We start from the raw sequence: 71,853 nt of genomic DNA, 5'->3' as shown, positions 1-71,853 counted from the left end.
ATTTGTATTTCCGATTGCCCTAAAACTTTTTTTTTTTAATCGTTTGCGGTAGGTTTTTATTGTTCGCAATAAAGTTGCGCACCTGTGAATCCTTCACTTAATGCGTTCCCGGCTTCCCGGCGCCAGTTGCGCTGTGCCGTGCCGCGTTCGGTCGGAGGTGCGCGCGTCTGTGCAGTGCGAGTGTTTATCACTGGGCAAACCTGTATCGTTTCCATTTGTGCAGTGTCTAGTTATGAAGAATTGCTTGCCGATATATGACCTGCAGTGATCGACGTTCTGATTCAATAACTTGCCATAAGCCATTATTCTCAACTAAATCGCGCAGAGACGTGTGCAAAGTTGTCGAGGGGGGGGGGAACAAGAGCGATTTTAAATGAATTGCTCTCCATGCAGTGCAATAGGACTTTGGTTTAATTTTTCAAAAGTTGTGGAGCCGCCCCCGGTGTCCGGCCTGGCCAACTCTCTCAAGAACCGACAGCTAACGGATCACTGAAGTTTCACTACGACGATTTCCGCCAAAGTTATGAAGAAAAGGCAAGTGCAAGAAGTACAAAACTTCTCTTGGTAATCAAAACTTAGGTTTGGCAAATTCCAAACCCTAAGTCACTACAACTGTGGATATAAATAAGCTGGTTATTGACGGCCAAGCTCTGGCCAATCTGAGGTTCAGACCTATCATCCAGTTCATGAGGCAGCTGCGGTTGGGCGGCTCACGGGCTCCACTGCATAGGCTCAGACAGGTACTCTACAAAATGTCTTCTGTGTTCTTAGGTTCAGATCTATCGATATGTGCATGCTTCTGATTCGATTGATAACTGTTAACGGGCGCTGGAAGTGAAAGGTTCGCTTGATATACGAAAGGTGCATTGCAAGAAAGCATATTATTTCAGAAATACACTTTCATTTTATCTTGAGCGTTTTTGGAATGGGCCGGATGAATTCGTCATCAAACTGGTAAGAGATTTCGTTTGAAGACCACCGATATTTAATAATATGATGGTCTTCAAACGAATTCGCTGGCAAATTCGATGACTGGATTGGGCGGCGTAGGATCTGCTGGTCATCTGACTATGGGTTGAGCAATACGTTAGTTTTGACCTAGTTTGAGCTTCATTCGTTAAGTAGGAACAAGACGATGCTTCTTTTGAGCATCGTCACTAAACAAGCCGCCCTCGTTTTGACATTGTTTTTCGTTATTATTGTTACTAGGTAGGTTGTTATCATACACAGCATTAACGAGGACCTGCTTCCAAAACAAGGCAGAAACGCTCCAGCTATTTTTGGGACGTGGTAAAAACCAACCGACACCTGGTAACTGTCATCTGACGAACACAAAACAAGCCAGGGGCTCGCACCGTGTGTCAAAAGTAGGATGCAAAACTAGTCTGTACCCCCGACATTTAGCGTTGAGAATCATTTGACGAGGGGCTAGTCAATATTTTTTACAGTGTAGTGCACCATGTAGCCGTCGCTAGTGCTCCAGCTTTGCCTTTTTTGGAGGGCGAGTAGAACGCATTAGCTTCACAGGCACCAACGTCCGTTTCAGTGCGCCAAAGAAGGTTGCCTATACGCCCGAGACGCTGCTAAAGCGCCAGACATATCCTTCGAGCCCCAGAGACGCCATCGGTGCGCCAGAGACGCCATCAGTGCGCCGCATACACCCCAAATGCGCCACCGACGCCGCAGACGTGGGCGCGGCCGGTCACGGACAGCGTTGAGGGTACGCGTCGTGCAGTGGCGCATAGCTACACAACTGCCGCGCCGCACGGTCGGCCCATTAGCAGCGGCGGTCGTGAGAAACCCCGCATTCCTGACGGCGTGCACAGTGTATTGTGCACAGAGCGCAGTGCACAGCGTCGAGTGCACACAACGTGCCACTGCGGCAGCGAGCGGGCAGCAAGAAAAACGGCAACGTGGAATTCAAATGTTTGAACTCGGGAGAATGGATGGACTGACATAATCGATAAAAAGGTGCACTATTGGGGGAATTGTTAATGTTTGAAAAAGAACCATCCAATGAAGAGTAGCTAAAATCTCAAGTAGTAAGCGGGGTGTCCAGAACGCTTACTTCAAAGCAAATCCCACACAGCTTAAATCAGCCACCGTCGTTCCTAATCTATCCCTATCCGTACCCACTACCATAAAACTGCTAACGAAAGGCCGAATGATGTGCGGTGAAAAACTTGTACACGAGCTGGACCGTCAAGGCTGATTCCACAGATTATGTCAATGGTGAAGACTGGCCAAGATAAGAACTGAAGGAAGCCAAACTCGGCCAGAGAAAGACTAGAACTGACGAGATGAAAATGCTCTCGCATAACAAGGCGCCCCATTTTGTTATTGTAGACCTCCTGGTTTTCAGGTTTTCATGTTTAAATCGATATGATATTCATTTCTGTTATGGATATGGATGATAAAATTAATTTAGAAGCCGAATCACCAATACTTTATAGCACAAACGACGGTAGATATTCACTTGCAAGGCAAATTATATATTTATGTCAACTCGATCGCATTATTGTATCGTGTTTGCTTAACATAAACATGGCTCAAAACCCAATAATAGCATAATATATACCCAGTTGTTATTCATAAAGGAGCCGTGCATCCTGTCTCCCTCGCTACTTCACAGTGCAGCTGCCACTGTGCAGTGTTGCAGCGTAAGCACTACATCCTTCACTACTAGTGTTGAGCCTGCAGAAGAGAAGAAGGTCCGACTCGTGTGGGATCTCCTGGACCGTGTGACATCACTAAAGTGGCCAATTAACCCCGTAACGAGCGGAGCGTGAGCCAAGTCTCGTCTGGAAAAGTGCACCGACTAGGATGGACGAAGGAGTAAACGGATCCCAAGACCGATCATTTGACATTGGTGTCTAGAACTGAAGAAGGATTTGACGCTGTCCATAATCTATCTAGAGTATCACAAGATTATTGCTGGCCTGATTTGGGATTATAAATAGCGCGTCCTTGATTTCCAATCAATACTGAAAGTCTAATCAATCAATGTTGATTTATCTCCCTGATTGCATGAGTACCGACTCAGTAACGTACGTACATAACTGTACAGTGCATCAAGGAAAAGGCTGATTAGGCCAAACCACGATTCGCTCCAGAATTCAGTTAACTTTCACCAGGTATTTTATATGCACGCTCATCTTCCTGTGCTACATTTGCGAACCAGTGCAACTATTTACATCAAAATGTTAAAACTTAAATGCATATCATATCGGCATACTGGAAAGTTTCTAATTAATACCATTGCCAATTCAAGTTCACCGAGTATTAAGTATTGTTGAAGTTGAGTTTTTTATTGTCTTATTTTTATACACCTTTGGTTGCCGTTAATCGACTCATTTCTGAAGGTCTCTCTCTCTCTCTCTCTCTCTCTCTCTCTCTCTCTCTCTCTCTCTCTCTCTCTCTCTCTCTCTCTCTCTCTCTCTCTCTCTCTCTCTCCCATCCCACACCTCCTCCCCATATCAGGGCGTCGGCAGTCATAGCCACACCTATCACCCCTTCAGATCAACCACTCTACCTAGACCCGAGCTCGAACGTCGACTGGACACAACTCTTGCGGTGCAGCGCGGTGGACCAGCAAAAACCCTCGGCCTACATGATGAAGGTCACTGTGAGCTGCAGACCAGCGCAAGCCAGCGGACGGCCGGTGACTTAGCTAGACAGGCAGCCGGTGCCTTTGCACAGGTGAGTGGCCAGTGTTGAGCAGACAGGGCACAGGCAGTATGTGTCTTGGTCGGACAGACGGTAGTTGCCTTGGTCAGACAGACTTTGAAGACAGCGGCAGACAGGCGTCCGTCTAGCTAGCTGTCTGGTCAAGATAAGACACTGCGGTAGAGGGCTCGTCGGGTAATGAACGCCTGTTTGTGTGCGAGGCTCAGTGATAAACAGACAACATGCATGCGGATTGTTTTCTTGACTGGGCCATTTTTTGTGAAGATGATTAAAGGGACCCTCCCACCTTCAAAAAAGTTAATGAATTGGCATAAAAGTGATGTAGCGTGAATCACAAAGAGCGAAAATGAACATCTACCAAATTTTACCGGAAAATATTCACCCATTTTCGAGATATAAGACTTTTATTTTTGTTTACTTTTTGGGAACTCCGCTGTTTCTATGACGTCACATAAAGGTTTTCTTTACGTCGGCATTTGGAAGCAATAGTTTGGTATCAAAGTGCGACAAATATTGCGCGAATGATGCGTTTATCTTATCAAGGTCAATATATGATGGCCAATAAAGGATTCCAGGACGATTCTTCTTATGGCATTTCTTCGTATCGCAATTCTTCGTCTGCAAATCTTCTTCAGGGCATTTATTCGTATCGCATTACTTTGTCTCGCATCAGGGTATATGAAAATCGGCTCGCATTGCTTCTTCAACGCAAATATATGCAAGAGTAAGCATTGAGGGACAAATAAATGCACCGACGAAGATTTGTAGACGAATAAATGCGGACGAAAAATTGTGCTACGAAGAAATGTCATGCGAGGATTCGTTCGGGTACCATGACATTTATGTGATTTCAAAGTCAAGGTTCACAGCTGATCTGCTAAATCAAGCCAAGAATCCAAACTATCAAAAAACTATAAATATTTGTTTGTCTGTCACAGAGGTCTCAAGCAATATAAGGTTGACATATGTTGAATCAAAAATCTACTGCCACAACTCACATATCCTGCCTTAGTTTATCATTGTTGTTTTAACTTGCTTTCAAGAGAAACAGAAGCCAGTACCTACCTATCTGATATCACTTCAGGTGATTGTTTCAAGATCTGAGTTCAAATGGAAATAAAAGCAAGATCAAGATGAAACAGGGATTATTGCTGTTAAAGTAGTTAATTGGCCATGATACAACAAGCACATAAATCATTAGCCAAATCAAATACTGGTTGGTTTGTCAAGATGTTTGTTGTCTGTCGTCTGTCGAGCTGCTATGAACACTGAACGCTCTCACTCTTACTTTAAAGAGAGTAGTTTAAGTTGAATGGTAGTGAGCTGTAACTAGACAAAGCAGCTATTCGGTGCTCACATCAAGCCAGGCTAGGAAATGGCATCAACTGTGGTGGGAGGAAGCAGATTCGGCAGCCCTATGTTGTTAACTTCTGTTGTGTCTTGTGTTTGATCAACTGATGTTTTCTGCTCTGTTTTGTGTAGTGATAGTAGCAGGTAACTGCATGCTTGTCAAATTATGTGAATAAACGAATTCATAACATTGCATTTTTCTCTCCATGCAAGGAACAAGTAAGATGTTGTAGAAAATGTAATAGAGGGCTGCATTGCTGATTTTGCACTTTCTCAGAGCTTTATTTAGAATTGCTTTCCTGAAAGCTACACACAGGCCACAGCACTGAAATTCACAATGTCATAGCTTTTGGCAGAAAAAAGAGAAAACTTACCTAGGTAAAATTGGCTGAAAGTTTGGCAGAGCAGGTATTGATGCGTATGCCCATCCGTGTGCTTGCTGAAGCCGAACTGACTGCAACACATTAACTCTGACCCACCATGGTGGCTGGCATGGCTGGCATATCCTGAACTTTCACCACTCTAAACAAGACAACTTTCAGCCCTCAGCATTGTATTAAAACACTGTACATGACACTCAAAATTTGTTTCAGTGCCATCCACGGACATCAGTCGCCATTCACCAGGCCAGTAAAAACAGAATAGCTAATAGCTTCAAACCCATGTAGTCAGAGTTACTAGGTCTGCACCTCAAAACAAAATCCAGGTGACATTCACCACGCCAGTAAAAAACAGGTACTTAGGTAACGTAACAGCTTCAAATCTGGTAACATGTTGGTCGGACTTTACACTACCATATTTACATGGAATAATATGATACCAAACAATAGTGCAAGCATTCTGGACAACAAAAGTGTATGATAAAATTAATTTAGAATACTTTGGCAGCATGATTTACGAGCACAGGCAGGTGTTACCTACCAGCCTTCTCAATGCTCGTAAAACCAACATTGTAGTTTTGATTTTACCTTACATGATAACACACTTGGCTGCAATGGCACATTTAATTTAATACTGTGAAAAGACCAGTTATAACCACCTCACAAGCACAATTGCACCTCATGCCGACATCCTTTTCCAAAGACAGTCAGCAGCGTCTTTCGACAAAACTGGAAGATCAATCCCCTTTCAACTGTTAACATCAAAAATATTTCTTCATGGTGTGATCTCCATATGGAAACCTTGCAGGAAAAGAATTAATGTCAATTGTCAGCTCTTCAAATTTCTTTGGACTTTAACTTGCAGTACCATATCCAGTTTGCTTTGATATTTTGTTTTTTATTCCATGTTGAAGTTGAACACCAAGCTCCAGATATAGCAGGCAGCTTGATCATCTTCGGCCTTGGTATAATATCAGTCCAAGTTCCAGTGGTGGGTACTGGGTATCTTCTAATATTCAAATTAAAATTAAAAGCAATAGGCTTTCTCAGCGCCGACGACGACGGATTTCACGTTGATAAAAAAGGGCTCAAGGTCAGCAAAACTCGGGTTCAAGGAATGGCGGGCGTTGAAATGACTGCTTACGTCATCAAAAAACCGCTAATGGTTAAGAGATAGGGACTACGCTGGTCCCACCCTGCAAGTAAAGGGAAGAAATTTCTTGAACACCATAAAGCTGCGGGGGTTGCGACCAGGATAAATGGTGGTTTCTGAGCCTGGCCGCAAACTTGGCTATCTCAACTCAAAACTAATGTTAAGGTGGGATGGTCCCTTTAAATACTGGTGCAATGTTAATAGAAATTGCGTAGGTTACGAAAATAGCAAATGCGTTTGCATCGTACATTTCGTGACGCATCACGCCAAACACTGCTATGTGTAGGCTTTGGAGGAAGAGTGGGACAGTTTTAGCCCGCTAGTGATGCCAAAGCCGCTCCCCACTTTCTTCCCACGCCGGACACAAATCCAAGCTTAGTTGTGCAAGACGTCTCACGAAAAGTTCGGTCTTACAGAGATGAAATGGGCCACATGTCAGTGGTGTGTGATTTGCTGGGATGGACACGACCACATCTGTGATGTATCATACGAGAAAACAAATAACGAATTAATTGGTTCGCTACTGGTTGAGGGTGAGATGCATCCACACGGAAAAACTGCCTCTGAGAACGACAGTTACGAAAATGTCAACGTTTTGGTGGTACCTAATTAAACCAGCTCAAAGCAAAGCGAAAGAGGCTGGGTCATGTCAGAATACCACATCGTTTTGGAAAAGCATCCCAACAAACGACTCAGCTCATTACAAACACTAAAAATCCTAAGGAACAGCCCACGCGAAAACCGCATCATTTGTCGAGCCAAAAAAGAGAAACGGGATCCTAATGTAGGGTCGACAGTAAACAGTCAAATCACTGCCCTCATTTACAACCATTACCGTCCGTTTTGTTATCGTTAACCCTAACGAGCACATTTTCACATATTGGTCAAACTCTAGCACCCGTATTACCACATTCGCAGACGAAGAGGCAATGTGTCGAACCGGTTTTAACTGGTAATCATTGGCAGCCCGCCAGGTTTGCCCCACTACCTTGCCTTTCTTTGTCCCGGCTCGGGCAGCAATTTGCTCCCATTCGGCGCCGCCACGCCCTAGCTCCGCGGCCTTGGCTTGGGGGAGGGCGTGATCAGCCGACAGTTTTTATAGTTCTTGGGGTTCGCTGGAATGGGGCTAGTGGAAGCAGAAGTTCACACCCATACGGATCTTTGTGGGATAGGAGAGTTATAATTTATCAGGCATCTGTAACACGATTAAATAAACAAGTACTTACACTGATAATAATATTAAGAAAATGTCATCCAAGTACGGGCATTGGATATGCAGCATGCATGTTTTGATATATTTTGATACACTAGGGTAAAATAAAATAAATAATAACATAACTACTCTTTGATATTGATATTGGTATCGGTATAGCCAAACAGTCGATGATAAGAAGCATCATATGAATTTTGAACGTCACACGAAGCATGCACGGTTGCTATTAGTAAGGCTGCTCGTGTGAATCGGCCTTTTTGTCTTCGGTTTTGCGAGAGCCACAGACGACAATAGCGCGAGATATCGAAGCAAAAACGCCTGAAAAGTGGCCAATGCGATGACATATGCCCGGGCAGAGAGCGTTGTCGAGCTATCATCGCTTCTGTTTTTACAAGCATGAAAGTCGGAGGGACGCACGCTGGGTAGCCTGGTATGGGACCGATATGGCTCGCTTTAGATACGACCAACCGCAAAAAGTTGTCCGGTCTGTATGGGATTGATATCGGTAGCAATGACCTGAAAACACGGCATTTGCATTTATGATTCGCAGTGTGTTATGTTTCTTTTTTGTCGATGATCGGCTGTTTTGCCAACGGTACAATGGAATATTTGTTGAGCCGTGACAGATATATTTAATATACGAAGACATATCAGACATGCAACAATATGACTTTTATCCTTATATCTTGAAAAAGAGAATGCCCTAAAGTACGTGCTAAATATAACTCTAGTCTTCCGGACATAAAAAATATGAAACAATAAGCCCTAATGTGCTTGTCTCTTTTGGTCCCTTGTCTCTCTTGTATGACACGGCAACTTAAAGCAGGCAGTCCTCAATGCAGTCATTAGCAGCAAACGCCATTAGAAGTTGCAAGTGCGGCGGTGATTTGCATTGTTCGATGATGGAAGATAGCCAACAAAACAAGGTTTTTCTGTTGCACTGAGGTGCCATTAGACTGCAAAAATGGGGCAGGTCGTTATTGCAAAAAGAGAAAATGGATTTAATGAGTGGTTTTCGTGCAGCGCAGTCAGTAATACATAGTTACAATGCGTACAAAGAAAGTCACGCCAAACCATTAGCAAATGCGGAAGTGACAACTAGGCAGAATCGCTTTCAATCAGCTGAAACACATAAGTGGGGCAATAGAATAATATGTGATAGGTCACACGAAAAACTAAATTTTATAAGCATTTAGCATGGCAGACTAAAGAAAAAATCATTAAGTGAGAAATCAACATGACTTGGCATTTTGTGTAATTGGCAGCAATTCATAAAAGACACCAGCTAAGAAATTAGCGATGTTTCAATCACCTATCTGTAAAAAATGTTCAACCCCACAAGACACTAGTACTACTGTACCAGACGCTAGACCAGCGGTAACATTCTTCGTCTTTAAATACCCATCATGACCGAGATATCTAACATCACCGAACAAATTTAAACTCCGCTATCCAGGAATGTCGGCAGGAAAAAGATCCACAGTGCCTCTATTGATACTCCCCACCAGTGTAAACATCCTCCATCATTCTCCCGTCAAGACGGACAGTGGCAGTCAACGACCACAAGTCTTCGACCAGAGAAACAGCCCTGTGTGGTATCACTGTTAGCCGGGCATGGGTGTGTTCGGGAGGGGGGTGAACTAAGAATGTGATCATTGTTGGGTGGCTGTAGGGATCAGAATGGCAGTGGGAGGCGGAACGATGCCGAATTCGCCGTGTCATCGGGTCAAGGTACGGAGAGATAGCGGTCACGAAGATCGTTAAACTAGCGATGATAAATGGATCTGGTTGTGTTTAGAAGAGATAGCAGTTTTGGCCTTTTCGCGGACGACTTCTCTCATGAAATGTGTATCAAATGAAATATGATGATTGAGCAGTCGTAGTGTATAGAAACGGGCCCGGACATATTGCTGCTGCCCGGGGCCCGGACACCTGGTGACTATGTCCGGAGGGCTGCTCGGCGGGCTGCTGGCGGGGCCGTCGTGACCTGTGGCCAGGTGGTTTTACTTTGCACTTAATTTTCGTGTTAATATTTCCTTTTTTGTGTGTTTTTTGTGCTTATGTTTTGTGGGAAAGGCGCTTTGATTTAAGCATTTTGCTTTTGCGCCGATCCGCGTTTATTTTCGCCGATATTTTTTGTTCGTGGTTACCAAAATACACTGAATGAATGAATGAATGAATGAATGAATCACATTGCTGTTGTATTTCAATATCAGAATTCAGAAAGCATATAGCAATTTGTGCCTACATTTACAGCTATTTATAGGTAGGTATATTTGTCCGAGAATTTGAAGACATTTCGCTCAATAAATCCCTTTACACACGGAGAAAACACGGAGAAAACGTTATACATTACATTATATACATTATATTATACATATACATTATACACGGAGAAACGTTCCTCATTATCACTTGTCCCTCTCACGGTAAATCAACTTCCCATGCCTCTGACACTCGTGCTTGAGCACAAGAGAGTGAGAAACAACCCGTTGGTGCCCCACACCATTAAACTTACCGTCCTCTAGGGACGCTGACAAAACACCTATTATGTTAAATCAGTGTGGGAACTCTTTCAGGTGCGGTGTCAAGTGGCCGCCCAAGTCTCCTGAGTCCTGTAAGCAATAAGCGTGTCGTGCCTTCCACTCACGGCCTATACGGTTTACGGAATCATGCTTGAGTCTAGAAAGTCGTCGTTTTGCAAAGGGGTGTGATTCGGTCAGTAAGTTGGTAGGAGATACTGCTATTCTGTGGTGAACTGCACTAAGGGATATCAGCGCTGCAGCCACACGCACAAACTGATAAAAAAGGTAATTGTTGATAACGGTTTGCAATGTAGTTGGCTGTGCACCACTCACCCAATTCACACGTAATGCACGCAGCACTTGTTTGGAAAGAATTGAATTTATGCTTTGGTCACGCTTGACGAATACTTTTGTGTACGACAAATGTTCAATAATTGAAACAGTGACAACTAGTGGGAAAACATATGTCCAACAGTCAATAGTTTAACCGTCGCCCTGGCAGGGCATTTTTCATAACACAGGGGGGGGGGGGTCGATGCGACCCCCCCCTCGCGATTGGCTCCTATGGCACCTAGAAACACCAAATTTGGTAGGTAGGTGGGCCCCCTGGAGTTCTCGCCCCTGTGCAAATTTGGTTGCTCTAGGTCAATATTTAGGGGGGTTTTGGGGGTATAAATGTAAAAATTTCGCTAAAAACAGGTCAAAAGTTTTTCGCTTATAACTTTTGATCTAATTAAGATAGAGCAAAAAGAAAAGCACCAGTGAACTCAGCACGTCAAGGCGCGTCGAATGATATACTTTTTAGCTTGCTTAAGTGTACTTAAAGTTTTTCTTAAATTTTAAGTAAACTTAAATTAATAAATTAAGTTCAAGTTAACCAAATTGCATCATATCGCATATCATTCGATTCGGCTGATCACCAGGAACACAATGATACCATTTTTTAAGCTCTAGCGTCATTATGTGCCAAGTTATTGGCAAAAACGTAATTTGACCTCAGTTGACCTCATTTGACCTGACCCATGTATAAGTACACCAAACAAAGAAGCACCAAGTGACCTGCTGTTAACCCTCGCCGGCCGAGGGGGGGGGGGGCGGGTGCCGCCCCCCCCCCCATAGGGTTTTTTCGCGATAGCTCCGAACACGCTGGCGATAGAGAGCTGAAACTTGGCATACCTGACCTTTGATCCAAGCCGCATCTTTTGACACCAACCGCATTTTTGGGTCAGGTCAGGTCACTGACCTATGACGTCATAAGTGAACCTCTGCACGGTCTTCAGATGTCGCAACTTCGCAACGCCCTCACTGCCAGAGGAGATGTCACAGGGAAATGAAACTTGCAGGATCTAGTATCCATTATGAGTCCCACAACTTGTATATCTCGGATTTTTCCTAAAGGTCATATGAGGTCAGGTCATTTTCGTGACCTCACCATTATAAGTCAATGGGGAAAAATGAAAACTTCTATTCTGGCGCCGGGAACGATCTCCAACTATCTCAAGCACACAGAATCGTGATTTTATGCACTCCTTGCAAGGTTAGATGCGTCACTTTTGCAATGTTGACCTTGCGTGACGTCATTTATGACGTCATCAAGGTCATATTAGTTTTTCGTCAATAACTCTTGATCAAATTGAGCTAGCGAGTCGGGAAAGCCACCAATGGACTCAGGAAGACCTGCCGAATCGAATGATATGCGACATGACCCCTTTCAACCAACTTCGTGACCTGGGGGTGCTGACCTGACCTTGACCTGAGGTCAACACCCCAAGTTGACCTGACCCGGACAAAAAGTATATCATTCGACGCGCCTGAGCGAGACGAACACGATGCTGCCAAAATCGGCGCTCTGCGGCCGTTTTTTGCGAAGTTATTCACCAAAAACTGAACCGTACCTTGGGGCACTTGACCTGACCTCAGAGGTCACCGGTTGACCTAGGACCTTAAAATCGGGTACCAATCTCTGCGTCTCGTAACGGCGCACACGCTCGTTTTTTCCGCGACGCGCTAGCTCCACCAGGGGCGAAACGGCGAGGGGGGGTCGTACCCGCCCCCCCCCCCCCTCGGCCGGCGCGTATGTAGAAAACCAATAGGTCCGGCGAGGGTTAAGTACTGTGGTTTCAAAGCACAAAAGTGATAGAACGAAGCGGATATCTCCAGTATTTTCCGAATTTAGTATTTTCGCATAGACTTAACATTACGACGTAATGACCTCTAACTGACCTCAGGTCAGTGACCTCAAAAAACCCGAACTATATGTTATACAACTCGGTGAACTTAGCACATCCTGAAAGTTTGAAGGAAATCAGTCCAAAACTGTGAGTTGGACAGGTGCGAAAAGAAAATTGAAATTTGACCATGACCTTGTACCGGTTTTTCTGACCTGGTGACCTGACCTAAGGTCACCCGGACCTGAAATTTTCAGGTCATATGTAAAAAGGTTGCCCCATAGGCTGTGCCAAATTTGGCGGCGCTGCGCGCCGCCGTTTTTACGCTATCTTCGAAAAACCTTAGGGGGGGTCGCATCGACCCCCCCCCCTGCCAGGGCGAGGGTTAAGACTTTAACAAATCGAACTTGATAGTAATCTTCATCCTATAGCGTAAAAAAGAATAGCACGTTTGTTCCCGATAAAATGTACTTCATCTATCCGTTTAAGAAGACTAGCGGACAATAGTTGCTTATTACGGTTGGTGGTGGGCTGCGATAGTAAAGTTCTAAATGCTTTGGTGCATTCACGCATCTGATTGGTATGCCTACATCATCGTACCATATATCTAGCAAGAATTAGAACGTGTAGCAGCTGATCTTGGTTAAAGCCTGGGAACATTCTTTAAATTGCTGAATAGCTTATCTTTTATTCACTAGTATTTTGACTTTTAAGAAAACCTCAGAGCTTAATTGGAGCATTAGGATATTATTGACAAAAAATCAATATAATTAGACGGTTAGTGAGAATTTCCTGCATGCTTCGCTAAAAGGGGTCAAAGCGTGCGTAGAAAAAAAAAGTTTCAGAGCATAACTTTTATCTGTTTGCAAAACGTAGCAGCTTTACAGTGTAACACTACCCATTAGTTAGTTACAGAGTAGGAGATAAAAGTGTTCCTAAATTATCACAACAAATCAAGTTGCAGCATTCTAAGATGAATATCATTTATCTCGTGCACATAGTTTGCACCATTTTGCCTTGAGCTATCTGACCAGCGATTCTCTGTCTCTTGCACAGGCAGTCTGACGTAACACAACAGAACCACGTTAAATCGAGCAACTTTGCAGTGCGGCGAGTGCAATATCCAAAAGCAATTCCAGGCCCACTACTATTGCTCTTAAATATCTTACAAAACACCATACCCTTCCATATCGGTAAAGGTAACGTAACTGCAAAACCTGCTACGCCTTTGGCAACTGTCTCCCGCCTTACGTTTTGAATACAAAACAGAACAATCGAAAGTGAGTCTATGCTGCAAAAGCTAGGTAGCAGAGGTTGCATAATGCTAGCCGTCCTCTGCACATTCCTAACTGAGCTGGTATTTGCATTGTGATGACAGTAAGGCGGTTACGTCAAGTGACATTACATTCAATGTCTTCGTTTTTTGTCTAGGTCCCACGTCTTTGCTGAAATAATCAAACGTAAGCCTCAACCAGCGGTCTCCATTTGGATACATTGCAATAGAAACGCACGATATTAGTGATAATAAAGTGAAAGACTCGATGCCCCAATCTCACCGTACAGCAGGAGACTGCAACGGCACACAGCGCAGTACCACCACAGCAAAGATTTTCATGGAGACTGCAGCGATGTTTAGAAAGGTATCACCAAGAAACTGCATTTCATCACAGAAGCATAACACCGCGGGATACAAGCCTCAAGGGATTCAAGGGTAGCTTTTCAGCCTATATACGCACTACATCCTTGGTTCATTGAGCACTGTTACGAAAACCATACAATATATATGGCAAAGAGTACATGCGAGATTCCGATCATTCGTCGAGCTGCAATTTGCACTTTTGAAACACATTGAAATATATAGCACAGGTGCTCCTTAGAGTTATGTAAATTGCACGTATAACCGATTCGCTCGCGCCTAAATGACGCAAGGCAAGTCATAACACGGCTCAAACCCAAACTCAAACGTCACATTCTATGAATTCATAACGCCATTAGAGACGAAATCGCCGGCCTAATGCCGTTGCTGGGAACATAGCTGGGTAGTTCCTGTCCGGAAAACCCTTCTCTTCCGGGTTCATACATCATTCGATGACAAATTCCTTGCCTCGCTTCGTACATTGCCAGATCACTGCCGCAGAACTCGTAAAACTTTCTAGGCATGATGCGTTTATGTAGAGTGATTATTTCGATGACGCAAAACTGTGTTTCTCGTCGCACACTCGTGTAGTTTTGTTATCATGACCTCTCGCTTCGGGTCAAAATCGTGGAAAAGTGATTTTCACAGTCTTGCATAGTCATTTCGGTTAGGAAGATGCTAACAAGGCTGTTTGGAAGAGTGGGCATAAGTAGATTATTACGATAATGTAACGCCATGAGCAATGATCTGAGGCCTGTTTCACTAACAAATAAAGTGTGTAATTACAAAGAAAAAACTTGAGTTTAAAAGAAATAATTACCAACATTTGAAATTTGGATTTCACGAAACCTTCGGGCATTAATTTTGAGTTTAAAATTTACCAACTTTTTTACAAGAAAAAAGTTTGTAAGAAACATCGAAATCGCAAACTTTCTGTTTCACGAAGACCAAAAACTTGAAAGAAAACGTTGTACTTACAAACCCGAAATTCCAGTGGCCCTTACGTTTGGAATTTTATTACTTTTTGTGCAATGATGCAAAGCAATCAATTATTTAAAACAAATATGATATGCTGAGTCATTATATGCTCTTTTTCACTTAGCACATTCCCTACGAACCAGCTACGAGCAATAAATAAATATCGTCATGTTTTGTTATTCGCGCGCCATAATTGCATTCAACAGTCTTCTGCTGTCAAATGTTTTACATGTTATTTTCTTTCAATAATAAGATATTGTGAACTATCATTTATAGCATTCAGAAACAGCATCATTATTTTTAATTTATTCCTGCAATTTCTGACATGAATACTAGACAAAGTTTGATAAAAAGAAGCAATATCTGTAACATGTTATAGTTCTTGATTAAAAACAATTTTACTGTTTACAAGTTTATTTACCAACTCTTTTTATCGGAGGTGCCGCTGGTGATGAAGTTTAGTGAAATCCGATTTTACATAGTTTGCAAAAATACTTATGAATTGTAAAGTTCAAACGCTTGTAATCGCAAGTTTTTAGTGAAACAGGCCTCAGGATGATAAAAAGTATAAAGATGCATGCGAAGCGTCAACAATATTTACAACTGCTTGTTTTGGCATGTCGTAACTCATCGACATTTTCATTTCTAGTCGCAAATTTAAAACTTCTACCTAGCATATTGATCAAAGTACCCAGTGAACCCGATTCCAGCATCATAATCCTAACTCCAATGTCATGGAAAGGAAAATGTGATTGGTGGAATAACCCGAGGGCCCTCGTGCGATCGAGAACAGCTCCATACATTCTCTGAACCATACTCCCTTTCAAGTGACACCAACTATCAAGCAGATCGGTAGACAATGCATAATGCACTGTAACTGAAGTCATGCACACACATCAATGTCAGTATTGTGCATTGAAACTACTCCCCCGCTTGTGCCCAATGTTGCCACGCATGAGTACATTGTGTCCGCAGATCCCATCTGCTTGGACGCATTTGTTGAACTATATGAAATACGAGTACCATGCGGGGGCTATTTAAATGAACGGATAAAAAGTGTGTGTGGGTGGAATATTTGACGGCAAAGTGCCGTATCAAATACCGCATTAATTTTATATCCGAAAAATAATTGCAGACTTGCAGCTGTTGCAGCCTTGCACTTTGCACTTTGACTTGCACTTTGCATGCAAAATGTCATCGCACACATGATGCATATGTAGATTATCATTGTTCGCGTGTAACAAACACGGCGGGCGAACACGGCTAAATCAAACAAAACTTGTCAGGAATGCGGTAGTTAACGCCGCTACGTTTCACGGTCTATTTGAAAAGACAAAGAATACCCAAGGCCCTCTAACCAGGTATGGACATCGGCCAATCGGGGCGAATCACGGCCGGCCGGCGGATGACGTCATCGGCCCATACTCCGCCGACTCCGCCCACCCACCGCAGCGAAACCGAATGGCGTTTGCACCAATTGTTCCGTGATCGATTGTATCAAACTGAAATGTAATAAACGTTCAGAGGCTTCTTACCCGAATGACTCAATATCCTTGCAACCTCAACAGCGAAAAATTGCTGCCAACTTTCCCTAATTTGCAGTCAAAGCCGAGTCGAAGGTGCCGAATGCTGTACTTAAGACGTGGCAGACGGGTAGACAGAAAGGCAACCAAAACACAACACCAGCTGTTTTCGTACAAGTTTATTGGCATGTAAAATGTCAATGAGGGTGATTTTAATGTTTAAAATTCCTCGTCCTCGTGGGTCCAGGCCGACTACGAGTCCTTCCCAGCGTACAGCGCCATGTTCAGCGACGACCGGCGGCGGCCGCCCGCGGGGAGCCTGTCGGGGAGCCCGGCCGCGGCGGGACGGCGTCTTGGCCGGCGAGGCAACAGGGCCCAGTGGGCCCCTTCTCATTGTCGCACACACGGCAACGAAGAGGCGGACAGAGTGGCCCGGGAAGCAGCCCGGCTCCCTCAAGAAAGGACGCCCATCGACACGAGGACGATCACCAGTACCGTGGCGAGAATGGCTAGGGACAAGACAATCCAGTCCTGGCCCCCCGGCTGGTTCAAATCTCTGATGGGCGACCGCCGGCCCCCGTCCACGGCCGGCCTGGAATGGGAGAGCGCGGTAGAAGTTCACCAGATTCGCGCGGGCCACTGGGCAGGCTCAAAAGCCTACTTACACCGGATCGGTCGCTCCCCTACCAGAGACTGTGAGGGATGCAACGATGACCGGTGCGATGGAGCGCGCTGCCCCATCTGCGGCGAGGAGGCGGACCGGCCGGCCCACATCCTCCTTCGCTGTCCCGCTCTGATGAGGACCCGCCTACAACTCACCGGCAGTATCCATCCGGACTTGGAGGAGGTCCGGGAGACCAGAGTGGTGGCGGCCCTGGCGGCCGCCGCCCGCAACTTCCAGAGCCGCCTGGCTACGCCCCGATGAGGGGCGGAGGGAGTCACATCACATCACATCACATCACATCAGGCAACACCGGCCAAGACGCCATACGGTGACGTGTGCGTTACGTCACTCCGCCGCTGACCAATTGGAAGCGTGGCTGGCCCGGCGCAGGTGGCGCCGGGCCAGCCACGCTTCCAATTGGTCAGCGGCGGAGTGACGTAACGCACACCTCACCGTATGGCGCGAAACCGCAATGGCGGAGCCTAGGTAGCGAAAATTGCTCTAACATGTGATAACACAGTACTAAGCACGAGAACAGGTGAGTACAGGTAAGGAGTCCCAGCGGGAAAAAGCCGTCCGCGCTGGAACAGCAGACATAAGAAGTCCCAGCGGGAAAATGCCGTCCGCGCTGGGACAGCAGCAGTGATAAGCCAGCTGGGTACAGTCCACAGCAGGAAGTAATGTGGGGTTTCAGTCATGGGTATGTTCTGCTTCTAAAGCTTAGGAACGATTAGCGAGACTACAATGAAACTTTGAATGTAGCTTATATGTGTCGTCACCCTTGCAGCTGCAACTTTAGCTATTGACATCTTCTTTTCGATCACAGCCGCCAGGGTGCAGACACTCTTCTTCACGTGGAGCTGCGGGCGTGGTGACGCGTCTGGTTGGCCGCGCGCCGTTGGCTCTGCAGCTGGCCCTCCGCACGGGTGCTGTTGAGCTCTCTGAGCCGGAGATGCAGGCAGGTGCTGGCCAGCTTCCTAGCTATTCGCTGGTCCATCTGGGGCTCCTTCGTCATCAGCAGCTCAGTGAGCCGGCTCAAGATGCCCGGCTGCCGGTCTGAAGTGGTACCCATGACCTTGTTGAAGATGATCACGAAACTTTCCACGAGGGCCATCCAGGCGGCGGACGGCACGCACAGCTGCCCTCTGCTGAGCTTCTGCACCCAGCTGCTGGGAACGGCGGCCAGGGCGGCTGGGGACGCCCTGCAGGTCGGCGTGCCCAGCGTCGAGTCGATGTGGCGGCACTTTGCAGCCACGTAGCCGGCCACGAACGCCATGGCGTCGCGGAAGACGGCGCAGCTCTCCGGGCTGGTGGCACCAGTAGGTGGCGCTGGTCCAGCGCCACCACCGGGTGCGTCCATGTGCTGCAGCAGATCCTCCAGCTCCGCCAGGCCGTCCGGATCCCGGGACGAGCCCGGGTCGTCGACCTGGAGAAGGATATTATGTTAAAGATGTATTATGTCGGACGTAGAGGGAATATTTCATTAACATATTATATATGTTAATGATCAATATTTCATTAACTAACTAGCTAGACTAGACACATCTCATTCTTAGACGCGTCTAGCTGGACGGTGGCTGCGTCTAGCTGGGGACGACTAACTTAACCCTCGCCCGTATTGGTGTTTTTCCAGCCGCGAACGTATAAAGGGGGGGGGACCCCCCTTGCCGTTTCGCCCCTGATCGAGCTAGAGCTTTGCGGAAAAAAACGAGCGTGTTGCCCGTGACGAGAGGAAGCCGATAACACCCAATTTTAAGGTCCTAGGTCATTGGTTGACCTTGCAGGTCAGGTCAATGACCCAAAAGTCGGGAAAATCGGGACCTGTTAGAACATCGCAAATTGTGGCTGCTATGGAGTTTTTCGGGGCACTGATCACGAATACCATGTTAGATTTGATTACAGATGATGTCTTCATGCATTTAGTCCAGGTCGGGTCAGGGCAGGTCAGGTCAACCAGTAGGGGTCCTGCCGGGTATTCCTAGTAGGTGTCAACCGCCTCTGACAGCTTCGTAACATGTTACGAAGGAACCAAAACTACTTCGTAACTTTGCGGTAAAAAATGAAATGAAAATATATCACGGAAACGCTAACCCTAATGGACGGTGTTGCCAACAAGAAAAACGATTGCTAATAAAATCGAATGTAGTGCTCACCAGCTCTGGGCCATTCAGCACGGTCTCGGAGAGGTAGGGCTCCTGAGGCGGCGGCTGCTCCACGCTCAGCATGGTGGTGTCCCGGTCGACTTCCACCGCCAGGCCGCCGCTGACTGCCACCAGCGTGGACGGCACGACCAGCAGGACCCGCAGCCGCTGCCGCATCTCCACGGCGTCCGGGTTGGTGTTCGCACCACAGAGGGCGCGCAGCTGGGAGAACGTGTTTTCAAGACAGTCCTGGCAGAGGTGCTGGGTCAGGATGTACTTGAGGTCTGGATGCGAGCTCTGAAGGTCGGCGTACAGTCCGCGTAGGGACGCTGAGCTGCGCAGAATGCCGCGCTGGAACGGCAGCAGTGCATGGCGGCCGAGCGGCTGCTTGCGTGACGCCTTGTGCGCCTGCTGCATCAGCGAGCACATCTCGCGCAGCGCCGCGTCCTGCGCCTCCTTGGCCGCCTCCGACACGCCGTACCCGCTGCGCTCCAGCTTATCGGCGTGGGGCACGCGGCTGTTCAGCGTGTCGAACCAGCGGTCGACGGTTGAGATGGCCTGCGCCTGAAGCTCGCGGCCCGGCAGGTACTGGCTGATGGCGGCTGCGACGCTGGTCGAGAAAGCACGGGCTGCCAGGCGGACCCGCTGACTGGCCTGTCCACTGGCCTGGCCGAAAAGACATTAAAATCAATGTTATGTTTTCTATCACATTGATGAACTACATAGGTCCACCACTACATGCAGAAAGTTTTCAATCCCATTGCTTTGGCCGAAAAAACGATGTCATACACGATTTTGCACTCCCTCTTTACAAAATATAACTGTATGCATAACGAAAACCCACGAAAGTCTATTTACGAAGCTGCTTAAATCTTCAGTGGCCTGTGCTTTTACACATACCTATTTCATGATCAACAAAGCAAGTTCTGTCCATTTCCGGATGCCCTAAGCATATTTGACAGAATGAATAGCTTAGCAGCTGGTAACAGAACTGTAATTGAGAACGACGATAGTAATTGAGAACGATTAAGGAAAGATGAGCTGCGTAACTGGAGGAATAAGATGATATGTGTAATTTGCTTTATTGTATAACAAAAATGTATTTTCTAGTGAGCCTGTATGGTAGCACACCTCGACGCAGGCCCTGTCGAGCCTGTGGGCGACACGGAAGTCTCCCGTTTGCAGCGCCAGGAGTTCCTCAAAGACGCGGCGGGACAGGAGGGAGAATCCGGCGCGGTCGTTGGGAATCAGGATGCCTCCTTCGAGCTCCATCACGTGTTTACGGAGGAGCTTGAGAAGGTGGGGGACGTCGGCGAACACCCACAGGCGCCTAAGGAAGGAAGGACGAAGGTGGGATGAGTGGACTAAGGATGGAGACGACCCACAGGTACAAATGTAAGGTCACAAGACAGTAGACACAGTTATACAGATGACTAATTTGAACTGAAGTCGTTTTATTGGAGAGTCAGGGTGCATATAGTTTCTTTCTTTGGAACCGACTAGGAAACAGAACGCATGGAAATAGCATTTAAAATAAATATTTGCAACAGCATATTAAACTAACCTGATTCGCAGTCGGTAACGCAAAAACTCATCAAATAAACGAACATATCAACTGCTTATCATAACAGCATGGAGTAGGGAATGCTGGAGTGGACACTTCGCGATTTTAGCGACCAGCCTACTGCGCATGCACAGCGTCACAGCACGTAAACGCGCCCCGGCAGCGGCCGTCACTGTCTTATTCGGGTGGCGGGCGGCTCATAGCTCCTCGGCAACTTATAACGTTTTCGCTTGTAGTTTTGATAGGAAAACCACTGGTATGTATGACAGAAGGTTTGATATGGGTAATAGGTAGTGCACGGCGTAGTGCGATTTACTGCAGAGGTCGATTCGAACGTAAAGTAGATTGAAATGTCCTCATCGGTCCCTACGTGCCCCACACAAAAAATGAGAATCTGTTGACTGTATCTTGTAAGATATTGATAAATATCAACTCAATAGTGGTTAACGTATACAAGTAAGTGTAAAATACATGGATTTTAGCTCGTATACTGCATACTTGGCGCGGTGCTAGGAAATTCTCCAATATATAAGCCGATTTCGCTTCATCATGACGACCTGACCATGACCTTCCCGTTAAAACTGCTGCTAAATTTGATCTCGGGTGACACAACTGACATGATCATGGGATTTAATGGCCAAACCCGACCAGAAAACAGGTGTCGCACGAATCACTTTTCAAGTTTTTACCTATCACTTTAAATTTCGATCTTAACCTTAAGGTGCAGAGCTATAGTTTAAGATCAGCGGTATTGGGATGTTTCAGACGAAACTTTGTGAGTGATGTGACCGAAGATTATCATAGATCAGCGATACTGTGGCCATCAGAGTGTCGAAACTAAAAGTGATCATGACCATTCTGACCTTTGACATTAGCTTAACCTGTCAAGTAACTTCCGTTTTCGAATTTTAAGAGTGCATTCAATGCGGGTCTCCCAGAGCTCTCGAATGCTAGCCGTGAGTCTCGTTACGATGATTACCTATTTTCAAAAATGCTCCAAGTTAACGCATACACGCAGTGGCCCGCGAGTCGCCTGCTGCTGTAAAGAAAAGCGCCGTTAAATGGGGTGGTTTTACCATTGCGGAGGCGGCGAGTGTCCACACCAGTACTCCGTACTCCATGATAATATTAAGTGTAGGTTTGCCAGCTAGGCTAGTGTAACCCAGCACGGGTGTGACGGAGACGCTCACCTGCTGCTGTCCGCCGGGTGGACGATCCAACTGCGAAGATCGCAGATCCCCGACGCCTTCCACATCGCCTCGTTGTCGGGGTGCATGTCACTGACAGCAGCGACCACGGTGAGGCCCAGCTGCTCCAGGCGGCGGATGACGTCAGCGAGGATCTCTGGAGTCATCTTCTGATCGTAGTCGAAGTACACGGGCTGCTTCCACGAGCCGCAGAGACTGCGCGCCATCACCAACTGCATCTTCCCGGCCTGCAGCACCTGGTCGTACGTCCGGTCGTAACACCAGCGTGCGTCCATCGACACCTCGTCGAATGACACGACCGTCAGTTTGTGCAGCGGCGACATGGTGCGGACGGCGGCGTCGAGGACGGTGGCTGACGCCGAGATGAAGCCGGGGCTCACTTCAAAGCCACTTGTCCAGCGGGACAGCGTTCGCAGGCTGGGCAGGGGGAACTGCATCACATCTTTGACGTACTTGTACGCCTTCTTGCTGATGTAGCGGAGACCAACTGCTGCAGCCTTTTCTCTTATGCTGCAATCAGTGCGCTTGCCAGTTCTGAGGCGCCGCAGCTGCCGCTCGCTGACGAGCCCCGACTGCACCAGCTGCTCGGCCGCAGCCGCCCTGTCGTTGCGACGGCGCAGTTTCCGCTGGAGAGCCGCCTTCTCCCTGCGCCACTGGAGCGTCCGACGCTGGTGGGCAGCGGACTGCAGCTTCAGCTGCCTCTCCAGAGCGCGGACGCGTGCTCGAAGCTGCGCGACCTCAGCAGATGGTCGCATCTCTGCATTCACGGACCTGGGGAGGAAAACAATTAAGGATTTATGAGCATGTTACCCATTTCAGAAGCTGAATTGAAGATTCTCACAGGACATCATCCTCGACAGCAGAAATGTTGTAGCAGGCACATAATCGAATATGAATAGGCAGGGCCTCAACACGTGACAAATTTAAAGCACCGTAAAACGGGGTGAAATGAGACGGAGGGCTGAAATGAGATACACGTAGGGTGCTAGAGTTGATTTTCGTTTGGGGTGCCACTTGCCAGTGGAAAAATCAGCTCACGCCTCACAACTAATTAAGAGCGGAGAGTGCATTCATTCCTTAATACCAGGCAGCTTAAATGCTGTAATATCCCCCCCCCCTGGGGGGAAAATTCATTTCCAAAATACATGGACATTTTTGTGTGAAAAACAACAAAGCATGCCTCTCTGGCACCAAAATGACCATTTAATGGTTCTGAACCTTTAACTACAGTAGTAGTTAAACTCTGAACTCTGTAGAAACAGAGCTCAAAATGATGATAGAATAAATCCAAAAAGAGCAAACACTTGCTTAGAGGACCACCCTTGGTGGGGTGAAATGAGAGAGCAATTTTTGATAGATAAATAAAGCAAAATATAACATATGTTTTATTATTTCACCCATCTGATCATACATATCTTTTATAGACTGGTCTATCGACCAAACATTAGGAACAAAAACACACCACTCAGTAAAGTGAAAAAGTCAAGTACAAAAGCCCCTGGCTCCTTGTACTTACTGTGTCTGCTCCTCAGCTACAGCCACATCCTGCTCAGGCATGAGGAGGTGCTGCGTCTCCTGGCGTGTCACCCTCTGCTGCAGCCGAGCCGCCCGAGATGAGGTTCCCAGAGAGATCCTGAAATAAGGTGTATAGTGAATCTTTCCTGAATACATTCAACTATCTCAAATATACTCATAATATCTTTGAGGATCATATGCTTAAAGAAGTTAGTTTCCCAATGTAACAGGAACTTGGTAGCCGTAAAGCAGGCGCCACACTTGTCTATTTAAACCAAGGAGAGGCGCTATACCCAGAGCTTTTTAATCAAACCAAATCAAACCCAACTTGACCTGACCTAACCCTAACTACAACCTACAACCAAAAACCTACCACCTAAAAACTACTGCCTACAACCTACAACCTTACCTACAGCACCTCTCCTTGGTTGCAGAAACAAGTGTGATGCCTGCTTTACTGTACAGTTAGTAGTTTATCTGAGGGCTGTTCACGGGCCCTGTGTGGGGTCGGACCGCACACAGCCTCCAAGCTCCGCCCACTGCGTCCCTACTGCGTCCCTACGTCACCGCACATAGCGATCGCTGTGGCCGGTCGGGACCGGCCACAGCGGACCGTCCACCGCACGCAGCCATGACGTCAGAACCGCCTACCCACCCCCTACCCCCACGCCTGCTGGACCCACCGCACACACCGCATGCAGCAGTGTGCGGTGCCCATGAACAGCCCTATGGTTTGATGCACACTGAAGCCATTTTTGGCAGTGAAAAAACAAAACGGGTTGAACATACAAGTTCGAGTTCAAGTTACACTTTTGCAAATTAGAGAACACTTCCCTATAACAAAAGCTTACCTACCTTGCATCCGCTGTGATCATAGGCAGGTGCAATGATGGGACAGCAGACGACTGAAGAACAGGCATGAGCTTCTCTCCTGGCATCATAGCTTTCTTCAGGACATATGTTGGGCTTAAATCGCTCTCAGTAAAATGCAGACCACATATCCTAGACTTTTCAGGGTCAAAACTGTCCGCTCGTCCACAACGGTGCACCCAGATCGATCTCATTTCTGGGTTTTTTGGAAACCTGAATGAGGAGAAAGTCCCCTCCTGACCTGGTACTTTTCCATGGGCAAATTTACATGTAGCCACTGCACAGTTACCAGGCATGATAGGAATAGACAAAAAGCCAACAGATGAAATTTCAAAGCTTCCTTATAGAGACAAATGCAAAATAATTAATCCAATCCAAACTATTACAAATTCTTATCCATCGCGTCAAAGCCGTTACTATCGTTACTATGGAAACATTTCAAAAAAAAATCTTTGTTTTTTGTAGCAAAGGCGCAAATTCTGTCTTGTTTTCCGGTTTTCGCTGGCGGTAACATTATCACTATCAACGAAAAAGCTGCGCGTTGATTGATCAGAACCATCATGGGCCGATGACGTCATTCCTGCTAATCTCATGCCTTCAACATCGGCCTATGGCACAACATTATGGTGTCACCCCCCTGAAGAATACCTAGGAGTACTTACTTCCATTAGCTTGTCAGTTGCCATGGTTACCAGACCTCAGAGCAGAAATTTGCAGAATATTCTCACGGTCTACTCCTCAATAGGCCAAGAACTATCTCCTGAGCCGTGAGAATTTACCCGTACAACTAGGCCGTACAACTAAATCCCCATTCGAACCTCGACTTGAGTTCAGTTAGAATCCATTGGACATAAGTTCAAATCTTACTATACCTATCTGTGACACCGTCTTTGTGCGTTTGAATTTGCAGCGGTTGAAGCGGATAAAATTAGTTTTCCCACCAACTATCCATCTGAGAGGGAGCGCTAACGCCTTTATAATATATAACCAAAAGCCCTTAGTATCGATCGAAAATTAGGTATTATCGATGACTGCAAACGGTGAACTAGAAAGCAATTTAGAGTTTCAAACTTACTAGCGATTCAAAGCAGAGACAAAAACTGAAAAACTATACGTGGTCCTGGAGCCTACCTAGCTTTTCAGATCCTTACGAAGGTGACACTCAGTTAAAAAAAAAAAACACCGAACTGCACAGTGGTTACAGGGCCTAACTACATCTCCGCTACCCTGTCTGAGCAATTATCAGGATTGAGAGGTTCGACAAGTCCCACTTTATTTGAGCAGGTTTCCCCGGCCACCCAGATAGTGGACAGTGGCCCCTCAACTCTCCTTTACATGCTCACTGGCTGCAAAATCTCAAATCGTGACGATAGATTATCGAGCTGCGTTCTGCTCCCTGTGAACACTACAATATTTCGCTTGGAATTCGCATTATAGGTACGCAGCTGCTACGTCAGAGATCCGATCGGAAATGATGATCGTATCAGTATGTGAGAAGAGCTTATCAGTAGCAAGTCACGAGCAAAGACCGGTCAAAGATTGTGCGGGAAAGAATGCAGAAGCGACACACTTTGTGGGTTTGTGACACGTGACTGACAAATTGCTGACCCAATACTCAGTAGTAAGCATTGAGCACCAGCCTTTTTAGATTCAGAATCAGCTTCTGCTATCGCAATTGATATCTGTCGAAGGCACACATTAAAAATAAAACCATGCTTATCCTAAGAATGCCCAGGCATGGGCCATAGATCGGAGATGGTCACTACCCAAGGCCCTATACACCCCACTACCAGGCAAATAAATGAATAAAGCTCCCACTATCTCATCAACCTCGAAGCTAGTACTTGTCCCAGCTCAAGCTCCACCTAACGAGCGCCGTCTCCCGGCTCAGTGACTCGAGCCGGGACGCTTCAGCGCCTACGACGCCCGTTGGGGTCACGGCTGAGGGGCACCCAGCGGTGTTCGTTGCCCCGGGCACTGGAAGAGGTCATGCGTCATCGTTGGGGGAGGGGGAAGAGGGCAGTGGCAGGAAAGGGAAGGTGGGGGATGGGATATGCTTGCTGCCATTTGGAAATGGAAGATGGGTGGCATATAACTATTCGGTGGGCTTCCATTTATTTCAGGAAGTTGGTGTACGGAAGAGAAGTTTAAATTGAAGTCCTGATTTATGTGTTACAAATAAAAAGAATCTTTGACAGATGAAGAAGGTCGACAATAACCGTTATTCTGAGTTGTAGTCACGGTGCACTCTTTCTTACAAGCCCAAATCAGATAATTTTCCAGATAGATGAATAAATAACAAACATCTCATTGCCTGCACAACGAACTGAAGCGCGAAGTACCGAACGAGCTACCTCACTACATATCTTTAGCCCCCCCACCCCCTAAACCTGCTAAAACCACTGACAGCCCCCCCCTTCACCCCCCCCCCCCCCACCTCCACCCCGCGCCCCACACCAGGTGGCCACCCCGCCCTCCCTCCGTCCCACTCCCCCGCCGGCCGCCAGCCATATACTGCCTCGGGCGGCGCGGTGCGGTGAATTGGCCCGGCCGTTGACGGTCACGGTGCACCTGCGCCACTAATGACCGCGTCACGCGCCGCGTCTGCCGCAGCCGCGCCACTATCGCCGCCTTGTCAACAACTCTGGCACAGCTGAGACGTTTCAAGGCGCTTCAAACGCGGTGGTCTCGGGTATTGAAAATGGATGGCTTTGTGGTAGGTTGTTTGGATTTCGGTAGCGTTTAGAGTTTGGTTGTCATGAGAAACGTGGATAATCTATATATTGATCGCACCATTAACAAGGATTTGTTATGTTGGCAGTTGGCACACGTTTTCAACATGAAACATTTGTGCTTCACATTGGAGGCGACGTTTTAGACCCATAAGTGCCTTCAATACCCAACGCTTATGTCGAAACTTCTTCCTATTCACATCTATCAGACATTCGCAACAGCATTGTACTATTCAGAATGCCAGTACAGCCCCGCCTGCCGTTCACATTCATGACTCAACAGCCGATGTCAGCGCGTGGTAACCGAAAGGAAGTGAAAATAAACTGAATTACCCAAGTTCTCACCCTGCTGCACTGAAAACATTTTTACACCTGTCCCGAGTGTAAACCCGCGGAACAGGTGTCGTTGATCAGGTTCCATTTTTAAGCATCTGAACAGGTGTCAACTAACCCTTCATCAAGGCGTCATCGAACACCTGCATCAGGTATCAACACCCAATGTTTACACGCGCATCGAGTATCAACGCTCGATGTTTACACCCGCATTAAGTATTAACACCCACTGTTTACACCCCCATCGAGTATCAACGCCCACTGCTTACACCCCCATCGAGTATCAACGCCCACTGTTTACACCCGCATCGAGTATCAACACCTACTGTCTACACCGGCATCGAATTTAAGCACCTACTGTCTACACCTGCGTTGTGGGTTACACCTGCGCTTAAACACCTCTCCCGCGGGTACTTTCCAACACCCGTCCCACGGCTCCCCGCGTAATGAGTGTAACTGCACACCCTTGAGAAAACAACTGTTTTTGGCGAACGACTTTATTAAAAAAAAAACACGACACAAACCGAAATGACAGCACATCTGTTGTCATTTCGTGTCAACAGAAGTGTGAACAGAAGTGTGTCAACAGAAGTGTGCGTTCTGCCGCAACCGCAGAGCCACCCCTCAGCTACCCAGGATGGCTGACCTGCCAGAGGCGAGAGTCGACATGAGACGACCTTTCAACACACGACTATCTCGGCCCACTGACAGTGAAGAAGTTCCGCAAGACGGAAAAAGGTAAGTCTTACCCGACTCAGTCGGGCCTCAGATGGACAGTCAGGCGACACGAATCTACTGAGCTTGACGCTTACTGAGTGATACGCTCCAGGCCTTTCGGGGGCTTCAGCACGTCTGTTTGGAGAACCATAACGGTTGCCAGGTATGCGGAGCACCGCGTGCTTTTCTTGGTCGGCTTTTGAGCGAACACCGAGAACGCAGCACCCCATGTGAGGAACTGGTCGATCTTGTTCAGTATCTCAAAATCAGCTACCTTCTCTCCCTCGACCCAGAGGGCATCACGCCATATAACCATTTGGACCTCCGGCCGTCGGTGCCGCGTAAAGAGCGTCTTCCTCGCGAAGTTCGATGAGGAGATGCTCCAGCGCAGCTTCTAAAACACACAGACACACATAGACACGCATGTCAGTTACCAATGCAACACTGTCATGCCGTAAAATACAAACTGCACACACAATAGCTCGTTTTTTTCAAAAGACAATCCGACGTTTCGTTTATATTTTTCATTATCCTACCACAAACTAAAAACTGGTAAGAACATTATCATGCAATGAGGGAGCCAAAGCGCCACCAACCACCATCCAATCTTTATAGATACCCCAAATATGGCTAACGTAGATCCGTTAATAAACTTTGTCCGACTGTCTTTCCAGTGGGCTCTGATTGCGTTAATAGGTGCGGGAGAAAAAGGGGAAATGGACAAACGACCATGTATGTACCTCTTGGGCAAGTCTTTGTATAAGCCTAGAGTCAAACTTCAAATTTGAAGTACGGCGATGGAAGAGGAAAGTAGCCGAACTAGAAGAACACTGGCACTAAAATGCACTTTTGACTCGAGATCCACGAAATTGTTAACCGTAAATTCACAATAACGTACCATTCGTTTCACAGACTTGGAACTTTGTGAGCACCTTGGAAAGGTTCTCACGCGCCCTCTCCAGCTCATTCTCCTTGGTCGATCCACCGCCCCTGATTCGGGCAAGCTCCGCCCAGATCTGCAACAAATAAATACGTCTTTATTATATGACATGGAAATAAAATCTAGAGTTACCAATGAAATAAGTCGACACCATCTAAGAAACGAGGAAGTGAAAATAGCAAACGTTTATGGGTAGCCCGTGGATAACTATCAATTAGCATGCTACATACTTTGTTTCATTATATGACTTTGATTCATTATCAACTTTGATACTCGCAGAATAAAACTTGTCATTCTTTACAGTAGAACTTTTTGACGGAACAAAACTTCCAAGTTCGGAAAAAAATAGAAAGGGATCACTTTTCTGACACTGGACTCAACTCCGACTCGACTCATTTGAGTCGAGTCGAGTCAAATTTGACTCGACTCATGGGTGGGTGGAGCAAAACCCTGGTAGGAAGTTTCACTCCCAACATCTAAGAGATGATAAAACCATAAATTTCATGAACACTACAAAACAAAGCGTGGCACGATGTAGCATAAGCACAACCACTACCAAGTGAGCGAGAATGAGAGCGAGAGGGCGAGAGACATACCTCCATTTCCTGAAAGAGGGCAGGGTAGAGCTTCTTCAGCTTGGGTACGGATAGCCTCTTCGTCACCACCAGGATCCTTCTGTCCGCAAACGTCTTCGACATCGCTTCATCAAGCTGTGGGAGTAAAAAGACCCATTTCACCAATATAAACCAGTGATCGCCAGCTTACCTTTCTGTCACAGGAAAACGCTTTGCAAGAATGCACGAAGTAGTTTTGTGACAGCCTTTGTGGATTGCAGGAGATGGATGCGGACTGGGAGGGTATCGTCAGAAAACAAGTTTGTGATTTCAAAATCAAAGTTAACTGTTCGGTACCACTGGATCTTGGTTTTGGAATAATTATTTTATTAGTGGCGTGTTTGTGTTTTGCTATTTTGATAGAAAGACGCAATTTCGGCCAAAATGTAGGCCATTTCAGCACTGTAGGGTACATACTAGGTGTCGTTCCATATCCAACATACGGTAGACATAGAATACCTCCGACAGCTGCATTTGTTTCACCACAATGATTGAGACGACGATAAATTTATAAGGATCGAGGAGACAGATAGACAGTTCGAGGAGACAATGCGGTTAACCCTATTCCTGGCGGGGGGGGGGGGCTGAGAAGCCCCCCCCCCCAGGTTTTTGTGTGCCATGGCCAAACGCCTGGAGATATCGAGTTGAAACTTGATTTTCTTATGGAACCATTGCGCACATGATGGATATTTGTTTTTTTTTCTAATTCGTTGACAATTTTTTAGATAAAGCCAATTTCCGACGTCATGTTGCTCGATTTTTAGACGAAATCCGGCATTTGTTTGAGAGTCTCTCAAAGTCACATTTAGAAATGGAATTGCAAACGAAAAATAGCGTAAATGTAGAATTGCTAGCCCTACAACATGGCTACCTCCGATTTTTTACTTTTTTATTTTGTCCCCCCCCCCCCCCAAAAAAAAGAAGAAAATGCCAATAAAATCCAAAAATTTCAGGAATCGGAATATATGTTATACACCTCTATTGTGTCAAACATCAAATTTCAAATCGATAGCTCTATATCTGATCCCCAAATGACCCGTTTTAAACTCCAAAATCATACTAAAATATGACGTCAGATTTTCAAATGCAATTTTGGGGACTTCTAGGGGTCGAATGGAAAAATAAATGGCACCAGTGGATTTCTGAGCAAAAACTGGTGAAGAAAGACACCTGTTTTGTCCAGATTGTTTTTTTTTGTATTTTCCAACATTTTCGAAATTAAGTGGCCGAAATCCGAGGAGAAACTTAATTTAGGGGGTAGGTGGGTTTATTTCCCCCCCCCAACCTAAAAAGTCTGCTTCAACCTAAAGCTTCTGTGGCACCCATCTACCTGAAATACAAAGCTGTCTGAAAAGTGAGTCAATATTTTGATCCTTAAAGGGACCTCCCACCTAAACATGGGGTTTGAGTTGGGATAGCCAAGTTGAGGACAATCTGGCAAAAAGGCAGAAAAAATTGTCTTGAACTCCCACAGTTCCATAGTTTAGGAGAAAACTCCATCTGATGCTTCAAAAAAAGACCTTAGCTAAGGTCCTATCTTCAACACGGAGCGACCGTTAGTGTGACGTCACCTCATTTAGTCATTCTGATTTAGATGGGCTTGTTCATGGAAAATCAATTAAAACTTGGTCTGAGCTTTGCTGTGGTGCCTACAGATTAAAAAGAATCAGCTTTATGACAGTAATGTGGCCTGGGGAAGGGAGAATTTTAGGCTGTGACTCACATATTTGAAAGTTTGTGTTTGGAATATGGGAAGCCTGAGATGTTTAATGAAAAATAAATGCCAGAACCATGTTCCTGGGCATCCAATCTATAAAGTCGGGCACAATTTAACTGGTTTTAATAACATTTTAGAAGGTGGGAGGGTCCCTTTAACCAAGATGCCTATGACAAGCCCCCCCCCCCCCCCACTTTGCATCAAAATATTGATTTGTCATCCAGGACCTTGGATGCATAAAAAATGACCATTTGCTCCCAGTGCCAGACAGCCAATTGAAAGTTGGCTGTCTGGATTTTGGCTGTGTCTGTGGGTGTTCCTGATTTTGCAATCAGGTACCCGAAGCCCTCAAACTCAAGCTTCTTACAGATATAGATTGTTACTCACTAGCGGATCCAGGGGGCAACGGGCCAAAATCCAGCAGTGGCGGGGCCAAAGTGGGATTTGACCCCTCCCTTTGCAAACCGAACCCAATGCTTTAGGTATATTGCTACATGTATAAGGCCCCTACTTTGGCCCGTTTTGGCCCCTCCCTTAGTCACTAGCTAGATCCGCCAATGTTGTTACTGGATATATTTCTTTGGCTCACCTAAACTCCTCATTAGGTACCCCACCAAATTACTTTAGCTGCTTTAGATGAGAAGGGAGTACGTACCTAATTTAGATTAACTTAGTAGGATTTTAGGTAAACAATGAGTAATAACTAATAAACCTGCTCTAGGTCAGGACACCTGCTCTACGACCTGCTGGTTCAGGGGCGTAGGAACTTGCTTTCAGCTGTGGGGGCAAAATTCGGTCTGCTAGTGCGCCAGTGATGAGAAAAGGTGTCCTACCTGCCCAAAAGGCTCCTTCATTAGACGGAAATGTGCTTTACTGAACGTTGGGACGCTGGCTCGCATCGCAAGGTGCAATGCCATGCCATTTTTGTCTCGAAATGCATCTTTTTACCGTGAAGTTATGGGGGCAATGCCCCACGGCTCTGCGGTTGGGGGGGGGCACGTGCCCCCCTGTGGCTCCTACGCCCCTGTGCTGGTTGCTGAGATCCTGACAAGGCACGACTCGACAAGAACGAGAGGGCACAAGTGGAAGTTCAAGAAACGCAGGGTGCGGACACTCGTTCAGTGGAACATGCTGAGTGTGTGAGTAGTCAACAACTGGATCACACTCCCAGACTGAGACCATGTGTGTGCCGAAACCCTCAACCAGTTCAAGGCCCGACTAGACCGCCACTGGAAGACAGTCATGTACAACACTCCCTATCCCTTAGAGCCACACTAGTCCAACCAGCTAAGAGCTCGGTGAGAATAGGTCCACCAGGCCAAGTGGCCTTTGTTATCCCGATAACCATCCTGAATGCAGAAAATTATACATTCAAACAAGAAATGCACCCCCAACAATTCTCCGCCCTTGAAGGTAGGTATGAACATTCTGCACGTCTCACCTCAAATAATCCAAATCCATGTACTGATAAATTGAAATCTAAAATCCAATCCATATGTAGGCACATGAATTGGATTCAGTCAATTATAACCATTAAAATGGCTATTTAACTATTTCCTTCTGTGCTTTATCGTCCCTCATTGTCATTCACAACCATGAGGCATCACATTATCAATGGTGCACACAAAGCATTTGTGATGCGGAACTCTAGGATAGGCACATTAAACCATGCATTATGCAAATATTGTAATTATAAAATAGCAAGGAAAAGAACGGAGTAACATAGGAAATAAAATGGATAATTCACCAGTTATCATTATGACAGCGCCACATATGCCGACAGAAGCAGACAGCAGGACGTCTTGCTGCGTTTCTACCTTCCTCCACATCCTTATTCGCCTTCCGTAACTGCAAATGGCCAAATGCTTATTGTAAAGATGTATGCCTATCACCTTACCTCAGCCCTCTTCGAATCCATGCAGCCCAGAACCGGCAATACCACGCGTCCGCCGCAACACACAAAATGCAGCAAAGATGGCGACAAGGCCAAATGTTTGTAATTTCTTACACCCGAGTAAAGTGACAAACAACCCGCCGCCGGCGGACGCGCGGGAAAATGATACGCGTTTCGCGAGCTGCATGATCAGCCCAAGGCGGTCGCGCGGGAAAAAATAACACGCATTCCAAGGTCCTACCCTTTTATTGATGCCTGCCCTGATGATCAATTTGTGGGGGACTCGAAACCGGTGTTGATCATCTATAACGAGGTTCATGATGACACCCGGAGCACGTATTTTTCGTGGACCACAGTGTTAAGGCAAAGTGTATTATCCCAAACACTTACGTTTACCCATGCATAGTTGATCAGACTTAACAGATGATTCGTGATTCGGGTGTCATTTGATTCTTCACACTTAGGACAGGAGTTATTTTTCGGGAACAGGTGTAAAAATGTTTTCAGTGTGGCGCATAATTCTCACTTCCAAGTTCTACGCCCTCAGAGTTCGAGTTCTGACCGGAAAGTGTACTTCTCTCACGAGCTACGGATCATGAAACACAGACAGCCGTGAGACAATTCAATTTCACCTTTACCACCATCAAACTGCTTACAAAGATACAATCAAACACCACCGTAAACAGATATTCTTACACGAAGAATCCCGATCGCGCATCGCACGAGTCGCCATAAAAGTCGCCACTTTTCGAGCACACCACTTGACTGGTGCCGCGATGCTCAGGAAGCAGGATCAGCGACGGGTATTCTCACGCTCTGTGGTGTTTATGGAGCGGCTAGGCCGTTTCGCTAGCTTGAGTGTCCCCTACGGCGGTGTCGGTAGCAGGCCATTAGGGAGCGATTTCCCTCCCGTGTCACACGGTTATATCCTGGGAGGTGAGATCGTGGCTGGCAGGCAGGCTTAGAGTGGTGGTTCGCTTGCTGCTGGAAATCCTTTCGCTTTCAGAGACTCACGGGGTCTGCTTTCAGGTTTTCAGGTTTCTTATCTGAACTGGGGCGGCTGAGTGATCACGGATGTGCAATGTAGCACGATTCTTGGAAAGGATTTAGGTAACAAAGGACGGATGGAGGTGAATGCCAAGGACGAGCATGTAATGTACTCAAAAGCAGTCATTTTCAACAACGGAAACATTCTTATCTCGGAAAGATTTTTACGGGCTCATGATTCCTATCCACACGAGGCAAAGCTTGATAACAGGAAAACATAAAGATCTATGGTTTCTCGCAAGTCTGTCAGTGACTTGCCTTATGTCTAATGAAGGCGAGGAGGATGGACCCCACTGGCTAGGAAGACCGGAAGAGGAAGAGAGGGAAGAGAGAGAGAGAGAGAGAGAGAGGGAAGAGAGAGAGAGAGAGAGGGGGGGGGGAAGAGAGGAAGAGAGAAAGAGAGAGAGAGAGACAGAGAGAGAGAGAGAGAGAGAGAGACAGAGAGAGAGAGAGAGAGAGAGAGAGAGAGAGAGAGAGAGAGAGAGAGAGAGAGAGAGAGAGAGAGAGAGAGAGAGAGAGAGAGAGAGAGAGAGAGAGAGAGAGAGAGAGAGAGAGAGAGAGAGAGAGAGAGAGAGAGAGAGAGAGAGAGAGAGAGAGAGAGAGACGAATGGACCCGAGCTGCGACCCACGTGGGTTAGTTGCCCCGGAACAGTCCCACGCTATTGTGGCCGAGGCGCACTTGAGTTGATGATTGTCTGAAGGTTGGAGATAGATCACGGAATCAGCTGTCGGCGATAGTAATTGCTCGCTGTCTTAGACAGTAGTTGAACAGCCAGCCACTAGTAGGTTTGCAGAGACAGGTCGGTTGGGAGTGATGACTGAGCGAAGACAAGCCTGCTGTCGTATCTTAAAGTGGATTTAGGTATGACGTATGTATTATGATATTCACACGACGCAGTAAGCACATGTCGCATTTATTGAATCGTTCGTTCCTGAACCAAAAGCGATTCCTCCTTTACTTAACACTCTATGGTCACCTCCTCATCTACCTATAAGGAAGACCATCCTAAAGAAGACCACAAATGTCCGCGTCTTTCACTCTCCTGAAACCCATCCATCACATTATGGTTCTCCGAACAAGACGTCTCACTTGAGCGGTGCGAACACCAAGTGTCGTCTTCCTGCTTTCACGTAATACTCGTGACGCAACTTTTCGGGGCGCTCCCACGACGAAGTGCCTGACGACATTCAGTCAGGCGTCTGGTTGCTCGTCAAAATATTAGTGACTCCCCACTGGTGTCACGGTTGAAGTTAGGCGGCGGGCTGCTCGTGCCATTTATCGTGAGCGCGTGTGAGCTGGGAGAGAGCGCATGATGATTAAGATAGAGAGCTAGAGCGTTCTAAGGTCCATAGCTGTTGGCGCTCTTGCAAGTATTTGAAAGTCCGAAAAAGTCCGAAACATATGGAAAAACCAAGCATAGATAAAGAGCTGTGTGATCTCGGCTCTTCGAGAGAGTAAGAACGTTTCAGTCCTAGCCCGTAGGCGAAATGAGTCATGCAGTTTGGAAAACAGAGCCACACTGTTATCAAACGAGCCTTGATTCTTGCATGCTGCAGAAAAAAAAGAAAAACATTCTTTACTTCGGACAGCTGAATATTTTTCCTTTTTACACCCATCAAAACCGCTTTGACGCATGAAAGCGCTTTAGCCTCAACTGAACAACCAAGGCTCACCAGTAACAAGTAACAACACAGCTTCAAACGAATTATCGGCTCTGCCACCACCACACTATGATAAAGCTGTTCTGTTGAAGCTGGTAGCGATCCGAGCTGTGATAAGAAGCGTCCTCAGATTCTCAGCTCTTGCACTGACAATTCTCACACCCGACGCGTGAAAAGTGTGCACTGTGCAGTGTGCACGGAGTGACGATTTTATCGGACAAACGTCAAACGTTAACCAGATCTCACTGATCAATTAATCAGAGTTCGCCGGAACTCACGACGAACTAAAACTCACGGCCATCTAGTGCCGACAATCTCACTCACAATCAACAATCTGACTGTATATCTCGCACAGAAACGGATCTGCAAGTACAGTAGAACTAGCAAGGACAAAACGACCACGTCCCAGAACAGAAATGGGACAGGAAACGGAACAATTGCGCAACCGGAAATACCTGAGAAGTATAGGCCGTATTTCAAGTGCGATTTGAAGGCCGTACGGGAACGGGATATGAGACGAATAGAGAATTAGCCACGTGCCATACAGTTCCTACATACCTACTTCTTGTAAAAGCCCGGTCAGGATCTTTTGTATGTGAATTGCCATCGCTTTGGAAGTTTATCGAGAGGTCAAACCGATCAGACAAGAGCCACCAAAATTATGACAAGGAAAATGGTGAAAATAACAGTCAACTTTTATGTTCGCAATTGGCAATTCAGGACACAAAAATAGCGAATATCCATACCAGTCAGGGATTTTATTATCGGTTCGGCAACGGTAGGTGTTTCGGCTGAAATGATAAAAACACGCCGCCCGTTCCATACCGACACTCATAGCTGTAGAAATTAGAGATGTCAATCGGATACCAACTATTTGGTATACCGATACCAAACCGATACCAACTTGGTATTTGGTATTTCAAACCTAACGATTTTGGTATTTTGTTGGTATTGTGAGGACTTGGTAATGTATTCAACATTAGAAATTTGGTAAAAAGTTGGTATTTCTTCTGAATTCGCGAGTTAGTTCGGTTTTGGCATTTTTTCAAAGGTTCAGTTGGTATTTGGTTTGGTATCGGTTTCCAAATTACATATGATTGACATCACTAGTAGAAATGTCTGTAACGGAGACGGCGGTGGTCTGCGGCGGCAGACAGCAACCGTACAGTAACCGAAACAGTGGTCGGCAGTGGGGGTGGCGGCGGCGGCAATAGCGGTGGCATTGGGAGGGGTGTGTTTACAGCTGTGCCTACAACAGATACGACAAGATGTAACCAAGATGCGAGCAGAGATGGTAGTGGTGGCGAGCCTTCACGGTATACGACGCGGTGTCTGTAATGGTGTAACGTCAGGATGGCCGCAGCGGCGCGGCGGTGGCACGCTAGTGGCGTTATTTGACGTCTGTGGCGAAGGCAGTGTCTATAGTAACCACTATAGACGGCGGTGACACGCTGTGGCGCTGTTTGACGTCTGTGGCGGGCGGCGGTAGTGTCTCTAGTAACTAGTAACCACTACATGCGGTGGTGACACGTCTGTGGCGGAGGCAGTGGCGGGTTGGTGGCGGTGGTAGTGTCTGTAGTAACCACTATAGGCGGTGGTGGTATAGTGACGGTGTCTAGCGGCCGCCGCCGCCTGCCAGTGACGGACGCAAGTAGCACTAGCGGTGGCGGTGTCTGTAGTAACCACTACAGGCGGTGGTGTGGTAGTGACGGTGTCTGGCGGCCGCTGCCGCCTGCCAGTGACGGACGCAAGTGGCGGTGTCTGTAGCGGCCGCGCCGCCGGTGGTGGCGGTGGCAGGTGGTCACTGAGCCGGCGCGCGCGCGGCCCTCCTTACTTCCGGCCCGGCAGTCGGCCGTATCCAGAGTCCAGACCGTATACTGGCTGTATCCAGACCGTATCCTGGCTGTCTCTGGGCTATAGCCTCGGCCCGCGTCTTGGTTTGTATCTCACTAGCTTGATTCGTCTGGTGGCCTGGCCACTAATCTGACTGGTATTTGATATACAAGTGATCATATTTGGTTTGCAAGCACTGGCATTGCACGGATATAAGGCCGTGTTTGAACGTCATTTTTACCGGAGCAGTAACGTTTCTTTGAATCAATCCCTGTGCTGGAAGTCTCGTTAGGCATCACTTTGCATAAACAGAAAGTAAAAACAAATGCGAGAGGAATAAGCTAATATTTAGAGAAACAGGCAACTTCCAGTTTATCTGCATTATTTTATCCACAAAGCAAACCCACATCCGCGAAGATAAGCAAACGACAACTGATCGCATCAAACTGCCCAGAATCACGACGTAACAGTTCCGTCCGACAAACCGTTTCGCGGTAAACACCGCTAAGATATCCTCCTTCGACGTCAAGGGAACGAGAGACCACGATGAATAGATATGCTATTGTCAGCGTCCCCTTGTGAGACAGTTTGTTGATTCGTGCGATCCCGTCCGTGACGCGTAGTTAGTCTGGGCTTCGTAACGGTATATTCTGTGTACGCCTGAGCGCGGGTCTATTGTTTCCGATGATACGGATACTACCTGCTTATAACTGTCAGCGGTCCTTCGTTAGCTGACAGATTGAATGTTTCGCCGGCGGAGGATCACGTTATTTTTTCCACGAAGTGCGTAAGTCAATGCACGATGACAATGGCATCGCATAGCGATCGCGACTGCCTGCCGCTGGCCTAAGAGGCTTTGCGCGAACATGCACGGTAAAAATAGCGTCTGGCATAGCCGACATTCGTGCGCAGCACTGAACCATGAGATATTTCATTCAGTAATTCAATATTTTATCCCAACAACCTATTTCGTAAAAAAGTCTACACTAGCAAGATACTAGCAAGAGCAAGATACTAGATATAGATATAGATACAAGATACAAGATACAAGATAGCAAGAGATAGCAAGATAGTAGCAAGAAACACTAGCAAGATAGTTATAACGTCAAAAATGGCAACTTCGCAGTACTAAGTGCAGTTACCACAACTGACTTGTACGCGTACAACACTCGACACATTCCTGCATTTTTACACACCTCTAGAGACTACGCTCGTCTCGCGTCGAGAGAGGAACCCAACCCGCTCGCCAGCCACCGGTCTACCTTGAGGAGCTCACCAACCAAAAAGAGTGCCGCCACCACCTTACAGGCATGGTGTAACGTCTACCAATGCGGACAGTGCGATGTACCATCCCCATGTGACATCAGGAGCTTTGCGTAATGGCCGTCTGGGGGTGGAGGCACGGCGGGTGGAGGCACGTATCAGCTACAAGGAGGATGTCGACATGTGACAGGGGGCTGGAAGCCGGTCATCCGCCCGCTGGAGGTTGCTACAGAAGGTTCCGAGCTGGACCGCTTTTTGTTTGGATGATAGTAAATTCTAATTGAGAGACGGATTATCAGATTTTGGTCGTTGAGAGCCTAGCAGTTGCATAGAGGCAGGTATTGCTTCCGAGGGAGGTTTTAAATGGATGGTATGAAATTAGAAGCCTCACTGCCGCTCGTTTAAGGGAAACGTCACCTTGATGAATACATTTCATCATGAACAATAAATGCATCTCACAACTTACTCCCTAACGTGGCTAGAGCCACCATAACCTAACCTCCACTGGAGATAAAGCTTTTACCTCCCGTGGAGAGCAAAACAGACTTAGCCGGTGGCGCAGAGTCACGTCACGCCATTTTATCACGTGACACAGTCACGCAACATCTCGTGAGGGGAAATATTCACTCAGTTTGGATACCGGATTTCCGTAGGTCAGAGTTAAGTTTAAGGAATATAATTCACTTCTGAGGACAAATTGTGATCCGTGGATCGTCCAAGCTCATTTTGAAAGACCAACATTTAGGGTGGTCGGCTAAATGACTAACAGCTTCAGCAAATAGGGGGACGCAATCACCATCTCAATAAAATGAATCTTCTCTGTATATTTGAATAAGTAGTGTTGCTGCCTCCTTCGACGCAAAAGCGGCAGACCAGAAAATAACATAAAAGCGAGTCTGAAAAAAGAGATTCAGGAAATCCATCATAAGCCATCCGATTCGTAGGGTTCTCCACAGATATTAGCTACAACCGATCAGGTTTCACGGATCCTCCAAAACGCCCCAGGAAGCCGCCGTTAATCATCAATAACCATTCACCCGTAAAATCGGACACGCTTCATAAAAAGTCTCGTGTCGAAGGTAGGATGTCCAGTTTAGATTTATCTGTAATGTGAGCCCTCGGGATGCTGGTTAAATCTCATCTCAGGGTCAAAGACAGCAGCTCATCGCGTTGTCACATAAAAACCAGCGAGATTGATAAGTACCTACTGTGCTAAGTTTTGATTAAGGGAATTTGGTAAAGCTCTTCTAAATGAGTTAGTTAAATAAGCGTTCAGCAGCAGACGTACGCAGCGGACGCATGTCGGGCTCTTTGTTACCACTTTGTGATCCAACCACTTTGTGATCCAACCACTTTGTACGTTTGTGCAAACGCCGCTTACTGCTTCTTGGAATGGATACGCATCGAATTATCAAACAAATTAACTTCCATTTACGCTTCAAATACAGCTTGACACATGTAATGTGCATTACAAGAACGGTTGAGTGCGTCCCATAGCACTCATCATGACAATGGACACGTCAGGATTTTTGATCAGATGTCAAACGTCATCAGACCAAAAGCCTTCAACTCGGTAGTATTATCAATCACTTTAAAACACGTCCAGCCTTCCTCACCCAGCATCGCCCAATAAAGTGCTATAAGGAAGGGTTATGTGAACCAAAACTTCCAACGTATCTAGGTACTATCCGCAATCATCTCCTGTCAAAGTCAATCCCCCCACTCCCGGTATAAAATACACCGGCAGTCCGGGACCCACCTTGAGCAAGACTCCCCGCCGACATCATGACCACCAACACCAGCAACGTCATCCTCCTAGACAGCCAGCTTCGTCTCCCCTCCATTTCCATCTTCATCTCGATCTCAGTCTTTCCAGTCACTTCCAGCACGTAAATCACGCGATCACAACTCCCCGCACGAAACCCTCATGACCGCTGCCGGTCCGCTACTGCCGAGCACGAGGCGACCCGGCCGCTGCTGCTCCGGGCGAGTCCATCTCAGGTCGGCCGCGGGGGAGGTAATATCTCGCGGCTTGCAGAGCAAGTGAAAGTGCAAGCGAGGTAGATGTTGAGAGGCCTCCCGCGTCATAGCGGTCATTGACAATAGCAGCCAAGGTCGACAAGATAGAGGCAGTTTTATGGCTGCAAAATTCGGCCAGAAGAGGGCGAGGCGGCAATTTGTCAATCATTCGCGGGTAACAAACGCGACGGGTGGCATAAGGAATAGGCGTGACGAATGCCGCAAGGTGCATGGCACAATTAGGTAACTGATCTGATACCGGTTACTATCTTGAAGGTGGTTGGTAAAGTACCAAATGGAACGTTTAGCAAGTATAAAGGTTCACTCCGGTGAAGTGCTTGTAAAACGTTAGCTTGCGACCGAGAGTTGAAAAATAAAACGTACGAAACAGAAGCTGCAACAAATATGGAAAGAACGATTAACAAAAAACAAGCACAAGTCCACATCAAACTACCTAAAAATGGCGACCTAAACGGTGAAAGACGACCCAGAAGCTTACGATTAGAGCCGATTGTATCTGAAAACAAAGTATTTCAAACATGTATATTTCGAATGATGTCGATTGACATTGCACACAAGTCTGTGCAAGACGCCACGATAGAGAAAAGCCATCACAGTTGACCGCTTGTGACAAAGAGAGAGCATTTAAGAAACATGTCTCACGTACACCATAGCGTACACTTGTGATTTCATCGATCAACAATCACATTGGGAGAGAGTCTCCGCCAGCATTTTGCTGGTGATTCTTATTCACGGAATAGCGACAAAATAAAAACACCCGTCGTTACACGGTGTATAGAGAACTGCGTCGTTACGTACAAATCCAACGCGCCGCTCCACGCATACCATCGTGTCTTGATCGCACTACGCAACAAAGTCAGCACGTGACATACACCTGAGCATCTTCCGTACGAACCAAGTCCTACATAAAGCGACCTTCGCAGTTCGCATCTCATTCCAATCTCTCACGACCAATAAATACATTACATACATGCCAACTGAAATTCAGTCATTTAATTTAAATTATTTTAAGATACTTTGTGACGCTTAAGCACTGCGGGCTTCCTAATCCTTGAGATTTTTTACTTTTAGGCACTTACTTTTACCAAAACCGTAAACAAATCCGGTAAAAACATTCATCATACTGGCTATGATGTATAAATACAAACATAAGACCATATACAAGTCTGGCACTTGTTTCCAGATCCACTGAGTAACATTTGGAACGTACACTCCAACAATAGTAGTTGAAGCAGTTCTCTAAAATCATACGACAGAACACCTTTTTACACAACCCCTAGCAGCATCACACATGCTCGCCAGTACCGGCGCACACAAAAATGTCCTTTCTTGAGCTGCAATGCCCGTTCTCAATTCTCTTCAAAAGCCTACCCTCCCAAATGTCCATACCCCAAGTTTCCTAGCGTCAAACAAACTCAATGCCCTCGAACTTCATTGCTCCTTTGAGCGGAGTTTCCGGCAGCGCCACCTGTCCGTCGATGGAGAAAACTGTAATGTAGGTGTTTGTCCGGTTGGCGGCGCTGTCTTCCTCGGATTTCAGAGCGATAATCCACGTGTCGTCCGTGCCCGGGATGAACTTGAAACTGGAGAAGCCGTGGGTGGGGATGATAGGCCCCACCTCGCTCTTCTGTGAAACAGAGAACAACGATCAGTGATTGCAAGCAATTCATAGGCTGATTCCAGACATTGGGTCATAGGCGTCGCCAGAGATTTTCGGTTGGGCTTGCCTTCCTCCAGTCGTTACTCATTCATTTTACGTATCATTCAACGCGCAATGGTGCGATGAATACGATGGTGACAAGGTTTTCCTTGTAGATATGACTTGCCATTTCTTTTTTACAGAAAATTCAAACTTTTAAATCTTTGAACAAAAAAAAAAAAAAAACGATCGGTAGAATCACAATGGCTGCGCGTACCGACGCACTCTAGAGAGCCCCTGTGCAGACGCTCGTCGCTCATGATCATCACCCAGGAAAAGAGGTTAAAAACGCTCAGTTTAATAATCACCTTGCTGAAGCCTTCATTCACGCATGCATGCAGAGGTTCTACGTGAGATACATAGGGCTTATCCCAGCCGCCGATTGAAACTAAGTTGGGCTTTCGGCGGAGAGTGAATGTCGGAAGTGTGAATCGGAAGTAATTCATCTTTGCTCCAGTGAGAGGTGTTTTGTTCACACGAGAGTGCGAACAAAATGTTTCTCGTTTTTCGTGTGCAAGGAAGCGCTGCAAACGCGAAGAAAAGATGTTTAACGGAACCAAAATTTCGCACGGCATAGCGGCAAGGGATCCTTTGACCTTTAGCGATAGGCTTGGGACTTCCAGGCCATTTTAGGCCACTCATGGTCAGTGTGGGCTCTCAGAAGCCTGCTTAGGATCCTGAAGATCGGCGTTGGTCACCCCAAATAGTTACGTGTATGTGGTGCTTTAGGGCTTTCCGAGCCCAATGTGGGACCCTCAGAAGCCAGTTTGGGCGGCGGGCGCTAAGAGACCAGGCCCAGGGTGAGCAGGGAGCCCTCAAATAGCAGTGTGAACCCTGGAGGTCTGTGTCGAATCCCTAAGGACCTAACATAGGGACATAAGAAACATGTGCTAGGACCCTCAGAGGCACACCTGAGTCGTGACCCCTAAACTGCCGGCTTGGGCTCAGCAAAATCTCTCGCCTCAAAAGCTCGGCTGAGCTATCAGAGGCCTAAGGTTCTCAGAAATTTTTGAAAGTACCTATCCTCAAAGATCCGTGTGGCCCTTCAGAGGTCTACGCACGTGTAAGGTCCTCAAAGATCCCTGTATGGGCTCTCAGAGAATATGAACACCAGTGGGACTCTCAGAGGCCGGTTTGGGCCCTCTGAAAGCTTCTTAGAGCTCAGTGGAGCTCCTTCGGAGCCTGTGTGAAATGCAAGCAGTCATGAGCCCTGTGGCACTTGAACGGTACTTGAGTCTGTCGCAGACATTTGACGAGAGTTGAAAAAGGCCCGAAGATTTAGTGTCACACTTTGAACGCAAATTTTGTATCAGCACTTCAAAACTTATGAAAATCAGCTATTAAATGTAATACAGAACCAACTAGGAACATGAAATGAATCACAGTATTGACATTTCCGAGTCTGGAGTCGGCGTCTTGACGATGTTGGCGACTGCGAGTCCGACTCTGGCTTGAACGAGTCTGACCTCACAGGCATTCTCAGAAAGGTACCCCCATTTTTTCCCGACTCCAAAATCTCATCGGATCTGTATCGATCTCAGGGGGTGCCCGGTCCGAGGTTGGGGGGGCAAGCTGCCCCGCTTGCCCCCCCGTGGCGACGCTAATGCATTGGGTGCACGCACAAAAGGAGCATATGAGCACCTACACTACCGAATTTACAGTAATTCTGGCAAATTTTTCGTTTTGGAGCTACTAGATCTACGTTTGGAGTTGAGCATAAAACCCATATTTGAAACACGAAGCCCCAAATGCTCCGGTGTGAGTGCACGGTACAACCCAAACTTTGAAAGTAAACTGAGAGTTTAGGTCTGAAAGTAAATTAAAACAGTGATGGATTAATAACATGTCTACTATAGACTAGCCACCGCTCTCAATAGTGTCACGACCCTCGGCCTATACTACACATACATGGGATAATAAGCGTTTTTACCATAAAAAGATTGAGGTTGGCAAAAACCTATCTCTATGCCTCCCATCTCCCTGAGGTGCCTCCCAATCTCCCGACAAAGACGTCCATGTGCATTGAATCGTGTGTTCAGTAGCACGTTCGCATCTTCTTCTTCAATGCATCATGATGCGCTAGCACGAAGTTGCGACTGGATGAAAATACAAACAACAGCAAGTCACATGAATACGTGCAGCCACATACTTTTCTCTCGACATAGAGAAGTAACTATGTGGTGCAACAACAATGATTTGCGCTCTATAATGAAACGAAACAGGACACATTTTTAGCTAAGGTCCAAATGGGTCTATATGTCGTTTCTATGGCTGCCGCGTTCAAGCAAAACTTGATCTGTGACTGTATATTAACCGTTTTTCATTCTTATATCACATGGGACTTGTTTTGGTTCCTACATAAAATCATCATTCACATTAACTCGATATTGTGTCGTGACGCTCAGCCATCCGACAGCATCCTTTTTTAGGTAGAACCGATCGTGCACAAAGACCTTCAGCACGACTGCCCTACTTGGGAGGCTCCTCGCTAACACTGAAAGGCACGAACATTTCATGGTAAATCGAACACGAACATGAACATGATAAAAACGGTTAGAAACAGACGGCTGATTGAAACGTGTGGCTGCGAACCGAATCACTGGCCTTTAATTCCATTAATAAAATAAAAACCGAGTTGATGTGCGACTGCATACCACTGATGTAATTTTTTGCCACAATATTCTCTTTGACTTCGTATCAAAAGGAGACGTCTAGCTCCCAAAAACACCACTTGGCTAAGCCACATATGCCAAAACAATGTCTGCCTAAACTACACAAAACATAGCCAAATGTCGAACACCAAACCTAGGACACTAAGTGTTACGTGACGCACCTCGCCAACACGTCACACTCGTCACTAGACACGTCACGTTACGGCCAGTCACGAGGCGTGCCGCCGACGTCACACATCACAGGCTGGCGCTACTGAACCGTCACGAAGACGTCACGAGAAGCTGAGGCGTCACACACGACATGAGCGCATCTCTGACCGCGCCAAACGGCTTCGGACAGAAGCTGTGCAGACGGGAGAGGGACAAGACGGTACCGAGGCCGCTGTGCCGTTTTGTTTTGTGTGAAGTGGCTAAGTCTTACGGTGTGTGACTTCAAAGTCAAAGTGACTTTCTGAAGCTTAGTTGGAGCTCTGGGCAGTGTTATGAAGTTTGATGAATTCCGGTCAAAGTGAGGACCTTCATAAGTGACTTCTTGTGATTCTGCCTCAGTGAGGCGGACAAAGATCAGGAAACCAGAGCATCGAGACAAAACGGCAGAAAAGCAGCTGGAGTGAGTCCACGAAAAAGAGGAGTCACTAAACGAAGTTGCACAAATAAATTATGTAAGGAAAACTGACAAGAACGACTAAAAAAACATACGAAAGATCTACTTTTAACGTGATAAACCATCATCAGCATACCAAGAAGAACGGAACACCAAAGGAGCAAAGAAAGATTTTCTAGCAGCGCTTACTATTCAACGTCAAAATGTGTTTTCCTTCATCATCCTTCCTCTGGCGGCCTGACACAACAACAAACCTCAACGGTGTCTCTAGACCAACATCATCATCTCATACCATTCCTAGTATCTTCGGGTCTCTCTTCAGCGACTTCACGTCATCCAGTACCACTCAAACTCCTTACTCCCCTTCACGCTCTTCGCCGTACGCTTTTTCTTCTTCCCACTATGCCGTCGACCCCTGCGACTGCTCTGCGTTCGACGTCGCAGCTCTAGTGACAGGAGGAGTTGCTCTCCTGGGAGTGACTGTCTTCGTGTTCTTCCAAAACAATGCTGGGGGCGGCGGCGGAAGGGGTCGCAGCCTTTACGCGTCACCCCCACCTTTAGACTACCCGGGACCTGAACTGGCGGCAGCAGTTGTCGAGGCAGTCTGCATCTGGCAGAAACGCCAGGAGAATCACCACCAGCACCACACTAGAAGCGCTCGAGAATCCTCAGCAACAGCCATCCGCTTGGCGGCGACAACGCGAGCCGCTGCATCAAAGGCAAGATCGCTGTTCTCTGCAGGATATGTAGGAAGCGGTAGCAGTTACAGGCAGGGATGCGGAGCCGTGGAAATTTCAGACGGCTCCGGCTCCGGCTCCGGCTCCGGAGAAAAAAATCGGCTCCGGCTCCGGCTCCGGCTCCGGGTGAAATGTTATGGCGGCTCCGGCTCCGGCTCCGGCTCCGAGTAAAATGGTCCGGCTCCGGCGGCTCCGGCTCCGGCGGCTCCGGCTCCGACTCAGTACATCTCCTATGCAATCAATTAAATACGGGTGGAAGAAAAATTGGATTGGTACACGTAGCTTCTGTATTTGCATAACAACTAACATCTAAGGCTATTTTTCTCAACAGCACATGCAATCAGCGAACAGGGTATATAAGCACGTGGCGAAATATTATGACTATACGGCCGCGTTACTCTTTGCCATGACCGGCTCACCGCGTCCCCGCGCAAACGCACCTCGGAGAGAACTGGCAGAACAAAAGACTAGAAAGCATTGGAAAGGACATTGGAAACGCAGTCGCCGCGAATCGGAGTTCACTGAACCATCGTAAGCTGACACCCGTCTCGGCTGCATTGGGGGGTGGGGGTGTGGGGGGGGGGGGGGTAGGGTGGGGTGGGAAGAGACGGTGTTGGGAGTCGCAGTCCACTGCACTGGCTTCAAAACAATGGCCGTCACCTGATGACCGGTCCTCATGTTCTGGGGATGCAGTAGACGTGGGGGGGGGGGGGGGGAGAGGAGCAGACAGGAAGTTGATTGCGTACTGTGGGATGCTGGGGATATTCGGCTTTTTTCATTCACTTGATGGCCCATGACGTACTTACCATATGTTTTACTGCTTTATACTGTCAAACCGAACTACATAGGTCAATTATTTTTTTTCCTCTTCAAAAAATAAAAAGGAGCCGGAGTCGCCCCCTTTTTTGGCGGCTCCGGCTCCGGCTCCGGCTCCGGGCTATATTGTTTCACGGCTCCGGCTCCGGCTCCGGCTCCGGGCAAAATATGCCGGCTCCGGCGGCTCCGGCTCCGACTCCGGCTCCGGCTCCGCATCCCTGGTTACAGGGACGGACAGGACTACAACTGCCGATGTCTTCAAGGTCTGGAAGGAGCCACAGCGGGGTTCGCTGCCATTGCCGCTCTGCTGGCGCTGTCTCTAGCTCAGGCGGCCGCGGCAAACGGCAACGGGAATGGAAACGGAAACGGCAATGACATCGGTAATGGAAACGGCATCGGTAATGGAGACGGCAACGGTAATGGAAACGGCAACGGTAATGGAAACGGCAACGGTAATGGAAACGGAATCGGAAACGGAAACTGGAACAGTGATGTCATTGGCAACAGCATTGACAGCATCAATGGGAACAGTTATCATAACGACGCAGTGAACGGCGCTTGGTACGGAAACAAAAACGACAACGTCGATGGAAACTCTTGGCATCATGCCAACACCTACTCGTCGTTCTCTTCAGAGAACGAGCAGTACCGTGCTCTGTATCATCTCCTTCCTGTACTGAAGCTACTGTACGAGAAGGGAGGACAGCATGACGAACATCTCAGAGGTCAGTGTGTGGCGTATCGACTTTGTCAGCTGAACCGTGCAATTGCTGAAGATAGTGTGCGAGGGAGAGTTGCGAGGGCCAGCAAGACGAGAAAGGACGGGGCAAAAGATACATTGGCTACAAATGGAAGAAGATCTGCAGCTCTACCATCGCTTACAACGTCTGAATCAATGCCTCATCAGGGAAGCTATCAAGGTGGTAGGCAATCATTCATAAAACCAGAGGGGGCGAAGACACAGTTGCACACAAGAGCAAGCAAGTCGGTAGCGAGGACAAAAACATCAACAGGTGTATCAGAGAACACGGAGGCAAACGCCAGACATTATTCTACACCACCGTCTTCAACAACTTCACCATCCAAATCACACCCAGAAGGCAGATCATCAACCACAGAACCACGAGAGTCCCGGCCAAGAGCAGGACACTCGACATTAACAGCCGTTCGTCTAGCCAGTCTGCCGCTGTCCCATCTTTTGTCACTGGCTCATCCCGGAGCGGAGTTTGGGACGCTGTGCAGGGCCGCAGTGCGATCGTGGTCGGAGGAGAATTGTGGCCCAGTGCCGCCGGGGTGCTAGGAGGGGAGAGGAAAGGGAAAGTGGAATAGAAAGAGGGATAAAAAAAGAGGAAGGAGGGAGGAGGATTTGCGGGCATTCAGGATTTAAACAAAGCCGGATGGCAAGGAAGGGTGGTAAGTGGAAAGTGTGAAAAGGTTGTGATGACTAAGGCTTTAGCAAAGCCTTGTTCACCGTTGCCTTGCGATGCCTTTTAGTCAATGTCGATGTGTGTAAGTTGTCGATGTGGCTGAAGAGTGGGACATTGTCATTTCTTCAGAATGAACGGATATCTATGTAATTGTCTTCTCTTTCAACTAATAAAGCAGGTGGAGTGAGCATGACGACGACGACGACAAAATGATGACGACATGATGTATGAAATACGAAATGTATAAAATATCTTACATTTAACAATTGTGGGAGTCGAGAAACACATGCACTAATCGTTTTAGTTAACTAGATAAACAAGAACGAAATAGCTATCATTTAATAAACGAAACCGTCGCATATATCCCGAACCGCTTTCATGCTACATTTAATACACTCAGTAATAATGAAGCCATTCATCAAGCATTTACCACATCGATCGCCTAAAGCTATTACCGACCAAAACATCACGTAACATCTCAAACATTCCATCAAACCACTCATTACCTCCCTATTACCCCTACACACACACGCCCGACAACCAACGCACCATAACATCGGCACTCAAAGTGCGTCACTCGTAGCTGGGGCGTGATCAACAGAGCCGAACTAGGGACAAGGTCGACCCCCCTCCACCCCCCCCCCCCCCAGCGCGTGCCGGTATTGTGCACTCCGCGTGTCGACCGGAAGTCGGTGTCATTGTCTGCGAGACAGGCAGCGTCGCACAATATCACGGTACCGCCGCTGTCAGCTGTGATAATTCGGGGATGCTCGACAGCGTATTTCCACCTGTGTTTAATTTACCTACTCGATGTGCGCAGGTGGGAGCTTTCCAGCCTAAACATTTTGATACAGCACACAGCCTACGCAGTGTGCAGTGTCGAATGTATCTTATGACGAGACCAAAATACGACCTCTATGACACTTCAACGTTTGGTGGCGGTATTATGGGGCCATGAAAAAATACCAGCAGTTTTGGAAGCGTCGTGAAACTGCGCACTGCACTGTAAACTGTCTTGTTACACTGGCACTTTGCCGTTGATCATGCCATTTTGTTATAAATATTTGCAACTACTCGCCAGTCATATCCTCTCATGAAAGTCTGTTGCAGACTTCACTGCTGCTTATCTTGAAGTTTGTGAACGATTCATCAGCCCGCAGTAGGATAGTTATTATACGAGTAAACTAATTGCCTACCTTACCTTAATGTTCATTAACGTCTCATCAACCCGCAATTGTGAGTTGTCCTACCCTAACTTTCCCACCTTACCTTGATGTTTGTGAACGTCTCATCTGCCCTCAGTAGTATGTTGGTTCCTCGCCGCTCGTCCGCCATGTCATCGTACTTTTCATTACTGGCCCGCCGCGGCAGGAACATCCTGAGAAAAGAAAATAAGAACGTAAAATGTGACTGAAGAGGAGAGGGGGTTATGCATACATGGCTAGGGGGAGGGGGAGGAAGGGGGCGAGAGGATGAGGGAGAGAGAGGGAGTAAGGGAGGGAGGGGAGAGAAAGAGGAAGAGAAAGAGAAAGAGAAAGAGAAAGAGAGAGAGGGAGAGGGAGAGGGAGAGGGAGAGGGAGAGGGAGAGGGAGAGGGAGAAGGAGAGGGAGAGGAAGGAGGAGAGGGAGAGGGAGAAAGAGAGGGAGAGGGAGAGGGAGAGGGAGAAGGAGAGGGAGAGGGAGAGGGAGAGGGAGAGGGAGAGGGAGAGGGAGAGGGAGAGGGAGAGGGAGAGGGAGAGGGAGAGGGAGAGGGAGAGGGAGAAGGAGAGGGAGAGGAAGGAGGAGAGGGAGAGGAAGGAGGAGAGGGAGAGGGAGAAAGAGAGGGAGAGGGAGAGGGAGAGGGAGAGGGAGAGGGAGAGGGAGAGGGAGAGGGAGAGGGAGAGGGAGAGGGAGAGGGAGAGGGAGAGGGAGAGGGAGAGGGAGAGGGAGAGGGAGAGGGAGAGGGAGAGGGAGAGGGAGAGGGAGAGGGAGAGGGAGAGGGAGAGGGAGAGAGAGAGAGAGAGAGAGAGAGAGAGAGAGATGAGAGAGAGAGAGAGGAGAGAGAGAGAGAGAGAGAGAGAGAGAGAGAGAGAGAGAGAGAGAGAGAGAGAGAGAGAGAGAGAGAGAGAGAGAGAGGAAAGTAAAAATCGCATACCTATTTTTTCGATTGCCTACAAGAATGTGATTTGGGACTACAGATCACCATTCACCTGGATGATGTGGTCCGTGTGGTCCATTTTAAAAGTGAAATGTACTGCAAAAAGGTCGCCCTTAGAATGGTTATGAAACTATTACTACGCAAAATGGCCGTTAATTCATTGCCACCTAACTGCGGACTATGCCATCGGCCATGGTACTTGAAGCGTTGCTAACGGACAATGGTGCAACGTTGTGGGCTCACTATCAATTAGTTGAGTCATGCTATGGAAACAGTAGTCGAGTCCGGGACTACAGACGGTTTCTGTGATTGAAAACTGTGCCATACTTTGATTGGGCGATTACATGTGGACTTTACAGGCAGTAAATAGATGCATAATTTTAGCGTACTTCAACGCACAAAAATGGCACCGTTAATATAAATTTAAGGTCGCTAACTCCACTTATGCATAAAGCTGTGCAATGAAAGCAATGTCTGAAATCAGCTCATGCATGAGCACACCCAGTGATCGAAAAGTCGAGCCCGTCCTAGTTACAAATCAATTAGTACGCACCACAAACGAACTTCTAACATTGCATGAATATTCCGTGTCGTGACGCCTCCCAACATCACGCTAGCTCACTCTTATACCGTCAACAGCCTCCTCCCTCTCTCCCTCCCTATCCCTCTCTCCCCATTCTATGCCAAACTACGTGACTTCCCCTCAGTAGGGGGTGGGTCCGAGGGAGGGGGTGGGGGTCAGTCACGAAGGACAGAGCACAAATGCGCCCTGACCAAGCACCTGTGACCATCGTCCCACCACTGTCACTGTCGTGTCCGTGTGTTAAGCCATGATCAGCGCCTTGAGGTTACTGCCAGGACAGAGGGGAGGTGTAGAGAGAGGACGAGAGGAGAGATGAAGGAAGAGGACGAGGAATGAGGAGCGGGGAGGAGGGGGCCAGATGAGGGACAGAGGGAATCACGAAAAATACGGACGGAGGGAAACCATCACAGAAAGCTGACAGGAACGGGACAGGAAAATGGGCTGCAAACGGGGAACGAAGTTGGCAGGTGGGAATGTAAGATGTTTACATAGAGAAAAACATTGTCAAACAATGACGTGAAAGTCAAGTGTGAGGGCAAAGGAAGAGGATCTGAAGATGATTCGTGTTACATCAAATGACAATGCATCTTCAGTCATGACAGCACCTATTGGAAAGATAAACATTCAAGCAGCTGCTTCTAAACCACAGCCTCAGTGATATGCAAACAACGATGACAAATGTTTACATAGCGACATCGTTGACAAATTTAGAGACATCAGCAATACAAACATGACGAGCGAACGCGAAACAAGCCGTGAAAGCCTTAGCGCTCGAGGCTAAGGCTCGACAAGCTGTAAGTCTCTCGCCAATCATCACGGAAGATGTAAAACAGTGCATAAAAATTGTACTATGAAAAGTTGTCCATAATCAAGGTCGAAGATCGTTGAGGCTTCAATTCAAGTGTTACGATCTTTGAGAGTGGCATGGCCTTGCCTCATGAGTCACAGGTAGATATTAGTGCTCCTTGTTTAGTGCGCAAATCAAGTCTGACTAGTGACTAGGCCATGGTCACTGGTCACTGAATAAAACATGGGCGCAAGAAGGCCTCCTTGCAGCACACCACAGAAAGTGACGCACGGTACAAAAAAAGAGCGAACAATTAATGTGTCGAGTTTTTCAGACCACCAATCATACAAGGGCAACCGAGAGTGACGAAGGACAAACTTTTGAGGAAGAAAGACGATTGAACTAACGGATTTGCGTATCTTTACTTTTTACTATTGCCACGGTTCCAATTATCTTTCAAATTGATTGGAAGTCAGAAAAACCGGCAATTAATTTACCGGGAGTCTCACAAGAGTGTCGATCACCCAAAGCTAACGGGCGGTTTCGTTCCGTACCAAAAACAGCAGCTCTTTGCCTCAGGCGACAGCCTGAACGGTCACCATCTCCAGAGTCCAGAGGTCACCAACCCTTACTAGAAACACAATGCGCTGTATAGACCGCGGAAGCATACCGGAACATGATCAAAGATCAGTACATCGGGCTAACCGCATCGACCCGGATCTTGCTGATCGTCAAGATATGAGCATTCCAGACATTCCCAAAGTCATGAGACGCTGTTTGTGTTTGAAGCGAGCAAGAACGCTTAGAAACTGTTCATGACACTAAGTGCGACAGTACTTGTTTCTTTTTTGCCATTGATACTGATTTCATTATTCAGTAACTATCAAAAGCGTGTTTAATAGTAAAACAAATATAACCACCCAACTCACCATAACCTCTCGCTTTGCCCTTCCCTCTTACTCCGTACTCTAAACGCTACTCCTTCAATATCCGCACACTCTCCTTTCAATCACATCCTCTTCACCCTCTTCCGTCTATCCCATCTCTCCTACTCACCTTCCCACTCTTCCCCTCCCCAGACGCCCGTACGCCCGCCGGTTTTTGACTGGATTTCGGCCACGACTTTGGCCACGGCTTTGGCCACAGTTTTAGCCACGGCTGTGGCTTTGGCGCTCGCCCGGCTCGACCGCTGGCTCGACGGCCGACAGTAGCACGGGGTGCGGCGAAGCGAGAGGGGCGGATCCACGTGGAGGGAGAGAGCCAGCCGGGCCTCTGCCAACTGGGTGAGTGAGAGAGTGGGAGGAGTGATAGAAAGACTGCTTCTTGCGCCGGTTTGTTCTGATAAATTACATTTTTAAGTGAAGCTGTTTCTCATAATGTGTTCGTTTTTAGAGGGTAACTGCGCGTTAGGTAACAATTTGAACTCACCAAAGCCTTATTTCAAACTCCACACGCATTTTTTTGGTAAGCATATAGCAATGGTCCGTGCTGGAACTATGCTATTGAAACTCATAATTATAATCGGGGAAGGTTCAAAATTTAAGTTTTGAGTTTGCTTTAACCGTGGTGCCAAAATTGCGCATATGTACATTAACTTGATCTGGCTGCCGCAGAGCGAAACGCAGTAACTGAAGCTGGTCATGACGTTCCACTGCTCTACTGCTTTCCGTGTCACGAGCATTCAACTCTTGCTTGGTATCAGTAGGCAACAGCACAGAGAGACGACATGAACACCTTGAATAGACACCCAAAGTCTTACAACAGACAACCACGAAGCATAAACCAGAACGAAAACTTGCCCGTATCCAAACGCGACTATGCTAATGTGTTACGAAACGTTGGTGCAAAACTATACGTCATTCCAACTCCAAGACTCCAAGTTCAGCATATAGCACCTAACCTTCTCTGAATGGCAACGGAAGTGGCATTTTTAGGGCGGGTGCTTAAGAAACACGTTTTTCCCAGCCAGGGTGACCACATAGCCTTGCTTTGTTGATGTCACAGCCTGGGATTTCGTTGATGTCACGCGAGTTTACACGTCAACACCAACAGTGTTTTGCTGGCACCGTTTCAGTAGATAATACAAAGGCTAGCTCATGAAAGCCTGCGGGTTGTGCACGAGTGTAGACTGTAGAAATACTACGGGAAAGAAGAAGTCTGTAGTACTGGTCATGTAACCTTTTTTTAACACGTTAAAACTGGCCATTTTCTTCGGCTGGCAAGCGGAATTTAAGGCAGAATTCCCTGATACCTGTATCCAATTGCAACGATACAATCTAGCATTGGTGCAATTGGATATATCCACGATGTCCAGATCCGCTCACATCACATTTCCCAGAGATGAGGCTGGTAAACAACAAACCGGTTTTCAGCTGTTGGCGGATAGCTAAGAACGTTCATTGTTCAGTCCAATACACGTGAAACATTCCAAAACGCGTCCTTGCTTTAACTTCGCCTAGCTTTGCGTAGCGTAATGCATAACCAAACAGTATTTACGAAGACAATCAAAACCTGGGAGCGTTTTAATCTAAATTGCGATAAAATTTTACCCCTCCCCTGCCTCCTTTCCGCTTCGAACATGCTACTTTGCTTCTCAGCCAAAGCGCCACAAGTTCGCACATTCAACCAAGACCAAAATAGACACCGCCAAGCAGCTTCCCCAAAAGCCTAAGCTCTTCCTCACAACACCAAAATCAACAGCACATTCTTTCTCCAGTCGAATCACAAGTCATCATACAAGTCATTCTCGTAGCATGCTTTACAGCGTCTTCCTCTTTCCTGAACAGCTCTACACATGGTTCCTGACGCCCGCACCGCACACCCGCACGTTCAAGGTCAAGGTCATTGTGGGCGCGCTTTTGGGAGGCGCGCCAGGCTGGTAGTGGGCGTGTGGATGCCGTGAGGGGTTCATGGCCGGTCGTCTTCAGAAACGGCCCTCCTATGGCGTCAAAGACCCGGTGGAAAATTAGGATCGATTGGAAATTGGCTGTAATGGAGGCCGGACAGTGTGAGAGCTGATGCGTCAGCACATCGCTGTGATGAATTAGATGAGGTGGGCGGGTGTAGGACGTTACAATTTAAAAAGAAGTTGAAGACGTAAGCAGCTTCAAATCCAACTCCAAATTCAAGCCGCAGATTTGAACGCTTTGGCACAGACCAACTGTACTCCATGCCAGTTGAATATAAACAAATATCTGGTGACTAAACGAAACAGACTACCAAAATGAGGAATAAAATAACCGATTGTGGCCGAGGTCATTTTCCCCCAAAGCCCCCCCCCCCCCTACTCAAAGTGGCTCGTGCCTCTGCTAATACACAGAACCTAAAACAATCTTCTTGTTTGAAGCCACTCAGAAACTATCCCATACAATATGATTGCCTATATACTGCTAATGCTGACTATTCTATGTTTACAGGCATTGCTGGCCCGGGCCAGCAGAAATCTGAGTGTGAACCTGCTGTAAAGCCATCTTACAACTCACTGCCAGACAAGCACGTGATAGAAATAGACACCAGCATGAGGCTCAGGTGAGTAGAAAAACGTACGCAACGGTAAGCTGTAGACCATTTAGGCATTTATTCTCAATACTTTTTCAGAATCAGGTTTATCAAGTGTAACATTTTGGTGATTCAGAGATAAAAATCTAGGATCGCAAACGCATTTAGTTATAGTTGAACAATTTGGATTGTAATACAGTATGAATTGCAATCGGCCAATGTTTTCTGTTACAGCGACCGACACTCACTGACAGCCTAAAGACAAACTAATAACTTTTTGCCGAATTTAACAATGACAGAACCATGTGTAGGTACCAAAGCTGCCAACCGATTCAAACAGGTTTTGCCTGAACCTCAATGAACGTCCACAATACAAAGTGTACCATACCCTGTCGGCCGTCAACATTTGATTTTTTTTCGGTATCAGGCTAAACAAAACACCTTTTCAAGTGATCCCGGAACGCTGTATCACTCCTTTTACTGGTGTGTTTTGAACCAAACCCATTCCGCATACCCCAATGATAAAGTTGCCATTCAATGCATTGCCGCATTGACGAAACGGATAATGGACGCGTTGCCTTTCGGCCAGAACCCTAGCCTAGTAAATGAAGCGGAAGGGGAAAACTGGTATGAGCTATTTGCTGTGCCATTTCCATGCCTCAACGCTCCCCTTTTTGTTGCAAAAAAGCCGGGCTGATGTTGTCACTTATTGTAGTGACAATGACGCACCTATGTTACCCCGAGTTCATGTAGTCTGTTTATGGTTAGACGATAGAGAGCTTGCGTTGCCCACCGTACATTCAGACGGATCAACTCGAACACGAAAAATTAAATATTATTAATCTGACGCAGAATCTCTAACGTTATTTTTCTCCTTCCACAGCCACCTGGCACCACTGTGCGTGCTTCTCTGCCTCACCACACCAACTGCCGAGGCCGTCAAATACTTCTGGCAGCTCTCTGACGTTCACGTCGACGGCGACTACACTGCCACTGCCGACCCGAAGGCCTGGTGTCACTCCGACACGACCGGCGCGGCGCGAGAGGAGTGGTTCGGCCAAATCGGCTGCGGCCTTCCGTGGCGCACAGTGGAGTCGGCCGTGGACTTCATGAAACGTCACATAGGAAGCCCCGAGGCGATCCTCTGGACGGGTGATACGGCTCCACACTGGCCCTACACAGACTGGTCGGAAGTGTTTCCGAAGCTGCGACGTGTGAGCTCGATGCTGCGAAACGCGTTCCCCGATGCGCAGATTCTTCCGGCGATTGGGAACCACGATGCGTATCCGAGTGATCAGTTTCCTGACGACAACGGCACGTATTATCAGGAGTATCTCGAGCGAAGCGGTTGGGGAGAGCTGCTTCCAGAGGAAGCCCGCCGCACCTTCCGTCGCGGAGGTTTCTATGCCGTGGATGTGGGCGAGTATCGCGTCATCGTGCTGAACACTGCGCTTTACTACACCCGCAACAAGAAAGTTAGCGAGGCGGGAGACGACCCCACCGGTCAGATTGCCTGGCTGGCGGAGGAACTGAAGACGAGAAAACCGACCATCGTCACCGCGCATCTGTCTCCCGGCTTCCCGCACTGGAGTATCTACACACCGAACCTCTACACCAACTACAACTACAAGCTGCACAAGGAGCTGAACCGTGTCGGTACCCTGGAGCAGCGCATCGCTAACATCTTCGGCCACGAGCACATCGACACCTTCCAGAACGTCTATCGCACCGACTTGCCGTTTGAGAAGCACACGTACGCGCTCAACACCTACTTCATGGCTCCTGCGCTGATGCCTGGCACACTTGACCAGCGCATCAACCCAAGCGTTCGACTGTACGCTCTTCTTCCGGACAAGCTCAATGACTACGTCCAGTTCCACTTCAACCTCGACGCTGCCAACAAGGCCCATCGCGAAAACCCCACCAGCGTGGATGACTCCAAGTTCTGGAACGTTACGTATCGCCTTCGCGATGCGTACGGTCTCCCTGACGCCAACACACGCTCCATGCATCTCCTCTTCAAAGAGATCAAGGAAGATGACAACAAGTTCCGCAAGTACTGGAATTTCAACGACGGGCTGCATGGCGATGCGCCCGCTTGCAACGCGACGTGCAAGAAGCAGCGCCTTTGCCAGATGAGTGCCCAGGTGCATCAGCAGATGACCGACTGCCTCAATGGTTCTGGTCAGATGGTGGCCTCGCTGGTGCTCGTGGCGGTCACTGCTGCTGCCGCGCGAGTCCTCGGCTAGACGATGGTGGGTGTCGAGTTGAAGTGGAGGGAATGGTGTCGCTGGTGTGGGGAAGTCCCAGCGATTGAGTGGTGGAATGAACAGAAAAGTGCGACGCGTTATTGGTGTGTTTTGGTGAAAAGCGTCAGTAAAAAAGATCAGTGTGGGAAGAGAAAGAAATCATTTCCGCAGTTACATACGTCCTAGCCAACGCAGCGGGTCTCGATGAGAATCTCAAAGAGTGGAAAACTTCCAAGGGGTGTGCCCTTGATGCTAACTGCCAATCGATTAGAAGGAACCGAAAACCCTCTCCGACAAGCCCATTTGATGTTTATGATGGTGCCGAAATCGAAAAGGGCGCCATGGCGAGGGTGATTGCAATTAATTGCGACAGTATGTTATCGTTGACTGACTGCCTAACTTCATAGTCGTGCCTTGAATAAAAAGTTTAGCACGTTCAGCTTCTGTGCTTCTTAAGCGATGCTTAGTGTTTCCTTGTGTGACAATAGCGGAAATTCATGAATTATGGATTATGATTACGCCGCGTAACGCGCCGCTTTTGATGACGTGTATTCGTGTGTATTGCACAGGTAATCGTAGCACCGCAACCTCACTGTTGCCAGGCTTCTGTCACCCTGCAATGAAGTCATTTCTATGAGCCAACGGTGCACAGCTCACAAGCACAGTAGCTTGGCAGTCCGCCAGAAAGTAATGCGCCGCCTTTCCATGAAATCCTAAACCACAGTGTCAGATGCCTTGAAACGTATGATGCTTACCCGATAAAGCACTCGGCTCAATGTTATCGTTGCTCTCTTCGGCCCATTGATGTATTCTAGAAACTCAGTCTTATGCTTAAGAATGTGTATCGAAATTGTTATCAGCGTACATGACCTTTAGCAACCAGCCAAGACCAGACGAGGAGCTTTCCATAGAGGAGCTTTTCCATAGCTTACCTCCAAGAAGCTTTCCATAGAGGTTGATTTTGCAGTGTTTTGTGTGCATTTAACAATGGGTCACGTCAAACGCTTCGTTGTTTGAGTGCACTGAATCGGAAACAAACATCGTCACATGTTGCACGCTTTGTTCATAGATAGACAACGACTGACAGTTTTCATGTGCATTGTACAAACCCTTGGCCATGTGACGAAAATACATGAATAAAAACCAGACATCGGTGTTTAGACTTGGATGGACGATGAAAAGAAATGATTGATTTGGACGTGTCTGGTTCGATACGACATGAACATCAATAGTTTTGAATGTCTGACTGACGTCACTCAGCCAGCCAGTAGCGGCGGAACACTTTCAATTAAGGGGGGGGGGCACTGTCGACTTTTGGTCCCATTCTTTCCATGTGACGCCCATAGGGCTAATGTTAAAATGCCAAAATCAAAGGGGGGCACGGTGCCCCGGTGCCCTCCCCGTTCCGCCGCCTATGCAGCCAGCCAGGAGGTCATAAAGGACTGACATCATAAACTATGGTAATTTGTCTAGAAGGTGCTCAGGGTGTAACGTAAAGACACCGGAATCGTTTTCATGCGTTTTGTTTAAATTTTCATAAATAGTTCGTTCCATGCCTTCAATTAACCCACGAGCCGCTGGGGGGGGGGGGGCATAAAGTTTCCCCCCCTTTACGTTTTGTGAAATATATCCGAAACCTGATGAGCTACGAACGTGAAACTTGGTATAGCTTCAAATGAATACCTAGGCAATGTTTGAGGAAAGTTTGGTGGTTGTAGCACCTAAGATGACGTCACAGTGACGTCATAAAGTTTTGTCGTTTTCCGATATGGACCGTTTCTGATGACGCTGAGCATGAAACTCGACTGTAAATGAACTAGACAGCACCTGCTGTCATCCTAAAACATCTTACTACACTTCCATCTAGTTTCTGACCAATAATCGGCCCTTTATATTCGGTCCCATATATGTGCTGTATCGTGAGGAATATGAGAGTCGCAAATCTATAATTTCACTTATGACGTCACTGTGACGTCATTTCAAATGGGATCGACACCAAATTTAGACACAACCTCGGCTAGGTATTCAGGAAGATGTGTGCAAAGTTTCGCTTCTCTATCTCTTCGCGTTGCGACGATATCGTCGCAGAAGTAAAGGGGGGGGGGCAACTTTATGCCCCCCCCCCCCCCCCCCAGCGGCTGGCGGGTGGCGCGGAGGCCCAGCGGCCGCCGGGTTAATTTCGTTTGAACTTATAACATAGAACTGGTTGCACACTTTTAACGCACATGTCCAAGTAAATGTTAAATAACTGCTTAGCCTTTCAAGGAAAACAAACGATATACCTACTGATCAAAAGATGATGATACAGACGACTGGAGAAAAAAGTGGCCTCCTAACCAGATAACAGTGGGTGTACTTTTTGCGAGATCGGGCTTCAATGTTATTCACCATTGTCATGTTAAGGATTTGAATTTTGAAACACAGCAGTCACTTGTAGTATTCCTGCTCGATTGTTAACATTTGTGCCATGATAACTAGCGAGTAGCGACATCTCTGGACGCTGCAGTCAAACAGCATACAGATGTCACCACAAAACCTCGTTCACTAAACCTGTGACTAAACCAATGGAGGTCCACAAACCGACTCATTTCCCGCTTATAACACACCTCTTACCTGGCCTCTAATCCACCCCCCCCCCCTCTCCCCCTCTACCCGGCACACTCACCACTCTGTCCTGGCGCGTCTCTCTCTCTCCCTCTCTCTCTCTCTCTCTCTCTCTCTCTCTCTCTCTCTCTCTCTCTCTCTCTCTCTCTCTCTCTCTCTCTCTCTCTCTCTCTCTCTCTCTCACTCACTCACTCACTCACTCACTCACTCACTCACTCACTCACTCACTCACTCACTCACTCACTCACTCACTCACTCACTCACTCACTCACTCACTCACTCACTTTCCCTCCCTCTCTCTGTCCGGGCGTGACTCTCTCTCTCTCTCTCCCTCCCTCTCTCCCCACCACTCACCACTCTGTCCTGGCGTGACTCTCTCTCTCTCTGTCTCTCTGTCTCTCTGTCTGTCTGTCTGTCTGTCTGTCTGTCTGTCTGTCTGTCTCTCTGCCTCTGTCTGTCTCTCCCCCTCTCTCTCTCTCTCTCTCTCTCTCTCCCTCTCTCCCTCTCTCCACCACTCACCACTCTGTCCTGGCATGACTCCACACGGCGGCCTCGTGTATCAGATACCCGGGCGGCGTGAGACCGGCCGCTGCCACCAGGGCCTGGTAGGCCGGCCTCCAGTCTATGTGCTCCACCCGTCCGTCACAGGTGACCCGTTTGACGAACTGGGGGTTGTGGTTGAGTACCTCGCCCGTCTCTGTAATCGGAGGGAAGGAAGTTAGGGGGTTAACAATTTTAGTCGGAAGGCAAGTACATAGCTGTCAAGTACATACGTGTACATACCAGGCAAGTACAGGTATAGTCACTCTGGGGTTTCCCATCTAAATACAATAATAAGTGTACAAAGAAGGACCCCAGAGAAGTGTCCTGGCTTCTGCAAAGAGTCTCGATAGCGATCATCCGGGGAAACTCCGCCGCTATCCTCGCCACAGCCCCTCCTGAAGCTGGTCCCCATCACCTCGGGTGCGTCGAAGGACGCACGTCTGGCCCGGCAGAAGAGTCTGACTCAGCCGTAGACGGCGAAGTAGCTCCACCGGCTTCTTCATCAAAATCCAGCGTGTTTGGCCAGCTCATCGAGGATGGGAGAAAGCTAGCCCCAAGCGACTTCGAGGTTCCATGGGGCGAAATATTTGGTGCAAAACCAAAGCACTGACGGAATATGAGTGGTAGTGTCTAATGTGTCATCGATATGTGCTTTTATAAAATAATGTGTCATCGGAGTGTACAAATCCTTATAAATCCAATCCAAATTACTATCCTCATTCCTCGAGAATCATTGCGCATTTTAAGAGCCACGGCATGTTATTCCCATTACCAACACTGGATAGCTCACCCATCACCACACAAGGAGGATTCTACCATTTCCTTTCTCCAACAAGCGCAACTGTAACTGACGGTTACCATATCCTATCAGTCGGTCGGGTGTGCAGTCTCTACTGACCTGTAGTCCACTCCTTTCCCAGACCACCAATGTAGAGATGGTTGTCCTTGACCGTCATCCACTCGCCTGGGGGTGACAGACCAAAGGTCATTATACAAAGGCCAATGTGTCAAAGGTCAAGGTCATTCTACAAAAGTATTTCAATGGATATCACATACAAACGTCGTGTAAGGGGAAAATATGTTTAATTAGGACCCAAAAACACGAAGTTCTACAATCGCCAAACACATTAAGCCCCTCTTTCGATTTGTCTTCTTTACGCCTTCAGAAAATGAAGCAGATAAACTCAAACTCAATCCCAGCATGTCATCACTCTCTGAAGCAGCTGAGGTTACAGCTAACCCACACACCTTTAAATCCTTTGGCGACTTGACCATCCCCGTCTGCCAGAATCAGCCAGGGTACGGCCTTTCCATTGGTGAGCTGGTACACCACCCCGGTACGGTCGTCAACAGAAAGTAGGTGTCCGCCGAACGAGACCAGCTCGGAGAGCTCCATGGCGCGACCACCCTGGGTGGTAGAGGGTTAAATGTCAGAGGGTGTTCAATGTGGGGCTGCGACAAGCTTCTGTGGAGGTCAGGAGATGAGAAAAGAAAAATCAGACCGCATCATAACCCGCGCCCTGCTGGGGGGGGGGTGTTTGAACACCCCCCCTTGTGGTTTTTCGCGAATATCTCAAAAACGGCGGCGCGGAGCGCCGCCGTTTTTGGTACACCTTATCATACATCAATTCTACACATGTTGTGAAAATTTCAGACCAAGGTCATTCAAGGTCAGGTCACCAGGTCACTTGAAGTGACCTCACCTCATAAAAACTTTCAATGTCTGTCATAGCTACACCGAGTGACCGATCGCTTTGAAACTTTCAGCGATTGCTAAGAGCAATAGCATGTACAAAATGTATATCTCAGAATTTTGATATCGATGACCTAAGGTCAGGTCAATTTTGCGACCTCCCCATTATAAGTCAATGGGAGAAAATTGAAATGCGCCTCTTTTGGATGAAAGACATTATAAACACTCCCAAACACCGAATTACATGTGGTTTAGACACACTGAACTTGAAAATGGTGTCCGTGACCCTTGTTTATGCCCTGAGGTCATCTTAGGTCACGAATGGTATCTAACAGTTTTTCGCAAATAAATTTTGATAGAGGCATGCTAGAGCGATGAAAACACCTTAGATGTGTTCAGCTCGACGATACGGATCGACTGATATGCAACATGACCCTTTCCGGTCAGGTCATGACCTTGACCTGAGGTCAAATTTTCAAGTTGACCTTTCAAGGTCAAGTTATAGTTCATTCGATGCGTCTTGACGAGAGGAACACGATGCCGGTAAAAGTAAGCTCGTACAAGGCTTGGGTCAAAAGTTATTGCAGAAAAACTGTTTTCGAAAAAATCGGCTATTTTTGCAGTTTTTGCCCCCTGCAGGCAAAACCGTTGACGTTAGGTCAAATCTGAGAGAATTACTCAGAAAGGGCGTTAATAGGGCTATCGAATGCGCTTCTCCGCGGCGCTGTAGCTCTATTGGTTCCCGAGTTATGCGTTGGCTTCTTGAAAATTTTCGACATTCGACCTGGAAATCGGCGAAATTTTGCCTTCAATGACCTCTGGTGACCTGACCTTTGACCTGACCAAAAAATTGACCGAAGTGATTTCGTCATTATTTTTTACGCTCTTTCGAACGCCGCCTTCCGCGTATCGCTACGTGGCCCAGGAGCCGAGTTACAAGGGGGGGGGGGTGTTCAAACACCCCCCCCAGCAGGGCGTGGAAATCCAGGACCCCCAGCAGGGCGCGGGATAATATCCTGCTCACTGCTCAGGCAAAAGTAATGCTAACTTTTGCAATAACAATAAATAACAATACACACGCCAAAACTATGTTTTCTGTTGTGATATAGATTTCGATTTAGGTGACCCAATGCATAGCAGCCACGTAAAATTTTCACGAGCAGAAATCATGCAAACGCAGCATTATCTATCCCTATTTCTGCAATAGAAACTTCAATATGTCAGCAAGATTGTTAAAACGCACAATCTACCTTAACCCTAGAACGCCTAGGGGGGGTTGTATCAACCCCCCCCCCCCTGAGGTTTTTTCGAAGTGCACGCTAAACGGCTTGTCGTAGCGGGCTGAAATTTTCAATACTCTGTGGGGCAACCTTTGCGCATCTTTTGCCGAAAAAAATTGATCGGGTCATGTCAGGTCACGGAGTTATGACGTCATAAGAGGTACAGCCTCCGGCCGGATTTTCACAAACTGAGTGCCAACGCCCGAGGTTTCCTGCCGGTGGTACGGACATCGGTTGATGGATCGTGATGAAACTTCCCATGCATGTTGGGGCAAGTATTGGCTATCATATGGTATAAGAAATTTGACCGGGTCAGGTCAGGTCACGGAGCTATGACGTCACAAGAGGAACAGCGTCCGGTACTATTTTTGAAAAGCGCCCGAACCACTATTTTGCTAATTCTTGTCACCTCAATGGGAATATGCAGCAATATTAGCTTCTATAGGGAGCAAATGGACCTCCCAAATCCAAAAATACAATCAGATTTCAAAAATTTAAATTTTGATTTTTCAAATTTCTGCCGCCGACTGTGACCTTGCCGACTTCCGGCGCTCCCAACGCGCCATTTTTAGAGCTAGGGGAACGAAATACATACCAAACGATAGAAAATTGATCAAGGAACACGATAGTGAAGGTTTCAAGTCGATATCTCCCACCGTTTTGCCGCAATCGCCGCCGAAAGTTGAAAAAAGTCTATTTTTCCGAAAATTTGACCTTTGACCGGTCAAAAGTAGGTCAAATGTTGACCTAGGACCAAAAAATATACCACCAATCGCGAGATCTCGTTGAGAGCAATCCGTTGGTTTTTTCCGCTAAGCTCTACGACCTTCCGTTTCGAAACGCCAGGGGGGGGGGGTCGTAACAACCCCCCCCCCCCCTGGTCGTTCGTGTTATGAGAAATGGCCTGGTCGTGCGACGGTTAACTTGATAAACCAACACGGGTTCAGATCACAGAGGGTGTACTACTGTACTAGGGTGGTTCATGGTACATACGACCTACCTGGCGGTCAGAGGGCGTTGCTGGGCGTTGGATCAATGAGATGAGGAGGGTTGAAGATAAAAATGACACCCTGAACAGGCTTTTAAGTTAGGAGAATCATAATTGATAGTGTTTCAATTGACACAGATACACCATACTCATCTTCCTATTTTCATGCAATATCTAATTCAATCCAGAATCAACACAAACACGATTAAATGAGACTAACTTTCTGGTAAAACACAAGTTATTTGATTTCTTCTTACTGTTTTACTAAAATCAGCCAAATGTGGTTGATCCTCACACCAACCACACCTTGCATTTTCAGCAACGGATTGGTTACACTTTCCTCATTTATGGATTTTCTCCTTCCAACACCATTCCCTCGGTTTCTATCCCCCCCCCCCCCCCAGACAACTCACATTTGCCAGTGACGACTTCACCGTCACATCCTCTTCATCCCAGGTCAGCTCCGCTGCCGGGGGTCGCCCGTCGTGACGGTGATGCCACTCCAACCACCCGTGTCGCAGGAGACTGATCCAGCTCGCCTCCCGGCGCGAGGCCTGGTCTAGGTCGGTGATGACGGCGATACGGTAACGGGAGCCCACGCCGCCCCGGCCCGGGAGCGGGCGTGAGAGGGGGTAGCTGCTGTTACACCTGAAATGGAGAGGGAGAGTTGTGCAGAATTCCTACTGGTGCTCAGAGTCAAGGGGAGTGAGCGGAATCATAGTGCAAAACAGAGTTACAAGTTGGAACCATTCTTAAGTACTCCTTTAGATCATTCCCAGCCACCTGTTTCGTATAGATATATGTACTTTACTGCGTGACATCCCGCAGCCCTGGAGCATCGATATTTTTCACCAAACCTCAACCTTTTCTACACTGATAAATGACATCGCTAACCATAGTTCCAACTAGTGTATCGATACTGCTCATGCATCATTGTACATCGATATCGATTGTACATCGACAATGTGATACTGCTACCATTTCTATGACCAGTATTCTACCCTCTTGACCTGGTGCTTATCAATCATATAAACCATTCCCTCACCTAGTCTGAGCCGACTTGCCCCAGACAGTTTGAGCGACAGTCATTCCACCAGAGCTGCGCTGGAGCATAAGATACAGCACCACGATACCGCCGATAATTCCCAGCGCCACCACCAGGCGGCTCTGCAGTCGCACCGTCGAGTTACCTGCGGGCAGCACCAGATGGCAGGGCAGGTCACAAATCCGATGTCAGTACTAAGGCGTTAGTACGATCGGCCGGTATCTTTGCGGAATTACGTTTGTCTTAGTGGTCCAAATATCTCATGTTCTCCGTTTTACAAATTCCATAGTCCATTTACATATTGAATGGAGGTAGGAATGATTGAAAAAAACAGCCAAAAACAAAAACTCAAAGCAAATCACCTACATCACTTAGAGCACAGTACAGCAATGTATCACACAGTAGATCACAAGTCACAACAGGATGCTACATTGACAAACCTATACACAACACTACTAGTCAAGTTAACATTACTTCAAAGCCCACCCAGGCCCAGCACCCCACACTCACCCATTTTATATGTGAACGAGGCTGACGGCGGTGGGTTAAAGATGGCGTTCCTCCAGTCCTGCATAGCAGTCTCGGAGGCCTGCCGACTGGGCGTCCGTTCCAGATCCAGATCCACAGTGGCAGAGGAGCGGGAGGCTGCGGCTACAGCCTCGCCGGGTTCTGCCGGGTCAGAGCTTCGAGGTCAGAGGCTATTGATGATGATTTGCAATAGAATGTGTCATGGAATTAATTTGTCCCTGTCCTAAGGAAAAAGAAATTACCAGCTTATGAATATGGTCACACAAATTTCCCTTATGGATGTTCAGACAATGGTGAACTAAAAAGTGAAAGGAGGTGTTCTTCTATTGTGTGTTAAATGTTGCTTGATGCGAGGATACTAATTGCTGAGCTTGTATTTCCTGACATCCATAGCAGGCAATAGGCATAACAGTGATAACTGATAAATGATAGGGAACTTAGCTTGTCAGCGGAGTGTGAACTGTGAAACTTCACCTTGTGTGGTTTAAAAAAAAAACATTCTTATGCCTTATTTTTTCATTGAAATGCTAGGATGCATGGAAAAGATGAAGTTTCCTGATTTTATGACCATATGATTTTATGATTTACCTATTTTATGAGTTATGTCATCGCCCCGCCCACTCCAGCAGTTGATTGGCTGATCAAATTTTAGTTCGGCACCTCATAGATTCCCCAACTGAGTTGGGACGCCAGTGAAAACAGGGCACCCGAGGGCATATTAATCACGTGACATTTGGAACTTCGGTATTGGAACTTCTTCCCTTCCGTGGGTCTTTTACATGCTAAACGTCACATGTGAATTTCACGAGCCTTGATCAAATCGCCCCAGGCCCGTTTTCACCGTCGTCCCTGAGTTGTGAGGAACACAAACAGGAAAAGAAAAGAGTACCTATCACTCCTGTCATCCTCCAGTCCCAGTCCCAGCCAATGGCAATAATCGCTAATTATTGGCGATTATTGCCATTGATTATTGCCATTAAAGGGACCCTCCCACCTTAACATTAGATTTGAGTTGAGATAGCCAAAATGGGGTCCCTGGCTCACAATTACCGGTTTCGGCACTCACAACATCGAGAAATGCCTTAAATCGGAAATATTGAATTTCAAAATTGCAGCATTTTGATTCAGAGGGGCTAATGCTTAGGAATACCCCTCTGAATGTGTGACGTCAGCGCAGATATCTAACGATTTTTAAATGTTTGACTAAAACGTTTTGTAGCACGCGGTGGTATATGCTATTTGCGCGCAACATCTGCCGCAAACGCCGCACTTCTAAAATAAGGTCGCTAGAAACAGCGGAGATCCCAAAAAAGTAAACAAAAGTAAAAGTCTAATATCTTGAAAACCGGTGAATATTTTTCGATGAAATTTGGTAGATATTAGTTTTCGCTCTTTCTGAACCCAGCGACATCACTTTCATGCCAATTCATAAACTTTTTTGAAGGTGGGAGGGTCCCTTTAATGGCCACCTACCTACCTCACACACAAGGTTGTTGTTGTTGTTGTTTTGGGTTAGGGCGCGTAGCGGCTTGGCTCTTTCGTCCAACTCACACACAAGGGTGAAAATGAAAAATGAAAACTTGACTCATTGACTGAAATCAAGGCACTGAAATAAAGCAAAACTTTGTTGACGTGTGTGCTCTGATTGAAACATGTGCGCAGGCATGAGTTTATCAAACATGCAACCAGATTCCTATGAAGAAGCTTCCATATGAAGTTTTTTAGCTGATACGGTAAAGGGAATGCCGGGCACAGCTAGAAAGGAGGGTACGTCGTTCTTGGGGCTTCTGGTAATTGGGATGATGATTTCGAATTTCACATTAGCTCTGATTAAAGGTTGTGTATTCATAAATTTGAGGCGGGGTGGTTCAGGTCAGCTCACGTCAGGCCAGGTCAGCAAAGGCCATCCGCCGACTACCCGCGTCCGGCTATTCGGGCGGGGCTTTTCTGAGATGACAATTGACAAGAGTCACCGCCTACAACGCTATAACTGAACCTTAATGCTCTAAAGGCAGGGCTCGTCCGGGATTTGAACCCGGGACCTCTCGCACCCTAAGCGAGAATCATACCCCTAGACCAACGAGCCTTGGATGTCTCACCAGAACGTCTTTTTAGCACCCAAGCTGAGTCAACTCCTTTCACTCGACTGACCCGCCCCAGCTGGCGCGAATACGGTCAGAGCCACGCCCACAATATGACGCCACCGTTCGCTGGATAGAAACCAGGCCATCCCGAACACCAGCAGAGAGCAGCCGCCGACAAGGTCACCAACCTCCTTGGAGACGAGGGCACCGAAGGCCGCTTCACTTATTGGTGACTACTGACTTGAAATTAACAGTTGCACGGGACTTTTTTGAGCCGTCTTTACGTGTGCGTTGGATCCGGTCTACTTGTCAATTTACTTGAACGTCTCGTTCAATAGCATGTTTCTGTTCATCATGGCTTCAGACATTTCTTAGATACCCCGCATTACCCCACCTTCCCCTATAGCGGTGACTCGTCCATGATAGCTACAGCAAGGCATGTTACTATTTTCCAGCTATATCTCGTCCAGCCCTGTAGCCGTCATCGACGAGAGATGAGACAGTTGACCGGCTAAACTCACCAAACCTTGGTTATGTGCTTCACAGATCCGCCGGCCGACGGCCAACGAGCCGTCGGGCGGTTGGCCGGTTGGAAAATGACCAACAGGCAACCGGTGGGTCATTTTCTGAGCTAGACTGCGCTCCTGTACGGCCCCCACGATATGACCGTTTGAGCAGTTAGGGGACTTGTTACGCCGGGACATTCGCGCCCCGCAACAGAAAGACTCAGCCATTGACGAAGTGCGTCCGTTGGTGATCGTCTGACGAGTGACGTCTGACGTCTCTCTGCCTTATCCTATCGTCCCATTGTTCCGACGTGGTTAAGACCAAGGTTAAGACGAACAAATGGAGAAAATAAAATAGAACTCACCCCAAAATAAACATCGAAACGGAAGCAGTGAATAGATTTTGACCCTTTAACCCGCGCCCTGCTGGGGGGGGGGGGGTGTTTGAGCACCCCCCTTGTGGTTTTTCGCGAATATCTCAAAAACGGCTACACCGAGTGACCGATCGCTTTGAAACTTTCAGCGATTGCTAAGAGCAATAGCATGTACAAAATGTATATCTCAGAATTTTGATATCGATGACCTAAGGTCAGGTCAATTTTGCGACCTCCCCATTATAAGTCAATGGGAGAAAATTGAAATGCGCCTCTTTTGGACGAAAGACATTATAAACACTCCCAAACACCGAAATACAAGTGGTTTAGACACACTGAACATGAAAATGGTGTCCGTGACCCTTGTTTATGCCCTGAGGTCATCTTAGGTCACGAATGGTATCTGAACAGTTTTTCACAAATAACTTTTGATAGAGGCATGCTAGAGCGATGAAAACGCCTTAGATGTGTTCAGCTCGACGATACGGATCGACTGAACTGATATGCAACATGACCCTTCCCGGTCAGGTCATGACCTTCAGGTCATGACCTTGACCTGAGGTCAAATTTTCAAGTTGACCTTTCAAGGTCAAGTTATAGTTAATTCGATGCGTCTTGACGAGAGGAACACGATGCCGGTGAAAGTAAGCTCGTACAAGGTTTGGGTCAAAAGTTATTGCAGAAAAACTGTTTCCGAAGAAAACGGCTATTTTTGCAGTTTTTGCCCCCTGCAGGCAAAACCGTTCACGTTAGGTCAAATCTGAGAGAATTGCTCAGAAAGGGCGTTAATAGGGCTATCGTATGCGCTTTTCCGCGGCACTGTAGCTCTATTGGTTCCCGAGTTATGCGTTGGCTTCTTGGAAATTTTCGACATTTTACCTGGAAATCGGCGAAATTTTGCCTTCAATGACCTCTGGTGACCTGACCTTTGACCTGAACAAAAAATTGATCGATGTGATTTCGTCATTAATTTTGACGCTCTTTCGAACGCCGCTTTCCGCATATCGCTACGTGGCCCAGGAGCCGAGTTACAAGGGGGGGTATTCAAACACCCCCCCCCAGCAGGGCGTGGAAATCCAGGACCCCCAGCCGGGCGCGGGTTAATATCCCTGGATTACCTACTTAGCAGTCGTCAAAAATGAAAATACCCGCTGCCCAAGTAATGGCTAAAGGCACAGTTCTAGGTTCTTCTCAGCAGCCTGAACATGGGGCTGCAGACATGCCTGCCTTGTGCCGGATGTCGGTATAAATTTAACCACTCATCCAAAATATCTAGAAGCATTGCATGCCATGAAATATGGCTTTATTACGTGTTAGGTGCAGCATGAGATTGGTTCCTGAACCACTCGTTTATATCTGCCTCGCATACAACAGCAAGCCGGCAGCAGCAAGCTGTCATCGACATCCATCAGACCAGGATGTCGATGACGCCGCCACCACCTGTGGTAATCAGCGTCCCATTGTAACCGAGGTATAAAGTCGGTTCTGGGAGACACCACGGCAGCAGTCTAGCAGTTCTGCCACTGGAAGTCTAGCAGCTTCTAGGAGTTAAACATGTTTCGTCTCACGATCTGCTGCCTTGTCCTGGGAGCTGCCCTCGCCAAGCCAGCTGAGAAGGCCTCGGACAAGTCAG

The 71,853-nt window shown here is 47.4% G+C and overlaps 3 protein-coding genes and 1 non-coding gene across 4 annotated transcripts; 1 reads left to right on the top strand and 3 right to left on the bottom strand.

Annotated features, from left to right (window-relative positions):
- Positions 1-28,121: 28,121 nt before the first annotated feature.
- On the bottom strand, positions 28,122-33,630 carry LOC122393216. The gene is made up of 4 exons (XM_043389044.1): positions 33,526-33,630; positions 29,894-30,007; positions 29,256-29,373; positions 28,122-28,751 (listed from the first exon to the last, which is right to left on the bottom strand). Exons 1-4 carry the CDS (start codon positions 33,544-33,546, stop codon positions 28,657-28,659), a joined length of 348 nt encoding a protein of 115 aa, XP_043244979.1. The 5' UTR covers positions 33,547-33,630; the 3' UTR covers positions 28,122-28,656.
- Positions 33,631-41,875: 8,245 nt separating this feature from the next.
- LOC122393214 (soluble calcium-activated nucleotidase 1-like) lies at positions 41,876-68,908 on the bottom strand. The gene is made up of 9 exons (XM_043389041.1): positions 68,734-68,908; positions 67,239-67,397; positions 66,729-66,873; positions 66,097-66,331; positions 62,971-63,130; positions 62,621-62,686; positions 61,699-61,876; positions 50,592-50,700; positions 41,876-42,994 (listed from the first exon to the last, which is right to left on the bottom strand). Exons 2-9 carry the CDS (start codon positions 67,300-67,302, stop codon positions 42,773-42,775), a joined length of 1,179 nt encoding a protein of 392 aa, XP_043244976.1. The 5' UTR covers positions 67,303-67,397; positions 68,734-68,908; the 3' UTR covers positions 41,876-42,772.
- LOC122393213 (acid sphingomyelinase-like phosphodiesterase 3a) lies at positions 53,908-59,723 on the top strand. Its single transcript, XM_043389040.1, has 3 exons — positions 53,908-54,111; positions 56,245-56,356; positions 57,210-59,723. The coding sequence occupies exons 2-3, from the start codon at positions 56,346-56,348 to the stop codon at positions 58,573-58,575; spliced, it is 1,377 nt and encodes a 458-aa protein (XP_043244975.1). The 5' UTR covers positions 53,908-54,111; positions 56,245-56,345; the 3' UTR covers positions 58,576-59,723.
- A 362-nt stretch (positions 68,909-69,270) lies between the features above and the next one.
- On the bottom strand, positions 69,271-69,342 carry Trnap-agg. The gene has a single exon. It is a non-coding gene; the product is annotated as a tRNA-Pro (tRNA).
- Between the last annotated feature and the right edge of the window lie 2,511 nt (positions 69,343-71,853).

This window comes from Amphibalanus amphitrite, unplaced genomic scaffold (genome assembly GCF_019059575.1).
Source record: "Amphibalanus amphitrite isolate SeventyFive unplaced genomic scaffold, NRLGWU_Aamphi_draft 000524F_arrow, whole genome shotgun sequence".
Lineage (NCBI taxonomy): Eukaryota > Metazoa > Arthropoda > Thecostraca > Balanomorpha > Balanidae > Amphibalanus > Amphibalanus amphitrite.
The sequence above is the reverse complement of the archived record's forward strand: the minus strand, read 5'-3'. Positions and strand labels throughout refer to the sequence as shown.

Excerpts from the sequence above, each read along its gene's own strand:
- LOC122393216 (XM_043389044.1), bottom strand. The coding sequence starts at position 33,546 with ATGGATTCGAAGAGGGCTGAG. Across the intron at positions 30,008-33,525 it reads TGGATTCGAAGAGGGCTGAG|CTTGATGAAGCGATGTCGAA; the intron begins GTAAGGTGATAG and ends TTACTCCCACAG. Across the intron at positions 28,752-29,255 it reads CCAAGTCTGTGAAACGAATG|AAGCTGCGCTGGAGCATCTC; the intron begins GTACGTTATTGT and ends TGTGTGTTTTAG.
- LOC122393214 (XM_043389041.1), bottom strand. The coding sequence starts at position 67,302 with ATGCAGGACTGGAGGAACGCCATCTTTAACCCACCGCCGTCAGCCTCG. Across the intron at positions 66,874-67,238 it reads CTCGTTCACATATAAAATGG|GTAACTCGACGGTGCGACTG; the intron begins GTGAGTGTGGGG and ends TGCTGCCCGCAG. Across the intron at positions 50,701-61,698 it reads AGTCATGCCAGGACAGAGTG|GATGTTCCTGCCGCGGCGGG; the intron begins GTGAGTGGTGGA and ends TTCTTTTCTCAG.